This window comes from Euphorbia lathyris, chromosome 1 (assembly GCF_963576675.1).
Source record: "Euphorbia lathyris chromosome 1, ddEupLath1.1, whole genome shotgun sequence".
NCBI lineage: Eukaryota > Viridiplantae > Streptophyta > Magnoliopsida > Malpighiales > Euphorbiaceae > Euphorbia > Euphorbia lathyris.
The window spans coordinates 17,403,648-17,475,736 of NC_088910.1; the positions used below are offsets into that span (position 1 = coordinate 17,403,648).

A 72,089-nucleotide genomic window follows, 5' to 3' on the forward strand; every position below is an offset into this window, starting at 1 on the left:
GACGATATTTTCTCACTAATAGAAACTCATAAATGGATAATTTTTACTTTATATCTTTTCATTATATGAGATTTCAAACATCATTAATGAGAGATGATTTTTTTTAATTAACAAAATGTGTTTACTTTTATGTCTTATTAGATGGTTAAAACATCAGAGATGGTCAAAATATGAAATTGCATATAAAAAAACTCATTTTTCATAAAACGTGAAATTTCAGTCTTCAATCAATATTATACTTAAAATTGATTATTTTATGCGTGAAGATTAAACGTGTTCTCCTTACATAACTAAATTTATATATTATTATTATTCAAACCCATTTATTAATATCTATAGAAAAAAAAAATCTGTTTTATTAGTAAAATAATTGGAGTTTCGTCATGGAGGTAACGAATCAAACTTCTCTTCCAACTACAATGCCAAATTGAATGGAAACGTAATCAAGAAAACAAACACCAAAAAAGATGTCATCTTTGCATTATTTTTCTGTAAAATATAAATACATAATTCACTTATCTTCCTCTTTTCACATTAATTAATAAAAAAACTCAACTACTTTACCGATATTACTTTCTTCCAAAACTATATCAAGAGTGCAGTTATGTTTAGTTACTGGCTGTTTATTGTTTATTGTTATAGTTTGTTATTTGTTATTGGAAAAAAAAAAAATTTCAAAAAAAATAGAAATTCTCTATTTTTATAAAAACTTACTTTTCAGCTATAAATGACAAAACTCTTTTTTTTTAAGTTAAAGCAAACAGAAAGAGAAAAATGAGTAACCAAACACTACCTAAATTATCACAATCCTGGCTCAACATAAGCTATGGACTTGTAATGATCCGATCCGGATGAGTGGCAAGGGTGTAGAAGACATGAGCAAATGAGCGACCCAAAAAGAATGACGATGGGGACATGAATGAACTGAATCTCATATCGGAAATGGAGAGAGATTGACCGAGGCTTACTAGTAAGGTTTTTATATATAAATGTATGCGTTTTAAATTCTTAAGGCCCAAGGTGTTGGATTTTGGCCAAAATAGACAATATTTACATGATATTGGGTAAGGTTGTTACAATTGGTATCAATCGCACAATGTGTAGTTCGGGAACAAACCAACCTGTAAAGACCCGGTCCGGAATGATGGCACTGGGGTAGAAGGTTTGAGCAAGTAACAACAAGGAGCGATGCAAATGAATGACGATGGGGGCATGAATAAACAGAATCCCACATCAGAAATGGAGACGATTGACTAAGACATATTAGTAAGGATTGTACTTAATACATGTAGATGCGTTTTAAAGCCGTGAGGTCCAAAGTGAATAATATTACATGGTATTAGGTGAGGTTGTTACAATTGGTATCAGAAACGATGTACGATGTATGGTTCGGGGATGAACCATGCGGAAGCTTGCGGGCCTATAACGACCCGATCTGGAGTGGCTAGCTCGGGGTGGAATGCTACTGCAGCAAGGAGCGACTCAAATGGATGACAATGAAGGCATGAATGAACTAATCTCACATCAGAAACGGAGACAGATTGATTATAAGACTTATAATAAGGTTTGTATTACATGTGTTTTAAAGACATAGGTCAAAGTATTGAACTTGGGCCAGATCGGACAATATTAATATAAGAGTTTTTTTTTTTTTTTTTAAAAAATCTTTATTTTATTTATTTTTTGAAAATAAAGCATTTTAAAATAAAACTAATTTCCTAAGAGAAATAGTGGTTTCCAAGACGGAAGGAATGCATAGCAAGTCAAGTCAATTATTGAAAGATGGTGAATGAGTCCTATACATACATCTCTCTTTCCAATATTTCGTATTAGACTAAGAAATCAAAATTTCTACCCCAAATCCTACGGCACACTGTATAAATGGTCAATTTTGTACTCGTTATGTAATTAATATTTGCTAAAAATTAAATTAAATGAGTTATATTAAAAATAATTAAGTAATAATTGTCAATAAAAAATTTTTGGTAGGAAAAGGAAAAAAAAAAAGAAAAACAAAAAAGATCAAAAAACCTAGACTGGGATTAGCCTAGGGAAGCTAACCCCCACCATATCATCCCTAAGAAGAGAATGAATATAAACAGGAGGATAAGATAGGATAGTGACACCAATCATGCTTTCATGCCCAGCAGTCGCCAAACGATCCGCAACCCGGTTCTGCTCTCTGAAGATATGGCTGAACTTAATGAAATCAAAGGAAGAGCAAAACCTTCGAATTCCTTTGATAAGGTTCTGGCTATTTAAACATATAGCATTTTTTCTGGAAATCATATTGATAGCCTCAAGGTTGTCTGATTCAACAATCAATTTTTTCAAAACCAGACTCAAGGCGAGATTAAGGCAAGAAAAGATCCCCCAAAGTTCAGCCAAAAAGGCCGAACCTAAACCAAGATTCTGAGAAAACCCAGACACCCAGGCACCCCCATCATCCCTCAGAACACCTCCTGCAGCAATCTTACCATCCTTCAGACAAGAACCATCTGTATTTAATTTCACCACTCCTTCCCTAGGCCTGCACTAACCAAGGAGGTGAATTGTCTTCTTCTGGGTAGACCTTGCAAGAGAATCACCTTTGAAGCTATCAGAAATATTAACCATTTTTTTCCGCGAAGAACTCAATTAAGTTAGGAATAGAAACAATTTTCTTTCCAAAGATTTCTTCATTCCTCCATTTCCAAATCTGGTGACAAACAACAGCAAAGAAAATATCACCATGCTCAAGGTTACCCAACAACTTCCCACTAACTCCATCAATAAACCAGTCATGATCAGAGCGAGATAAGAAAGTGGGAAGCAGGTTGTGAGGGAGAACTTTTCTCCACACCTCTTTACTCCTAGCACAGTCCCTAAGAGCATGGCAAATAGTTTCCACATGCCCTATGCATCTGCTGCAAGCACCAGAGTCCACCAGATGTCGTCTATTTCTATCTGAGTTAGTGAGCAGTCTGTCCTTAACACCGAGCCACAGAAAGCTCCTAATACGGTAAGGAATATTTAAGGCCCAAATGATTTTCCAAACTTCAGAGTGAGGACCCGAACCATTAAGGTTGAAAGCCTCAAATGCAGACTTGCAGGAATACGCCCTGTTGTTTGACAAAGCCCAACAATGACTATCCCTATCTTCTTCCCTGTTACTTATCTTAACCCCTCTAATCCTTAGGAGAGTATCCAGGCTCAAAAAGGATTCAAACTTCGACCAAATCCAATCCCCCTCAGAATCCACCACATCAGCGATCTTCCAATTACGAATATTACTAGGCGGCGGGGATCTACACACCTCTAATAAAGATTTGCCTCCAATCCAGATATCATTCCAGAAGCTGATGGACTTCCCATTTCCCACCTCCCAACCAATCCCAGTGCAGAATTCTGAAAACACAGAACTGAGGCCTTTCCAAAGAAAAGAGCAACTGACCACTCTCTCCTTTGGGCCCCCAAAAATCTTATCTTTTCTATATTTACCACAAAGGAGACGAACCCAAAGAGAAGAGGGGAGTTGTCACATTCTCCACAGAAGCTTCAGTAATAAAACTTTATTAGTATCTTTGGCTAGTCTAATCCCAAGGCCTCCCATGATCTTGGGCTGGCAAACCTCCTTCCAAGGAACAAGGTGGATCTTCTTCCCCTCCGCCGAGTCCCCCCAAAGGAACCGCTGATTGATCCTATCAAGATCATTAAGAATAGGCTCTGGCAATCTACAAGCTTACATAATATGATTAGGAGCCGCACTATTAACAAATTGAATTAAAGTAAGACGGCCCGCAAGAGAGAGAGTCTTAGCTTTCCAACTGGCACATTTGCCATTAGTTCTGTCCAGAGTGTCACACCCGACCCAATACAGAATCGGATATGACGGTGAGACATCACCACTGACGTTTACTTATCGGAGGGAACGTCTCACAATAGAAAAAAAAATGCTTATAAATATATTAGGATGGTTAATTAATCAAAACCAACATTTCTTTTAAATTTCAGTTTGACCACCCGAGCTTCCTTAATTCATATCTCAAAATATATAAGTCCGAATTAATTAATTCCAATTTCTTTTGAAACAACACATAGGGGAAATCTTAAATCAACAGCCCCGGAACAGAAACCTAAAGGAAAAAGGGTCGAAAATCGGTTTAAACCCGAATAATCTGAAAAACGACCTATACATATTGTTTATATGATAACTCTCACATCCGAAGACCAAATGAGGTGATTCAAAAACCACTGGAAACCTAAGACAGAGATGCAACATTTCTTTTCTATCATGAGCTAATTTTGACCCTAACAGGTCGAAAAATGACTTAGAAGTGTCAGGTACGAATCTGTTTTTGTACAAAAACGAATTTAGCTATAAGAAAAATCATCCAACTCCAAAATATCAAGCTTGTAATTGCTTTAATTCATACCATAAAACCATAATTCAACATTTCATCTTAGGAATACACAAATGACCTTACAAGGTCACACTAACATCAAGTTGAACTCAAAAGCACTTAAAAGTGCACTTGTCCACAACAACACAAACACACACTAGTCTATATGTGATTTATATGATCACATACTAGCCAAAACACACTTCTAATAAAGTTTCCTATTTATTCACTCTATGAATATGCATAACATGAAATGCAATACCCTAGAGACGACTTGAAAACTTGTGGCTGTGTCCGATCCTCGACCTAATGTTGAGCACCTCCTTCGGTGCCTTGCACTTCTTCGCCTAAAAACGTTAAAACATTTGAAAAGGTGAGACAAAAATCTCAATAAGTAATTATCAACTACAAAAAATAAATATACTCGAAATAGCTATAGATATATTTATTTATTTGCTTAAAACTTCAATTATATAAAATGAATAAATTAACCATTTAATCAAATCAACCGTAATTCGATAAATATTTCATAAATCGTATCTCAATAAATATTTCACAAACCGTATCCATCCGAGAGATAATCCCCGTATGTATCAATCCCCACAATATAATAGAATCGAGATATCTCATAATTTGCCCATCCCGCATGGTCTTACTCAACAGTTCTTTGCCATACCCGATAGGTCTTTCAACTGTGTACACAGGCCGTATTTCTCACTAAATACGGACTTTAATAAAAACCACCTATCCGGATTACTCTTGATGGATACTAAAAATATTATATCATGAAATTATAACATTGCTCAAATCTCTTTTTACAATAAAATTTCATAATTATTTCATAACCATAAACCATAAACCATTTGGCATCTACAAAAGAACCACAACTATTCAAATATTCTCTAAATACAAAATCATTTAAAATCCAATACTCCTTTAATATAACTAAAATCAGAAATATATATATATATATATATATATATATATATATAACTCATAAATCAACATCATATAGTTTTTCAAGTACTTTTCCTCAAATCAATCCTTCAAAATACCAATTCTTATACAAATATTAACGAAATATATTCAAATTCATCAAAATATCAAGTATATTCAAATCCAAAAACCAAAATAATGTATGTATATATATATATATATACATTTGTGCATAAATTAACTTCAATAAGGCTTAATGTACCTTTCTTTAACTATATTCTTCAAAATATCAAATCTTGTAAAAACTATTAATCAAATATACTAAGTTCATCAAAATAAAAACCCAAAATATATATACATATGCATATATATAGGCTGAAATTGTACATGCAAAGATAGATATTTATATTTTCTTGAACATAGTTTAAACTCATATTAAAACAAATCATAAAAACCACATTTAATCAAATGCATGGTAAAAATCACCACAAAAATTAATTTTTGGAAAATATAGAATGATTTATACATATATATACATAAAAACTTAAAAGGGTAGTTGATAGTTACTTACTTTTGCAAAGAAAATAAGAAGAACACACTAAGAACTCATTTTCTAGCTTGCAATCTGCCTAGCTCGAATCTAAACTAGAGAGCTCCAAATCGAAATCACACCGACCACAATGTGTATTAGGATGACTAGAATATGCTGTAAAACTTTCGGCTCAATCAAACGGTGCAATATCCGGATATCAAAAAATCATTGAAGCTGGGTATTTTTGAGAGCTTAAGGGAGAAAGATGAAGAAGATGAAGATGGAGAGCTTGGGAGTATGCAGCCAATTTCAGCCAACTTCTGTCCGAATTAGAGTCTTGAATGTTGTAATTTAGAGTCCTAAATATGGATATTATCCATTGTAATCCCTATAACTTTTAACTTCTTTTAAAAGTTACCCTAAACTTTTAATTTCTTCCAAAATCATGAAATTGGCTTATAAACTATACCAAACACACCCAATTAATTCATTAATTATCTAAAAGCTATGATAAATTTAATATTAAGGTATAACGATTAATAATTAAGGACACAGACGTGACACAGAGTCTCCTTAAATGAGGCTTTGGAGACTCTGTCACTATGGAGAGGAACCCCCATATACTTACCCAAAGCATTTGTCAGAGGAATGCTCGATATTTCACTTAGCCTTTTGCAGACACATTTACTCATATTCTTAGAGCACAACATCCGGGATTTTTGGATATTAATCTTCTGGCCAGAAGCGGCGCAGAAACAGTTTAGGATATCCATAACCACCCCAATTTGCTCCTCATTCCCTTCCACAAAGATCATAACATCATCTGCGAAGAACAAATGAGTAATCGCAGGACAGAATATGTTGATGGAAACTGGAAGGAACTTCCCATTGCCCACAGCTTCTTGGATAAGGTGAGACAGTCTTTCCATAGCTATAACAAATAAGAAAGGGCTCATAGGGTCCCCTTGACGGATCCCCCTAAAAGGAGTAAATTCCTCAGACATATCTCCATTAATCAAGACTTGAAAAACTGGAGAAGAAATGCAGGCTTCGATTAATCTCCTCCAATTATCCGGAATGCCAGCTCTCGTCAGACTATCAAGAAGGAAACTCCAGTTCAAACGGTCATAAGCTTTCTCCAGGTCCAGCTTCAGAGCCACAATACCTCTCCTACCCTTTTTAATTTTCATGGAGTGAACCATCTCATGGGCTATAACAACATTATCCATCATCTGTCTACCAGGAACAAAACTGCCTTGATTTTGGCTAATAATCTCAGGGAGAATACACTGGAGTCTATTAGCCACAGTTTTAGTAATAGCTTTGTACAACACATTACAAAGACTAATAGGCCTCATTTGTAAAAAGGAGGACGGATTTTCAACTTTAGGAATCAAGACAAGAAGATTTTTATTCACAAGCCTAATCTCGTCGGAACCACTGAAAATTCTTTTAACAAAGCTGTAAATGCCTTCCTTCACTGTATCCCAATGCTTGTGATAAAAACTGGCAGGAATACCATCAATCCCAGGAGCTTTGGTAGCTCCAATACTCGAGAAGGCTAGGTCAATCTCTTTATGGTCAATAGGATGGAAAGCTTCCTGAATCATCTCTTCTTCCAACCTAGGAAAAGAAGTCCTAGAAAGAGCTTTATCCATATCAACATTTTCCTCTTTAAATAAGTCTTTATAAAAATTAAGGGTCGAACGACGAATATCCTCCTCCTCATAGACCTGATGCACCTCCGTTGAAGAAGGCTCACTAAGGGATAAGTGTACCTCGTCGTTATCAAGTAATAAATCTGGAAAGTCCAGGTATCGAATCCACAGGATTTATTTACTACAAGTATCGAGCTACTTGGTCTCAGGTGTTATCTAGGCTGTGTGGGTTTTGAGTTGGTTTTGTTTAAGTTAATCTACTCCTAGTTGAATTATGCTACTCCTAGCTAAGTTATACTAATTCGAACTAAGTTATTCTACTCCTAATTAAGTTATTCTACTCCTAATTAAGTTAAACTACTCCTAATTAAGTTATTCTACTCCTAGCTAAGTTATCTAATTCTAATTACGTTATTCTACTCCTAATTAAGTTATTCTACTCCTAATTAAGTTAAACTACTCCTAGGTGATCTTTCACTAGTGCAATTCCCCGAAGGAACATGGTATGGACGATAATAATGAAGTTAGGTTATTAGGTCAATAGATTAAAAACCTAATCTAAGTCACTTGTATTCAAGGCGATTAACCCTACTTGCCCTCCTGAAGTCTCTAGTGCGTGATTCCCTTGTAAGGCCGAAACTAGGTCTAAGGCTCAGCAATTTGACCTTAATCAACTAAGAGGTCGTCAATCTCCTAGGCTCTGACTAGGTCAGATTCAGCTCGCAATATGTGCCTACTAGATTTTGGGGCTTTTGAAAGAGTTAAACCAATTGAATAAAGCGTAAGACAAAGATTAAATAAATGAATCATAGAACAAAATAAGAGCTAAGATATTATTAAAGGCGAAGAACAATGTCACAGGATACAATTAGCCTGGATTCATAAGCTGTATCAAAGGGTACAAACATGGTAAGATAAAAGGTGATAAGAAAATCCCTTTCAGGGAACCTGTCTAACCTGCAGTTGGCCTCCTAGGTCTTAAGGACGGACCTTGAATAATCCTCGATGGAGATGCGGAGCTTCGGAGCTTCTTCAATGGAGGTTAGAGAAGATGGAAGAGGTGGAGAGGATTTCTCAAGGGGGAAAGCTAAGAAAATTACAATAATGAAAGATATCTAATTTACAATTGAAAAGTTCTATTTATAGACGCGGTTCGGGCCCTCTTTCTGACCTAATTCGTATCCTTTTGCAGGTGGAAAGTCGTGGGGTCGATCGTGGCTTCGTGGGGCTAGGAATCAGTCTTTTGACTGATTCCCGTAGGTCAGCTCGCCGAGCTGGGCGAGCAGGCTAGCTCGACGCGAGCTAGCAGCCAGCTCGCCCGAGCAGCGCCTGGGCTGCGCGCCGAGCAGCGCCTAGGCTGCTCGCCGATGCTCAATTCGTCGAGCGACTGCCGGGGGTCCCCGAGACGCGATTTTTGCCTGAAATTAATCATGTTTTAACCTGCACACGCACATAAACTCCAAACAACATTAGTCCAAAAGCTAAATTGACCCGCCAATTGCTCATTTTGAGTAAACACTCCGTTTGGTGCGACTTTTGGCGAATCAATTAGCTATAAAAGATAATGGAAATTTAACGTACATGCTATTTTGGCCATAATTGCCTAAAATATCCAGAAAATGAGCCTAAACAACGAAAAGTAAATAAAACATTTCCAATTTCTAACTAACTCACACAAAAGCATATAAATGCGAGAATTGCTCGCTTATTCATGAAATAACGCTAAAAACCATCCTAAAACCGTACCCAAAGATAGGGGTTTTTGACCCCTAACAAGACCCAAACCCCATCTGAATCTTTGATAGCATCGATCCGATTCCTTTGCCTTCTAATAATAGTAGAAAGGTGGAAAAACCTGGTATTGCGATCTCCATCTTTGATCCAAGCCTTTCTAGATTTCTGAAACCAAAGAAGCTCTTCCTGCCTCAGAACAGCTTCCAATTCGTTCTGGAGAGATCTAAGAAGACCATTCAGACCATGATCAAGTCTAATCTCCAAATTACGTTGAACGCCCTCAATTCTGCTTAAAAGTTTATTCTTTCTTCTGATAATGTGGCCAAAGATGTTTTTATTCCATCCCACCACATTCCTTCTAAACCCCTCAGCAGCCAAGAGAACATTGGAGTGTGTCTGCCAATTGTCCTAAACAAAGCTTTTGAACTCAGGGTGAGAATCCCAGGCTACCTGGTACCTAAAAGGTCGGTTTCCTTTAGGCCGATGACTCTTGACCAGCTTAACTAAAATAGGGCAATGATCAGAGTGACGAAAAGGGAGATTCAACACCTTCACTTTGGGAAACCTATAGATAGCCGCAATATTCGCATAAACTTTGTCCAAACGAACAAAAACACTATTATGCTTCCAAGTAAATCTATGCCCAGCCACTCCCAGGTCAGAAAGCCCACACAAATCCATATTCTGCTTATGGTTGAGACATTGGTTGACGTAATGGTTCCCACCCCCTTTTTGATCACTCATAAGGGAAATATCATTAAAATCCCCAGCCACAAACCAAGCATCCACAATACTTGCACTCATAGTATACAAGACCTCCCACAACCTTTTACGATTGGCCATGATAGGATCAGCATAAACAAAGGTGATAAAGAAGGGTTTATTACCAGGATAACTGATTTTACTGTGAATAAATTATTTATCCATACTGACAATGTCAATCTGAACACGATTTGGCTTCCAGAAAAGCCAAATCCCCCCAGCCCGGCCAGTAGCCTCCGATCTGACACAATTCCAATTTCTAAACTTTCTAACCACCTCATCTGCTTTACTACCACTGATCTTGGTTTCCAGCAAAGCAAAACAAGAAGGGTTAAATTGCTTAATTAAATCCTTAACATGGATACGGGTAGCCTTACTAGCCGCACCTCTACCATTCCAAACAAAAAAAATCCATCAAAAGGCAAACTACTGACCACAGGCCCAACCTCCTAAACTCGGTACTTATTTGGGGCTCCTAAGAGCCTTGAAGAGGTGCCAATAGGCCCCCTTTTGTCCCAAACATCCAAAGAGCTATGGTTATTTTTCTGATTGCCCTTAGGTTTTTTCATATTCATTTTATTGACTCCCATAGCCTTTGCCTTTGAATTATCAACAAGGGTTTTCGGGATACTAACCTCATTGAGCTTCATTTCCCTAGTTGGGGCATGATTCTGGCTCTTCAAAGCAACAACTTTTGACTCAAACAAAGGGTTAACAGTCTCAACTTTATTGGCCTCCTGCTCAGCCGATTCTAACCCTGACATGCTTAGCTCCAGCTGCTCATTTGAATGATCAGAATCCTGAGCATCTTCACTAGATAGAACCCCAAATCTAGATCCTGAGCTGGGGATCGGTGCATCTCCAGAAACAACTTTCTTATTTGGAGGCCTCTCCTTGATCTCAGGGGCGATCTGAAGAAGATTCATCTCCTTACTGATGTCAGGAGGACGATTTTGAACAACAGTTGGACGTGTCCTACGTCTAGCCGACCTCTTAGCCATCATCCAGGGGCCAAAGTTTCTCCCTTCACCTTTAATCCCTATTCTTTCTCTTTGTCCACCATCGTCACCTCTTCGACTAGCTTCTCCCTTCTAGGACACCCTTCAAAGGTATGACCAAACATGCCACACTCAAAGCAAATATTATGGATACCTTCATACTCAATAAAGAAAACCCTATTCTGAACACAGAATTTAGACAAGAGAGGCTTAGCAAGATCAATATCAATATCAATACAGACTCTGAAAAACTTACCTCTAACTATCCCAATGGTGGTTTTATCCACATGGTGAACTTTACCAACTAAGCCACCAATTTTATTAAGAAAGCTTTTATTATAATACTCAATAGGTAAGCCTGGGAATCTTACCCAAGTAAGAATCCTATTAACTGAACAGTCATGAGGATTAAAGTTTGGGACCCATGACCTTAAAGCCAGAACATGATTAGAAATAATATAAGGACCATCATTAATAACAGCATTAAAGTCCTCCACCCTAGTGAATTTGATTACATAATAGTCATTTTCTAATTCAGTAATGGTGACTTTCCCCTTTTTAGCCCACTGCGCCTGGATTCTCTGCGCGAAATAATTAAAACTAATTTTCCAAGCACAGTAACTATTAAAGCTAGCTTCCATTTTGACCTTAGGACACGCTTATCAGCTGAGGATAACTGAATCACAGGACATAACGGATCATCCTGTTCCCCATCCTCTTTGTCAGAGTCAGAATAGTCTCCCTCAAAATCATCCTCAATGAATTCTTCATCTAACACAGGTTCCTCCTCGTTCACCCCCATTACAGTATCTCTCCAAGAGATTCTCCCCTTTCCATGTTCAATAGTTTTTTCCTTTTTCGCAACCTCAACTATCCTAGAAACCACTTTCAAAGTAGATCTGGACTCGTCATGCACCTCAACTCCCACAACCTGACTACCCCCAGCGGCCAAGGCCGAATCATTAATATTTCCAGCCCTTGCCGCTGCCGCCGAGACCCCCTGGGCAGCATGCCCACCCTCAGGGATCAGCGTCGTACCTCCTGCATTTAACCAAATATCATCGCTGGCATCAAAACCACCAGCCGCAAGGAATCCATTGCCATCACATGCCTTACCATCCTCCAATTTCTGCCTAAATTCTCTCCCAACCAGAACCGCATCCTCAACCCTCGCCCTACCACCAACAATCACATCCACCGCCCTACCCCCCTCAATCCCCTGTCGACCCACAACCCTTCCCCTATCTAATCGCTCTACAACCGCGCCAATTCCACCTGACTCCCCCAAAACCAAACCCGCCCCTTTTCTTCCACCACCCTCTACTGCCCCCTCCGGCCCAAGATCCCCGCTGATCTCGACACCCTCATCCCGATCCGACCTGTCCGCCCAGAATCGGCCCCCCGGACCACCGTTCCCCGCCCTTTCTTGAGACCTCTCCCTCACCCTAACCCGCTCCTTCTCTATCGCCTTAGTCATTCGCCAGCTTTTATTGTATATATTATATTGTTAACAAATTAAAAAAGAAAAAAAGTTGACTGAATATATTATATATTTTCTATATGTAATTATATATATAATAACAAGGTGGGATTCCCCGTTCCTTGTGGAATCCGAACTAATGGGACTGAAAAATCTTCGAAATGGTTCCAAATAGGAACGAGGATGAAAACATTTTATCCCTAATAAAATATGGATGAATTGTAATATTCTTACCTCCATGAAATGTAAAATATGGTTACCATAAAAGAACGAAGATGAAAATACACTAAAAAAAGAACACCAAAAGAACTAATTATTCACCGTCTTAGGATAAAATGTCCCACATCTATCCTTGTGAAGTCTATCTGGAGGCCTGTAGAAGGCACAACACACTCGTGAAAGCTCAAAGAATATGATTCTGCGGAATTCGCTAGCCAGTTAGTGTTGGGGTTTAGTGTCCTATAGTCAATTGTTCTAGGATATAAACCAGCTGTAAATGAATTGTTCTTTTATATCATTTGTTTTAATAAGATATGGTTATTCAACTATATAAAGGCAATTACTTTTAAGAACTAAATAAGTCTAATAAAAGAAAATCTCTAAGTTTATTTAAAGTGATTATAAAGTGTTCATACAAGCATGAAATGAGTCGTTGGCTTGATTATTGAGGTGTACCGTTGTTCCGAGTCCTCGAACCGTGCTCGGATTGCTGCTGATTTCTGTCACACATAGCGTGTGGGCTGAGTCACACGCCGTGTGGGTACTTTGTGCGTATTTTTCTAGTGTTGTTTTACACTCCATCCAGCGTGTGACTTAAATCACACGTCGTGTGGGCTAATCTTTTTTCGGGCAGAGAGTTGAAAATGCATCCACACAACGTGTGGGAACTCAACACGACGCGTAGGTGCGTGTGAGCTATCTCGTGTGTTAAAATTCACATAGCTTACGTGACGTGTAACAACCCGGTCCGGAGTGGATGGCGCCGGGGTAGAAGGCTTGTGCAAGGAGCGACCCTAAGGGATGGCGATGTGGGCAGGAATGAACTGAATCCCACATCGGAATTGGAGAGTGAGTGATTGGGGCTTATTAGTAAAATGAGAATCCAATATATGGAGACGCGTTTTAAAGCCGTGCGGCCCAATGTGTTGGAATTGGGCCAAAGCGGACAATATCTGCATGGTATTGAACCGGAGTGTTACATGACGTTTGGGTTGTGATTTTTGGACTTTATGTGAAACTTACTATATGCTTTTATTTACATAAAATTAAAAATAAAATTTTACTTTTATGGGCTAACACAAAGCAAATGTTTTAATAAAAGCTCTTCCAAGGGGAAATTCGAAGCTTCAAAAATTCAACTTGGTATAAGGAGCTATGAAGGCAAGGAGGAGTGTTGGAAAAGTGCCATAGAGTTGCAATTCTGTTTTATGTTTATTGTTCTCTTTTAAAATTACTTTTGACATTAATTTACTTATTCATTAGCATATGTTGTTAGTATCCCTAAAAATCAAAAATATAATCAGAGTTTCAGTTAGACTCTACGTATCTCTATTCTCTATTTAAAGAAATATAGAAGTAAATAAAATTAACTTATTGCATATCATAATTTATGTCTTCCTTCTTTAATTCTATATACGTAAATACCAACATTCGTCATAGATCATACTAATAGCCTCTTCTTTCCTCGTTCTAAAAGGCCAAGGTGTAAGAAAACCATCATTAGCTAATAGCTATTCAATTATGGTAATCGGAATTGTTACTTTTCTTTACCCGATCATCTATAAAAATTTCTGCAGGTTTAGTATTTAATGACCAGAAGTGGTGATAAATACCGAGGCTCCGAATCAAAGGAATAACATGTGAGCTCTATAAAAGATAATTATTAAGACTTTGATCGAACCCAAGGGAGAAAACTGATGAAATTGTTGAATTGTGAGGGAAGATTATTTTGCCAATCTTAACAAAGAAAATGACTCTCTATTCAAAATACAAAGATATAAACATACGAGATAAAAGATACAATTAGCGATATAAAAGATATAATTAGTAAGACTCATATTCCCATTTTTCTTCAAGATACAAAAATTTCTTCGTTTCCATTTTCACGCATATCGTAAACAAAAGGGATAAGGTACCATAATAGGTCTAAGGTTTTTGGGGAGGTACTAATTTAGGCTCAACGTTCAAAATATCATCAATATAGGCTTAACGTTTACAACATAATATCAATTTAGGCTTAACGTTTATAATATAGCATCAATTTAGGCCTCACGTACAAAATAGCAGCAATATAGGCTTAACGTTTATAAAATAATACGAATTTAAGCTTAACGTTTACAAAACATATACAATTTAAGCTAAACGTAATAATTAAATTAATCATATTATATTCTTTCCCTATTAACTTTATATATTATCTTTTCATTTAGTTGTATTTTTTTTGAAATGATTTAGTTCTATTTTCTTATTTATTATAATACAATTAATTAGTATTCTTACCCATTAAAACCTTATATTTGTTTTTCATCTCCGATTCCAAGACTACTAAATTTCATTGCTCACGTAATATATGCAAACTAAAAGTAATTGAATATCCACATTGTGGATATTCAATTACTTTTAGTTTGCATATATTACATGAGTCATGGAATTTAGGAGTCGTGGAAGTGTTGATAAAAAACAAATATAAAGTTTTAATGGGCAAGAATATTAATTATCTGTCTTATAATAAATAAGAAAATAGAACTAAATAAAAAGATAACATATAAAGTTAATAGGAAAACAATATAATATGGTTAATTTAATTGTGACGTTTAGATTAAATTGGATATATTTTGTAAACGTTAAGCTTAAATTCATATTATTTTGTAAACGTTAAGCCTATATTGGTGTTATTTTGTACGTGAGGCCTAAATTGATGTTATATTATAAACGTTAAGCCTAAATTGATATTATGTTGTAAATGTTAAGCCTATATTGGGGTTATTTTAAACGTTGAGCCTAAATTGGTACTTCCTTAAAAACCTTAGACTTATTTTGGTATGATTCCGTATATGTGCAATTTTTGGTCTAAACCACATATATTCTCGTTATGATAGAACTTAATCACAATTGAATTGAACTTTATTTCTTCTTGTGGGTATATTTAGTGAAAATCGGATATGAGATCTCCTCCCATAAACAGGTTGTGTTATTGATATTGCCTAATTTGCTAAAAATTGAAAATTTCATTTTCAAATGGTTACATCAATTCAATATTGACGTCTAATAAGTGGAAGAAAAAGGAGGAAAAGTTAAACAATGAAAAATAAAATACTAGCTAGTGATCACTATCTTGATTACAAAAGAGAAACTAAGATGCTTCTCCCAATAAACAATCAATATAAAGTTAATTAAACATTGCACAAAAAAATATATGATGTGAAAGCCATATGTAAATGATCATTGATCTCTTATATATTACTTCCTCTGTCGCATAATATTTGTCTATTAAGATTAAGGTATAAGAATTAAGAAATGCAATTAATGTTAGCTAAAAGACTTTGTTACCATTGTATTAATTGCATGTATTAATTAATTTTTATCTATTCTTAAAATAAAAATGCAACTTAAATAGGGGTATATTTGATAAAACATCAATTAATGTGCATAGATTGAATCAAACCGTCAAACATTATGGAATAAAAAAATTTCTCTAAAAAGACAAATATTATGAAACGGAGGGAGTATTTTGGTAAAATGCATATTTAAACCACAGTTCAATTCAATTTATTGATGTCTTAATCTTTTTAAAGGGATACATTAAATCATTGATCAAATATTTTTTAACATATTAGGTTCTTGAATATATTAAATCTTTAGCAATTATTTTTTAATATATTATTATAAAGTATATATTAGACCACTAGATATGTAAGTAATTCAAACTTTGGTTAGCATTCATAAAGTTATCGTAATGGTATTGTCCTCTAAATCAAAATAGTTAAGAAATTATATGGTGTTATAATCTATATATGTCAATTGACGTGTTAAAACAATAACATGTTGATAGGTTTGTTGGTGTTAAATGGAGTTTGAAACACGCACATAATTAGATCGTTGAGCTAAATAAATGTATTAAAAAAAAACAAATGATCAAGGGGTTAAAGCTTATATTTAAAAAATCAGATTTAATGTGTTTAAAAATAATTGACCAGAAATTTAATGTATCTACTAGGGATGGCAACAGGTACTCTACCCGCGGGTACCCGACACTACCCGACCCTAATGGGATTATCCGTACCCTGTATAAAAGGGTATGGGATGGGTATGGGATAAAAACTATTACCCGTTAGGGTAATGGGACGGGTATGGGAAGACCCCCCAGGATACCCGGTACCCGTTACCCGTCTTAAATTTTTTATATATTAAAAAATATTATTGTGTTTTTGGATGTAAGATGTGAGATTTGAATACTAAACTTTTGTTTTTTAACCATTAAGTGATACCACTAAACTATTTTATTTTTATTGATTAAGGTTCAATTTGTTCAATTTTTAAATCGATGATTTATTAAATTTATACTTTGTTAAATTTGTAATATTTTTTATTTTATTTATTGATTCTTAATGGGTAAGGGTACCCGCGGGTACCCGTGAATTAAATAGGAAGGGTATGAGATGCAAAACATATACCCGTTAGGGTAATGAGAAGGGTACAGGTAATTAAAAAATAAAAAGGTAAGGGTTTGGGATTGGCACTACCCGCGGGTACCCTACCTGTTGCCATCCCTGGTATCTACTTAGAATATCAAGAACTTAATCGATAAAAACTAAATTGATCTGGGTTTTAAATGTGTGTTTTTCGATTATCTATCATTTTTAACCGTTAGTCTTTTTTTTATTAAAAAATGCATTGTTTTAGATAATTATATGAAGTAAAAAATCGAGAAATATGAGATATTGAAGAGAGATTTATTTTTTTGAAACACTTGAAATGTAAAAAATAAAAAATAAAATAAATGAAATGATCAAAATGTTTCTTTTTGATTCATTGATTTTGATTGTTACCTCACCATTTTAAATATTAGTTAATTTGGATCTTATTTACTAATGAAATGAATCTAAAAATATCTAATTTATCAAGTTTTGAAACACGAAACTATATTTGAAAATGATTAAAAATACAAGATTTATTTTAATATATTTTATTTAAAACAAAGTAAAAAAAAAAGCTTATCTTCCGACTCTAGCAGACGGAAGGCAGTATGAAGCCAGATCATCCAATATTCAATTGATTAAAAAAAGAGTAATTAATTTATTAGTCCCTATATTTTGATAAAACATACTGTTTAGTCCCTGTATTTTTAAAAACACATGGTAAGGTCCCTAACCTTTTTCTCAATGAACTATTTAGTCCTTCCGTCTGTTTGTTAGATTTTTTACCGTTTATTACTTCAGAAATGACTAAATTACCCTTTATTATTTACCTTCAAACTTTAGAAGAGGAAATCTTATTTAAAAGAAGAAGCTATTTGTATGGAGAACAAGAAAAAGAAAAGACCAAATGCTTATGAATTTGAACGATTAAGAAGAAAATCAAGAAGAATAACACTCAAAGTTGATTTCAGATGCATTAGAGTTTAAAGGAAAGGAAAAGAAGAACGCAAATCCAAATTGACTAACAAAATCTTCATGAGAGTCTAACGGCAGGGACTAAACAGTTCACCGAGAAAAATGTTAGGGACTAAACAGTTAATTGAGAAAAAGGTTAGAGACTTTATCATATGATTTTAAAAATATAAGGACTAAACAGTGTGTTTTGTCAAAATATAGGAACTAATAAATTAATTACCCTTAAAAAAACGAGAAGAATCATGCGTTTGTTGTTTCCTGGCTATTGATAATATTGTTCAAAAAAATAATAAGTAGGTTTTATCATAAAGTCAATTACTACTGCTAATAATTTAGGAGATTAGAATCTTGAAAGCCGAATATAATGAAGATTCTTTGAGCTCATCCACGTGCCACGCCAAAGATTCCACTTTTCAAAATAATGGCTGTGGGCTCCACCGCACGTTTTTCCTACAATCCCAAGACTTCTGTCCCCACAAACTAACCCTATATGGGACCCATCATGGACATCCTTCGACAGCGTACCGTTGATTTACACCTATGTACATATTCAACAAGCGCCAACAACCGTTGGATATATTTTATTATTAATCACGAACCCAAGAAGAGACACGTGTCCAAAAGCTGCATAATTTCCAGATGGGGACCATATGGAGTACTATCATTAAAAAATTAAAAATGACATCTGAATTTGCCTCAAATGATGAGTTTAGCCAAAAATTAAATTTTAGTTATCAATTTGTATTAAAATTAGTAATATTTAACGAATTAATTCAAATATAATCAGTTTGAGTAATATTTTAAAATTTGTTAAATTTGGTTAATTTATTAATTTTAGGAATAATTTAATATCTAAAAAATGATCACGTTAATTCCATTAAAAATTTAATATTAATTGCATATAAGAGGTGCTATTGAAATTATCCAATAAAAAATTCAGTTTCAACTTTTATATAGTTTAATAAAATATCATTAATATATATCTCAACCCTAAAAATGCCACAAGAACACCCATAATTATACTTAATTATTAATATATAATATTAATATTTAGTACCGAATGTCCTTCTTTGAGTTACCTACAAAACATAGCAAACAATTAGAAATCCATCGAAGTCCAACACACTCAGGGGCGGAACTAGGGGGAGTTGGCCGGGGCTCGAGCCCCGGCTGGCCGCCCGAGAATTAAGAAAAAAAAAATTAGTAATGGTGTCTCGGAATATTTTGGAGAGAATTATATTGACTATATGTAGTATTATTTTTAATATATAATGGTAGATGAGATGGTTAAGTATGCTTGCTTTTATTTAAGAGGTCATGTGTTCGATTCCCTTCAGTCTCATTTTTTTTAAAAATTTTTAATTTATTTTAATTTTATTTTTCAATAATTATAAAAACATGTTACCATTATTAATTTAAATAAACTCTTTATTTTTATTTTTATTTTCATAACACTTTTGAATTCATTTTTAATATGTCTTTACAAAAAAAATAAACATATTTAATATTCATTTTTATTATATCATTACCATTAAAAAAAGTAAACATGTTTAATTTTCTATTAGTTCAATGCTAGTTTCTAAAATAATGATAACATTTTTACAGTTTTAATGCGTTGGAGGCCAAAAAAAATTTGTCGAGCCCTAACGGGCTGGACTTTGAAAATTTACCGTCAATTGCACAGTTAATTTTGATTTTTTTTTTTACGTTTTGAAATTTTTTTATTGATATGTTTGAGCCCCGGGTCATCCGGGGTCCTGGTTCCGCCACTGAACACACTCTAATGTATAAGTAAGTAAAGGTTTGAAGAATTGGAAGTGATGCGATACTGTAAAATAATGATGTTAATGTAACTCCAGGTTTTGTCATACATGTCTATTTATAATTTTCCAACCAATCTCTTTTATTCTAGGAATCTTCTTTTATTAGGAGAAATCTTCCTTTAGAAGGAATCTTTTGGACAACATCAACTAGCTGACATGAAAAACGGTTCCTGAAAATCCGCTGAATCTGAAGACCTTTAGTATTCTACGTGGCCACTAGATCCACAGACTCTCATTACTCCACGTGTAAATATTTATTTCCTACTGTACCAGTATTATATTTTTATTATATTACTATATCATACTTTACCTAACACTTTAATTCATGAATAAACATATTAAAATTTAGTTCTTAATATCAGTTATATTATTAATTAATTAAATCATTAAAGAACCAAAAACTTTGCTAGGTCAATCAATAAAGAATTAACAACTTATTTCAACTAAAATATAGTGTAAATTAACTCAAATGAGATGCTACAAATTATCAATACTAAATAATGAAATTCAAGAAAGTAGACTTCTAATTTAATAGGCCTAATGTATACCCAACCCCCTAAAGTTGTCCGTTTTGTTCATTTAACCCCCTCATCTTACGGGACAACCCTTTAACCCCCTAAACTCCATAAAAATGGTATTTCTCACCCCCTTAACTTGTCCAACTTTGTCATTTTACCCCTTCTCAACTCATCGAATATCCTATTTACCCCCTTAACTCCATAAAAGTTGTATTTTTCACCACTTATGATCTTATTTACCCTCTTAATTTCATAAAAATGGTATTTCTTATCCCTTTATAGTAGTAAAAAAAGTTGAATGGAGAAAGAACGAATAAAAAATACAAATAACAAGAACATTAATATAAACAAGTTAAATACATTATATGTAGGGATAATGTACCGAAATGGGCCTATGATTTTTGGGGAAGTATCAATTTAGGTTCCACTTTTATGGAAAACATAAATATAGGCTTAACGTTTAAAAAAAGTTATCAATTTAGGCTTCGATAACGGATTGTAAGGGGTGAAAAATACCACTTTTATGGAGTTAAGGGGGTAAATAGAGCATTCTATGAGTTGGGGGGATAAATGGACAAGTTAAGGGGGTGAGAAATACCATTTTTATGGAGTTTAAGGGGTTAAAGGGTTGTCCCGTAAGGTGAGGGGGTTAAATGAACAAAACGGACAATTTTAGGGGGCTGGGTATGCATTAGGCCTTTAATATAATGGTATATTTTTCACTTTTTTAATTATTAATTAAATTTTATATATTTTATTAATTTAGAAAAAAATAACAAAATGAAGCAAGAATTCTCCATTTCGATGATAAATACATAATTTTTCTCATAATTTTATTAATAGTATAAAAATCCTCATTAAAAATAAAAATAAAAATGAAATAGCTCGGTTTATTGTCAGCCTGTTTTACGTCCAGGTTTGGAGACTAAAGGCTCGTTTGCTTTACCTACTGTTTGATGTTGCTGTTTGCTGTTTGCTGTTTACTGTTACGGTTTGCTGTTTGTTGTTACGGTTTGTTGTTGCTGTTACGATTTGCTGTTTGCTGTTGGAAAAAGTTGCTTTTCCAAAAAGCAGAGATTCTCTGTTTTTGTAAAAGGCTGCTTTTCGGGTGTAAAAGGCAAACAGGAGATCACTAACCAAACATCTAATGCTGCTTTTCAGATGTAAAAGGCAAACAGGAGGTCACTAATCAAACACCTAAAACTCTCCATTTTGAAGTGAAAAGGCAAAAAGGAGCATGAAAAGGAGCAACCAAACACCCCCTAACAAGTTCAAGGGGAGAAGGTTAAGGGGTCCGAGTATTCATCGATCGTTTCCGAACGTTAAAAAACTTTATAAAAATTATGTATGGAGTTTCATTTTCTATTTTCTGTAAAATATCTATATATATATATATATATTGATGACTGGTGGTGAATTCTTGATCGGTATCCTTCCATGTGGGGGGCGCCGTTGGGATCGGCGGGGGGAAGCTCCGATGTTAAAGTCAGTATATGATAATTGAGTAAACTGAAAACACAAGATAGGGTTAAGGAGAGCGTGAATGTGTACCTCAATAGCTTGGGATGCAAGCTATTTATACTCATGTAGTTGTAACTCTTGGTAACTAGAAATTCTCCATTAATGCCTCATTAATGGCGGTTACTGATCTTATTCAAGTATGACCGTTAGCTCATTAATGGGTTATTAGTTGCCTTTATCGGGAATCGGCTAAGTCGTTATAGAGGCGGATCGAGGTGAGATGGCGAGTCTCCCGTGTGTTTGACTTCGGATAGCGTATGGAGAAATCTAGGTGATCCGCCATTCCATTGACTTGCTTGATACGCCATAGCTTTCCTGATCGTCTCGATACGTGGTCGTTTGGCTAATCTCCTTTTTAGTCCCATAAATAATATTTGGATGTTATCAGAAGCCCCCCTAAAATGACGCTAAAGTCTTTTAGGGCTTTCGGACTTCATGGCGTGCCTTCGTGTGGCGTCTCATTAATGATTGCTCTGTCCCAGGCCATCCATCAAGTGACAGGTGTCTTGGACACACCGTTCGAGGTAAGTGGAGGCATTTCTTCAAACTTCTTCCTTCTCTTACCTTCATTACATTTTCTCATTTGCTAAAATTCTTCTTGCGTTTTTCCAGAGCTTCCCTCGTGTCAAGAACTTTTGAAGCTTCCGATCTTCCATGTAAGTTAACCTTCTTATTCTATTCGCTTCTGTTGTCATCTCTGTTCTTATGAGTTCTTCTTTCGGCTCCACTATTGAGCTTTTTAATTTAACTACTTCCTCTGAGTATTCACTCAGTTTGACCTCGTCTGAGAGTACAAATTCTTCCGAGAGCATTCTGAGCTGCGATTTGTTAGAATTGCACAATACTGTGAGGGAGCGTAGGAATCGTTGTTTCGGGTTTATAGAAACCCAGAACTCTTCCGCTGCGGTAGCCCCTGTTGCTCCGGCGATAAACCTTAGAGCTTTTTCGGGGATGGAAGCTTCTTCTTCAACCCCAACTAGGAAAAAGGGGCCTCGTGCGGAGACTACTTCATCTCGCATGAGTCCCGCGGATCTTGCCAATTTGGCGGAGCGCTATCCATGGATGAAAAACTATGAGATCCAATTGGCGGATGCACATCAGCGTCCCGCCTGTCCTCCTAGGGGATTTCTTTCTGTATATAGGAGCCATGTAAAAAGGGGTTTCGCCTTCCCCTCCCTCGAGTAATGGGAGATATCCTCGATTTCTTTGGGGTCACGGCCAGTCAGCTGCACCCGAACGGCTGGTTAGACGTGGCATTAAATTGTTTTCTAGCTTCCAACCTTGGGGTAACCCTTGCTCCGCGGGTCTTTCGGTCTCTCCATAAGCCCTCAAAGCGTCAAACCGAGTCATTCATAACCTTTGTTAAATTTAGAGGCTATTTTCCATTTAGCGACAAAATGTCAAATGTCCATCTTTGGGACGAGAAGTTCTTTTTCGTCAAGGTGAAGGAGGGCGAATCACTGGGATTTCCTCTGAACTAGAACTACAAGCCCCAACACATGAAAGGAGATTTGCTTCTTTTGAACGACATAGAGGAGAAAGTGGTGAATCTTATGAGGAGCGTCAAAACTGACTTCTGGACATACGCCGATGCTTTGGAGTTCATGATGAGTGATATTCCTTTAGCCAGCCGTGTGGGGGCTGAAATTACTTACGTGAAGTTCACTCAGCTTGATGAAGGTACTTTTATTCTTCCTTGAACTTTAATTACTTTGTTATCCCCTTGTCAAGGAAATATCTGAGGCAAGTCGCGCCCTTGTAGAGAGGCGTGAGAAGCAGAAGGAGATGGAGGCTCAAAAGAACACTCATGTGGCGAATCCCAGTAAGAGGGATGAGAAACGCCCGCTGGAAGGTGCTATGATCCCTCCAAACAAGAAGACAATGACGGTTGCTGCTGGCGGAGAGAAGCTGTTGGCTAATGCTTCAAGAGCTGGGAGGTCTAAGGTGGACTGGTTTGGCCTCAATCAGGAACAGGTATGACTTCTTTATACTTCTTTATTCTTTGATTATAGACTCTGACCTTTGTTTTCTACGCGTAGGTGATCAAACCTGATTTGGGGAAGTACTGGTTCTCTAAGTATGGCACTAAGGGGTCTTTGGGGAACGAAGTGGTCGTGAATGACCTGGATGAAGCCATTGGCCAGCTTGGAGAAATCCAGGAGAGCCAAACCAAGTTCTCTAGGTCCGCCCATGCCAAAATGGGAAAAAGAGATCTTCTTTCGATAAGCTTTTCTCTTCTTGTTTTACATTTTTGGATGAAAGAGTGATCTCTATGAGGGAGATTTTGTTTCTGAACGGTCTTTTTACTTTTTTAGGCCTATGCGCATATGCGCGCAATGGAGGCAGATCTTCTCCAGGGAGTCGCGGATAAGGCTACTATCAAGAGGCTGGAGAATGATATGGTTGTTGCTAGTGCAAATGCATCTGCTGCCATTGCCCTTAATAAAACCAAGGATGACGAGATTCGCAAGCTGAAAGAGAAGATGGCGGAAGATGCCAAGGACCACAAAGCTGCCTTGTTAAATACGGAGATTATGGCGGGTAGCTGAGCTTACTATTATGGTGAGCGGATCATGGCCTATGTCAGACTCGCCTACCCGGAGATTGATTTTGTGGATCTAGAGTATGTGGTCCCCGAGGTTGAAGACGCCATCAGATATGACAAAGTGCCAAATCCCCGTGACTTCATCCGTGACTAAGTCCGAAAAGCGTTGAAAGGATCGGATGAGGAAAAGAAGCCGGTCGTCAACCTTGATGCAGATGACCTTAGCGAGGCATCCAAAGAGGCAGGTGACAAGGCGAATGTAGCGGAGATCAATGGCGCGGCTCCTTAGGCGGGGATTGTTGATAAGGAAAATGAGGATCCTTCGAAGGATACGTCTCTTGAGAAGGAACCCAAAGAGGATAATGTTGTGAACGTTTAACTTTATTGTAACTAAGTACAATTTTTGTTGAAACCTTTTGGTCTTTAATTTTACTTTTCTCTTTATATCTTTCAGCAAGTAAATATCTTGAATTTGGGACTTATTTCGTTAGTTCAAGGTAGGTGGCCAGCCATACCTCGAAGTGTGAGCCTTTTTTGAAGGCTTGAAGCTTTTTATTCCTTTTGAGGAAGTTAAGCTGCCTTAGGCGATCGATTGCTTCCTATCTTTGAGGTGAATCGATCCGCCACCAGGTCTTGATATTCTTAGAAGAATATTTGAGGATGTAAAGATCTCACGTCTGAGAAATTTTTAATCCATCTCTGACGGCGGTTAATCATTTCCTATCTTTGAGGTAGATTGATCCCCCATCCGAGTTTGTTGCTCTCCTATATTTGAGGAGAAGGTAGATATGCTATGACAGCGTTGCTCTACCATGGGAATGCTTTTGTTGCCTCCCCATTTTTGAATCTGGAATATTTATATTTCTGCAAAAAAGATACTTAAGAAGGAAATCGCAAATGAAAATTTCTCTTTATTGAATGGCGATTCGCCTTATTACAGAAAATTGGTCTTATGTGTGAGCCTCATTAAAACCTTTAATAAGAAAAACCACATGGGATAAAACCTTACTAAAGGAAAAAGAGTACTCAAGTCCTGGATTACATTTTACTCTCTGATGAAGTATTTGCGGAGGTTCTGGATATTCCACGTCCGTGGTAATGTTTTCCCCTCCATGTCTTGAATCTTGAAGGTGGCGGGTCCCACCTTAGTGACTATCTTGTATGGTCCCGTCCATGTGACTCCCAACTTTCCTTTGCCCTCCATGGATTGAATTTTGTCAGCTTTCCGGAGCACCAAATCTCCTTGATTTAGATCCACTAGCTTAGCGTGTCTATCATGGTAAGCCGCAATCCTTTGCTTATAGGCAGCGATTCTGACATACGCCTTTTCCCTTTTTGCCTCCAGTTGATCGAGACTTTCCCTCAACCTTTTATCATTCTTGTCCTTACAATAGAATAGAACTCTGTCGCTAGGGATTTGAATTTCTATGGGAATTACAACTTCTACGCCATAGGAGAGCGTGAACGGCGTTTCACATGTTGCTGTTCGAGGAGTGGTTCTGTATGCCCATAGGACATTCATCAGCTGATCCACCCACTTTTTGTTATGTTCCCCCAACCTCTTTTTTATTCCCTTGACGATTGTTCGATTTATAACTTCAGTCATTCCATTGGATTGAGGGTAATATACGGAGGCGAACCTGTTCTGAATGCCTTGACTTTCGCAAAATGCTCTGAACTCCACACAATTGAACTGTGTCCCATTGTCAGTGATAATTGTGTGGGGGAGTCGGAATCTTCCGATGATATTATCTCTTACAAACTCGACCATTCGCTCTGCACTTATGGAGGAGAGAGCTTCGACTTCTACCCATTTCGTAAAGTGATCAACGGCTAACACCACGTATTTCCTTTGTCTCTTGGTAGGAGGAAAAGGTTCAACAATTTCGGGGTAAATTACATACGTGGTGTACAACCTTTATCCGTAATCACACTTTGGTGTACAACCAAAATTTTATCACACTAAACTGTACAACATTCCAGTGACCTCCCACTAAAGTGTACAGTCAGTAAAAATGACCGGTCAACGCAAGTCAACCATGACACGTCATCAATTTGATCACTTTAAAAAGTCAAAAATTCACACCCCTAATATGAAATTATTAAAATACCCTTATCCATTCCAAATTGAAAAAATAGAACCCACCCTATTTTTCTCTCTCTAACTATTCTCCCTCTAAAACTTTCAACATGTGGCAACGGAGGAGCTTGATGTGTGCTTGGTGAAACCTTTTCCATTGGATAACAACGATGCCGTCATTGAGAATGAAATCGCCGTCACCGTCGTTGGAGACTATAATGCCCTGCGGAAATTACAGGATTAAGGGAGAAAATCGTAGAAGAGAAAGGGGATGAGAAAGGTTAATGAGATAGATAGAACTTGTATCCAGGTGCGCTGGAAAAGAACGCCGCCAAGGTTTAATACGTTTTGTGAAGGGGTTTGCCGGACGTCTTTCAGTTGTATGCACAACACCTTCAGCGCTGCTAGACTGTAATCCATTCAAAGCCACCGTGGAGAATAGGAGTGGGAATGTTCATGTGGTGGAGGAGCGGTGACTTCTCCACCGTCGGTGGTGACTATGGAGGTGGCAAATGTGTTACAGGGGATACTTTCTTGGAAGGCGGTGGCAGTGAAGGAGGAGGATGGAAAGATTTCACCGGAGTCGGTGGTGGAGGATATGATCTAGTAGACGGTGAAGTGTTGAAAGTCGGTGGTGGTGGAGATAATGAAGGCCTAAAACCTGGCGTTCTCGAACGCGAAGGTCTTCTTTTAGGCGAACCACCACCTCCGTCGTCGTCGCCGCCGCCGGAGCTCCCACCACCACATTTGAACTTGCTACAATTAATAGGAAGTGCATCTGAAGAAGAACATTCTTTAACAGATCTCTGATCAGACTTTCCTGTATTACAATTATTAACACCATTAGAAACACCAACAGCAGGATTCAAGGAATAGTGCAAATAGACCAGTATCTTCAAAAAATAGAGAAGAAGATAGTGAAAAATATTGCAATCTTCAACGAAAATGAATAAAAATGGAGAGAATTCAAGATCATAGATAGGACCCATGGTGAGGGGAGAGAAGACGAAACCGGCGAAGGATTCGGCGTTGCTAATATCAGAATCAGAGAGGATTTAGTGAGAGAAAGGAAAAGAGTGTGAGAGATGAATTCAGGGAAGGAGATGAGGATATTTTAGTAATTTCATAATAGAGTGTAAATTTTTGACTTTTTAAACTGGTCAAATTGATGACGTGTCATGGTTGACTTGCGTTGACCGGTCATTTTTACCGACTGTACACTTTAGTGGGAGGTCACTAGAACGTTGTACAGTTTAGTGTGACAAAATTTTGGTTGTACACCAAAGTGTGATTACGGGTAAATGTTGTACACCACGTATGTAATTTACCCGACAATGTCGATACCCCAAATGGCGAAAGGTCGTCCCTCGATGATGGGCTTTTGTAGGTGCTTAGTCGTGTGAGATTCATTCCCATGAACCTGGAAATTATGACAGGACCCTACCGACTTCTGAGCATCAAGCTCCGCCGTAGGCCAATAAAATCTAGACAACCTGGACTTTTTCAGAATGGAGGCGGATGCTTCATGGGCTCCACAAGCACCTTCATGTAACTCTTTAAGGATCTCATGTCCCTTCTCTGTCGTAACACACTTCAACCAAGGCTGTCTGAAAGATTTTCTATACAGGTGATCATTTATTATGGAGAAGTATGCTGCTTTTCTTACCGTCCACCTGGCTTCTTCTTTATCTTGAGGCAAAGTTCCGTCTGTGAGGTACTGCTAGATTGGCGATCTCCAATCTCCAATGGCGGATGTAAGAAGAGTGATGACTTCTGGGGTGAATGCCGGTCTAGTTTTCACTTCGAATGGGCATTGTAGATCCGCCCACTGATCTTTGCTAGAAGAAGCCAACTTAGCTAGGTGGTCTACTTCTGTGTTTGATCCTCGAATCACATGGACTAACTCCCATTTTGTTTCTTTGATTTCCAGGTGGTTTAATAGCTTTTTGGCCTCCTCTACATATTTCACCAGAGTTTCATCTTTCACATCAAAGTTTTTGATTACCTGGTTGACCATCAGCTTGGAGTCGCTATAGATCACAACCCGCTCTGGTGTAATCTCCTTTAACAGGTGTAGTCCCAATATCAAGGCCTCATACTCTGCAGCATTATTTGTTGCGGGAAACTCTAGCTTCGCAGCATAATGTAATTTGATGTAATGAGGCCCCTTGATCACTATGCCTATACCTGCATCTTCTGCTGAAGAAGCGCCATCAGTGTACATCGTCCATTCCTCCACTTTTGGCTTAGGAAGATTCATGCCCTCTTCAGTGAATTCGTTCACAAAGTCTGCCAAGACTTGACTCTTCAAAGCGGATCTGCCTTCATATCGAACGTCAAATTCACCCAGGCGGATTGCCCACTCCATCAACCTCCCTGAAGTTTCTGGCTTTTGTAATACCTTCCTCATAGGTATGTTGGTGCGAACGATGACTGTATGAGCCTGGAAATAGGGTCTAAGGCGAATCGAGGTGGTGACCACAACTAATGCCATCTTATCCAATATTGAATATCGAGTTTTGGCATCTTTTAGGACTTTGCTTACATAATAGATTGGATATTGTTGGCCATCTTCCTCCCTTATCATGACAGTACAAACTGCTTTGTTAGTGACAGAAACATACATGTATAGACTCTCGCCTTCCAGGGGCCTGCTCATTAAAGGCGGTTCTGAGAGGAAGCGCTTGATCCCTTCAAAGGCTTGCTTACAATCTTCATTCCATTCGAACGCTTTCTGTTTCTCCGGACCATGATTCCTTCTCTTTTGAGCTATAGGAACCGCATCTTCGGCGATATTGAATTTATGAGTGATCACATCTGAACTGACCCCTGTGAGGATCTCATCCTTCCATGCAAATACGTCCTTTAACTCAAGGAGAACCTTCGTAACATCATCCTTGATTTCAGCTCTCAATTCTTTGGCGATCCGCACTTGTTTTTCATCCGCAATGACGAACATTTCTGTATCTCTAAGGGCCGTTGTAACAAGCTCATCCTCTTCATCAGGCACTTCAAGATCCCAAATATACCAGGCTACTCTGGGGAAGATAATCCTGAGGCTCATGTAAGGAAGTATCACATGTTGCTTGGACTTAACTGTGCCAGTGAAGCAGTGTTGTGCCGAATGTTCATTACCACGCTAAAAGGACCGGCGTATGATTGGTTTCAATCTCTTCCGCCAGGATCGATAGATAGCTGAGATCAATTGAGCAGAGAATTTTGCGTGAAGTTCGCAGGAAGCATCCCGCCAGTGGTTAAATCGCGAAAAGTCTTCGAGCTGAAGCAGAAGGAAAATGAGTCTCTAAGAGATTATGTCAATAACTTTAACAAGTTATGCATTCGCGTAGTAGATGTGGACGTCTCCACATCCGTGGAAGCAGTGATAAAAAACACGACCTGTAAAAGCTTGCAGGTGGATCTAATCAGAAATAAACCAAAAACCATAACTGAGTTGATGGAAAGATGTAAGGATTTCATGGAAGTCGATGATATCCGAAGAGAATCTGCTTCTCCTCCCAAAAAAGGGGAAGGCAAATCTCGAAAGTGGGATAAGGAAAAAGAAAGGCCCCCCGAATCGACCTCTAGAAGTAGGCGGAGAGGCTCCAGGAACAAATCAGTATATACGCCATCATTTACGCCCTTAAACGCTTCCAAAAGTGAAGTGCTGATGTGGATAGAAAACAGCCAACACAAACGGAGCATTTCATACCCCGAACCAAAAGGGGGGCAGTATACCAATACGGGGAGAAACCCCAAAAATTATTGCAAATATCACAGGAGGAATGGCCATGAAACAGATGCATGCTGGGAGCTGGCCAAGGAAATTGAAAGGCTTATTGAGAGAGGAAAACTGGACAGGTTCGTCCAGAATGACAAGAAAGGAGATGGTGATAAACCAAGAGAGGATCCAAAGAAGAAGGCTAAGGGGGTCATTAACGTCATCGCTAGCGGACCAGGGTATCAGCCTACAGTGAAGAAAGCAAGAACTACCGCTCTGGATAGAGCGTCACTCAATCGCCCATTGTAGATATTGGTCCAGTGATCCCTCCACATGAAGATGCTCTCGTCATCACCATGATGGTGGAAGGATGGGAAATGAAACAAGTGATGATAGATACTGGCATTTCATGCAACGTCATCACTAGAGGAGCATTCGCCAAACTTAAAATCGATCCTATCCAGATCGAGACCAGCATCGTAGACATCCTGGGAGTAACAGGTCACACGATCCAAACGAAGGGACATGTAACTGTGGAATGTGAGCTGGCAGATCAGGATCAGGCATGGACTGATTAATTTGTTCCTGACTCGCCTGTATTCCAGTTTGCACCGGAGAGACTCGTGGTCCGCCAATAGTGATTCCTAGGTTTGCTGTGTGCCTTGGGGGAGCTTGATCATTCCTTCGACTTCCCTCTGGTACGTCTGGAAATAACCTTCTGTTTATTGGTATATCACTTCCGAGCTCTGGATTAACGACCATTGAATTTGTGGGTTGAGAGAGCAAGTACGCCGAATCACGAAAGGCTCCCGATCTATAAAAGGCAGCTTGCCATTGGGATGTGGTCGGTCTTGGCGGACGGCGGTTCAGAGGGGGAATGGTTCCTATTGTAGGTCCACCTACATCGTGGTTCTCCAGATAGGCCCTCAATCGTCCTGCCATAATGGGCCCATGCATACTCCCCACGACATCTGCACCAATCTCTAAAAAGGAATCTGGCGACATTTCTCTTTCATCATGGACGATTGGATGATCGGGATCAATGCAGCCAGCGCTTGTCGAGGGATTAACTGAAAGCGATACTGATGGTGTTGTGGTTCCAGTTGAGGGGTTAAAACCTCCACTCGCCATGTTTGGATTGTGAATTAAGTCCTTTTTGGATTAGAACTTCCACCTTCACCGCACCAATTGTTGGCTGGTGGTGAATTCTTGATCGGTATCCTTCCCTGTGGGGGGCGTCGTTGGGATCGGCAGGGGGAAGCTCTGATGCTAAAGTCAGTATATGATAATAGAGTAAACTGAAAACACAAGATAGGGTTAAGGAGAGCGTGAATGTGTACCTCAATAGCTTGGGATGCAAGCTATTTATACTCATGTAGTTGTAACTCTTGGTAACTAGAAAGTCTCCATTAATGCTTCATTAATGGCGGTTACTGATCTTATTCAAGTATGACCATTAGCTCATTAATGGGTTATTAGTTGCCTTTATCGGGAATCGGCTAAACCGTTATGGAGGCGGATCGAGGTGAGATGGCGGGTCTCCCGTGTGTTTGACTTCGGATAGCGTATGGAGGAATCTAGGTGATCCGTCATTCCATTGACTTGCTTGATACGCTATAGTTTTCCCGATCGTCTCGATACGTGGTCGTTTGGCTAATCTCCTTTTTAGTACCGTAAATAATATTTAGATGTTATCATATATATATATTACTTAAGCACCTATATATATATATATTACTTAAGCACCTATAAATGAACATAGAATATCTTAAATACTCTTATTAATGGGAAGATAATTTTCTGATTCAATCTGTTTCACATAAAAAAATCATAATTTTTTTTTTTTGTGTAAGTCATCTTGTTCTAGTAATATATTATTTTAAATAAATTAGATTTTTTTTTTTTTTTTGTGAATTATGCATCTATCACTATCTATAGAGTATTAAATTTGGATGGAGATTATAAAATTATATAACCCTCAACTTGGGTTATGTCTTTGTCTAAGGCCAATAAATTTCTAAGAAAAATTAATGGCATCTTACATCATCTACATCTACTGTAAATTTATTAAAAAGAAAACAACTTCACCTAGAAAACTTCACAACCATATTCATATGGAAGTCAACGCACATGGGATTATTGGGAGGACCATGTATTAGCATATTAACACTTGTCCTTTATAATAGCATTTAGGACACGTGTCAACAATCCCGAATACACATTATACTGTAAAGAGTGCTAATTTTATATTTATGCGTATAATTATTAATTTTTTTCATGATATAAAATCTAACTGCGCTTTTTTATTAAGCAAATTTTTCTTAATAAATAGTTTTGGGAATGTCTTGCACCTCAATCTGCCGAAGATGGAAAAGCCGAAACCACACTTGTAGGAGTGGTTCTGGAAACTGGGGAAGCCCAGGGCAGCCTGTATACGTCCATACGTGTCAATATTTCAATAGAGATCATGGAAAAACCCGATCCTCCTAATAAAATTATCTAATTAATCAAATGGCTTAATTGGAGAGAATCAATGGGAGAAGCTATTCAGCCTAATCCAACACATAATGTAGTGAATCTATTCCTTTGTGGTGGAGTTTAATGGAGGAAAACTCACTCAATAAAGGAAATAACTTTCTAAAAAGCAAATCAATTCTTATCTCTCTCTCTCCATAGGGGTTAAGATAGCTTATAGCTTTACTCATACAAAAGATTATAATTTTATTTGCAAAAAAAAAAAAAAAAATATTAGTAATCATAATCAAATTATTTATATATTTATTGTTTGAAATAAAAAAAAAAGTTATAAAAAGAAAATAAATTGATATTTTTTTATCTATTTAGTTCATCTACGTTGATATTTATCATTTGTTGTTGATATTAATTAATTATTTATTTGTTTTTCTGATGAAAGTTAGCTAAATTTATTTTCGAAATAGCCTTCAGTTGTTTATTAATCAATTAAATATATATATTCTATTATTTGGAGTAAAACTAACAAGTTTTGATCACATGCACCTTAATGAGCATGTAGATAACACTCTAAAAGATGAGACTAGAAATGAAAGAAGGAGCATACACAAACAATCATCAAAGTCCATTCTGAAATGGGTGTTTCCAGTTATCTTTGTCTGATAAAGAGTGTGGAATGCTGCAATTACATCATTGGTGGAGACTTACCATTGAATTCTCTAAAAACTTGTGAGAAATTATAGTGAAATTTACAATCTTACATTTTGATTTAGTATAAAATTGAACTCTAAATCCAGTAACTGATTAAAGGGGTAAAGCTCGATCACATATTGATAATCTGAAAACTTCATAACAATTATGTACAATATCATTTGAGAACACTCATAGATCATGGGCGACCATACCAGAATACTTATTCTCAATGAATTCTGAATTCGTCACTGCATTAAATTTTACGGGTCAATGCTCTGAGTCAATACTTAACCTCTCCACCATATTGGAAGAAGTTTGAAGTTTGAATAGTAGAGAAAAGCACAGTAAAAACCTCCGCACAAGTCATATTCATTAGGTAAGAAAACAAGTTTCCAAGAAATCTGAAGATTTCCACAATTGGAAAGCAACTCCATCAAGATTCAAACATCTCAACACCTGTTATTATTACCACAAACACCTCATCAAAATGGTGGTAGTTAAAATCTAAGCAAACCCAACTGCCCCTCTCTCTCTCTTCCATCTATATGAACCCCCCAACTACCCTTTCTCTCTCTCTCTCTCTAAAAAGCTCCTTCCTTTGATACCCAAATTCTAACTAGTTCAGTGGCCTTTCTCTGATATGGTACAAAACACTAGTTTTAAAGGTTTTGAAGTCATCTATGGCTTTATTCCATTTCATATTCTTCTCCTCTGTTCTGGGTTTTGCTGCTTCTTATTGTTTAACTGATTACCTGCAACAAATTAACCGCCAATTCGAGCAGAAAACTGATCAATTTTGGAAATTTGATGAGGAATCTAGTACCTGGATTGAAGTTCAACTTCCTTATGATCTTCTCTCTTGTGTTAATGGTAACTGTACTAAAGTGGGTTCAATTGATAGAAAAACAGAGCTTGATGAAAACAGAGGAACAGAGGAAGTAGCTGCTGAGATTATTGTTGTTCCGAGGAGAAAGAGAATTTCTTTGATTAGAATGTCTGAAACTTCCATTTGGGTTACTGGTGAAAGTGGGGCTATTTATGAGAGGTACTGGAATGGAGTTCAGTGGGTAATAGCTCCTCATGATCTCCCAATTTTAGCAGGTCATGCTGTCTCTGTTTTTATTGTCAATCAGACCATTCTTGCTCTTTCAGAAGCAGGAATTCTGTATCAGGTACTCATAATTTGGGGCTTGCCCTATTTTTCTATATGCATACCAAATACCAAAAGACCATATTTTGGTGTCAAGAACTGATTTTTCCTTGTACCCATGTATCCATGTTCTAAGAAATGATTTAATCCGAATTGTGGTCTGCTCATATTGACTAATTCCCAATTGATTTTATGGTTTCCAGTTGAAACTTGGTGAGAACTCGCAGCCAATTTGGGTAGCATTTAAACCAGATCCTGATTCAAATATGACTAATGAAGCAGAGCAGAGTTCAGTGATATTGATAAAGTCCGGTTCAATTTCACATGATGGGACGTAAGTTCTCAGAAACCCAATTCAGAATTTGGCTAGACTTCTGCACTTCACCAGAAAATGTCTCGTCAGTCTGCTGAATTTGTTTAAAGTGACGTGATTAGTCCCGCTGGTCCTACATGTCCGAGCAAAGTAGAATTGGACAAATTGAAGCGCGGAGGCAATAGATCATTTTAAGCAAATTCAGAAGTCAATCACTTTAAACAAGTTTAGGGGGCGGAGGCAATAGATCATTTTAAGCAAATTCAGAAGTCAATCACTTTAAACAAGTTTAGGGGACTAACGAGACGTCTTTGAAGTTCATATTGAACCATATGTAGCACAATAGATAATGATATTGCTCTGCTGACTACTTAAGTTTGTGTATGGCTTGGCAGGAGAATTTATTTCTGCACAAAGAAGGGATTGTTGTTAGAATTGGCTGAGATTGAACCTCCAAGGTAATACTTTAGATGTAAAAGTGATTACAGTGGCTAAGCTAGTGGCTTAGTTTTTAAATTTCATTCTCTCTAATGGTGAGTTGGGACATTTGTGCTGTAAACATAGAACAGATGGGTGAATCATGGGCGACCTCCAGGTGGAAATGTTGCAGCCATTGCAGATGCTGGTTTTCTTAGACCGGAAGTAGTTTATACCATAAGGTGATCTCACTCTTTCCTCTCATTCTTCCTGTATACTAGACGTATGGATCAAATTCCAATGTTTCGTGTAACGATCTGGTCTTGAGGGTGGTATTCGAGTAGAAGGTCTGAGCAAGGAGTGGTCTAAATGATGGTGATAGGGGTAGAAACGAACATAATCCCACTTCAGAAATGGAGACAAAAGCGACTGAGCTATATAACTAACTAAAGTGTGTTTTAACAGCGTAGAGCTTAAGAAAACAAGTTGCACCAAAATGGACAATATCTACTTAGTATTGGACCTGACTATTACAATTGGTATCAGAGCTGACTTTCTAGGTACGATATGTTGGTTTGTGTACGAACCAGGTGAATCTATAACGACCTAATCCTGAGGGATGGCGACGGGGTGGAAACCTTATTAAGCAAGTAGCAGTTCTAAAGGGTTGCAACAAGGATAAGAATGAACTGATTCCACATCGAAAATAGAGAGGGAGCGGCTGAGTTATATTAGTGAAGTGTGTTTTCAATACGTATAGACCAAAGCGAACTCAAAGTATCATCTAATTAGCAACTAAATATCACATAATTTTGAGTAATTTCTGAATCATTCTTTGTATATACTAGAGATTTAAAGATGATGCTAACATGAAATTGTAACGCAGCTCAACAGGTGATCTTTATGAATATGATAAGAACTCGAAACCATCATGGAAGAAGCATATATGGGCAGAAGGAACAGGAGAAGATGCTTCACTCTTACCCGCAACTGGGTTCACCGTTACTGGTTTAACTGGAGATTACTCAGTTTCTCTGTTTCTTTTAACCAAGGTATAATGTTTCAGAGAAAAACGAAGCTTTTCGATGGAAATATGTTTCGTCATCTCAGAATAGTTTTATGTGCAGGCTGGGAAACTCGTAGAGAGACGACTATATCAACGCAAGTGGAAATGGATTGTTCATGGAAGTTTGGAGGATCATCAACTGACATCCATCACACCGTCTATACAAGATGAATCGAATGAAAACTTTTCGTTATTTTTCACCACATCCACTGGATCCGTTTTTGAGTATCGAATACCGAAGCATTCAGGTAAGTTGCAGCAGCTCGGATTCTGTTATGTGAATCTTAGAATTACAAGGCAACAACAGCAGATTAATGTAAATTATTTCATACAAAGACAGGTAGTATTCAAGAGAATCAAATTTCGGATGAAGCGTGGTTCAATCATATGCATCCCCCGCACACAAAAGCTGCGAAAGGAATTGCTGGGCTACCACTTCAAGCGGGCAGAACAGTGTTTGCACTGGACGATGGTAGATTGGCTGAGTTGCATCTACCAGGACTAGGCGGGGAAAATACGGGTCCGAATTATCAAATCAATGTGAGAAGAAAAGCATCTGTTAAATATGTATGGTCAATATTAGATGCACCAGAGACTGAAGGATGGAATGCAGAATACTGCAAAGAAGAGCGAGGGCCTATGAATTGCATCACCGGCGTAAAAGACGAGCCTAATGAGTCAGGAATCGGAAGAACTATGACACGAAGACGAAAGGGAGGCCAAGCACAACAGAGTTACTTAATTGCAGGTGCTAGTGAACCACCGAGCAAATCGTCAGAAGAACATAATTTGCAAGACAATTGGATCAACACGAACTTTCGTCTACGTGTGATGCACGGAAGCAAATCGTTTTTCCTCATAACCGATGGCGGATTGGCTTTTGAATATCTCAATACTGAAAATGTGTGGCTTTGGTTGAGGCATGATCACCCAACGCCAATAAAAGGCGCAATGGGGAACTACAACGGAAGTTTGTTTCTCGTTGATGTATACGGGTCATTGCTGATTAGAGAGAGGAGTGGCAATGAGCTCACATGGTTGAACTGCACTGCTATGAGGAAAGGAAAGCGAGTAAACGGCGGACCTCCGTGGGACGGAATTCCAGGTAAAGCTATGAAAGTTACACCAGAAGATGCTCTCTTCTTTGTGAGCAAAAATGGAAGGTTACTACAGTTTACAGTAAGTAGCAAAAACCAAATCAAAAGGTGTAGAAGAACAATGAAAACTAAATAAAGGTTTCGCTTGTTTATTCGGATAAGACATTCACTTATCGACGCTAACAAATGACTCGAATCACTGACAGGTTGCCCTGAGAAAGTTCAAATGGAAAGACTGTAAAAACCCTCCAGATACAAAAGTAGCAACCATAGTAGACCAGGAGCTGTTCCGCGAAAACATTGTCTTCATCACGGGCACGAATGGTCGTCTATATCAATACAACAAAGTGACAGAACTATGGCATGAACATTATCAATCACAGCATTTGATTCTATCAAAACTACCGGGAACTGCAATGAGACCGTCATCTCTATCGCTCACCGGCTCACTGTTTATGCTGTCTGTAGACGGAGGACTAGTCGAATATCAGTGGAATGCGGGGGAAGGCTGGAACTGGGTTGAACATGGCACACCGAATAAAGGTGTTACCTTGATAACGTCTCCTAGCCCTTGCTTTGAAGGTAATCAACTTTTTGTGATTGGTTCGGATGGAAAAGTATATTTGAGATATATGGATCAGATGACATGGAGATGGAAAAACTATGGCTTCCCACATTTAAGGAAGAAAAAGGATTATGATGATGATCAAAGAAAAACAGGACCAGAAGATGAGAATGAAGAACTTTGTATAGATAAAGATCTCTTGGCTAGTTTGGAGAAGGATGCTGAGCACTTTAGAGGCAACAGAAACTGCAATTCAAAGGTCAGAGTAAAATGATTCATCATTGTTTTCAGGTAGATAAAGGTATTTTTGGGTTGAAACGAAATTGGCAAGGAAGTTTTTGAATTGGGTTAGAGTTGATCCCCTAACTCGAAAATGACATGAATGTTTAAAATTATTATTATATACTCTCATATTTTAATTGTCACCCGCGAACACAACTCCAAACTCCCATACTTTACCTGTTATAAACACATTATACAAACATGATATTAGCGGATTAAGGATCTGTAAATTAGATTTTTGGTCACATTTTGGATGGTCGGGATTAACCGGCTAATCCAGAAATGACATAAATATTTAGAAATATTACTATATCCTCTTATATTTTTAAATCTTACCATTAACAGATATAATAAAATTACATGTGACCCGAGAACACGACAGTAACCCTATTGAGTTGACATGATTATGACACAAAAAATTTTATTTTAGGTGAGTTGGCTCATTTGTCACTAACCCGATAATTAATGCGAGTCGAACATGACCCACATACACGAGAATTGTCGCCCCTACTTACCACTCGAGTCAACCCTCACCTGTGTAAATTGAGTTCGTATTTTCTACTATATCCTATATAATATGGGATATGAAACGAAATTGACACTAACACGATTGGGTTGATACAATTATGACTTAAGTTAAGATTGACTCATTTGACACTAACCCGATAATGAACACGAGACAAACACGACCCACTTACACGAATTGCCACCCTGCATGTAGCATCAAGGAACTAATAGTTGAGCATTATAAATGTTTGCAGGTAGCATCAACAAGACCAATTCCATTTTCTGATGATTCAGTGATGTTTGAGCTAAGAGATGGCAGAGTAAGCAACAAAACTAACTCTTCAATATCTCTTTGATTCCTTCTTTGATATTAAAAAAGTAGAAAACAAAGGGATTTTCTGTAACTCACCTAACTGTTTGATGGGCAGTTGGCTGAAATGCGACGAATTGAGGACACGAAATGGGCATGGTTTCGCATTATTGGCACTCCAACAAGCTTATGCATAACAAGTTATTGGACAGCAGTGGCATCATAAAAAAGAAAATCAATTTGAGCAACAGAATCATAACATAATACAAATATTGTACAGCTAACAAAGGAGAGACAGAAAGATCATACCTCTTTTTTTCCTTTTGTCCTTTTCCTTGCTGCTGGAGAAGGTGGGGGTTTAGAACAGAAACATTCAAGAAAGAAGGTATACTAGCTATAAACAGATTGTATAGTGAAATAATGCAGGAGATAAGAAGGGAATATATATGAAAAAAGCTGTTAGAGCTGTTAATTTCTTACCCGACAATAAGATTTACATAGATATACTCGTCTTAGATAACTCATTTGTGCAGTGCTTATTCGGGTGCGGTGACATTAATGGTCACTGTTATTTTACATGGTCCCTCCCAGCAAAAGCATTTCTTTTCTGTTGCTGTGATTCCAATATGTTAATTGCTTTATTGTGGGCACCATTTTTTCTTCCTCACATGACCTAAAGATCATTGGATTCCTTTTATCCATCAAAAACCAATCTCCACTTCCTCGACCTTTTCCATTCCATTGCTTCAAAGCTAATCATGGTGGACTCTTCTAAGGCACAGCATCAAACAACTGATCTGCATACTCAGTTGTCACTTTTCAGTGTAAAAATACACGAATTTATAGCATAAAGGTGTGGTAATTTAAGTTGTAGAGGTGACAATTTAGGTTGTTGCCTTGATCGTATCAAACAATACAATTTAGGTTGTTGCCTTAATCGTATCAAACAATTCAGGTTGTTCGCTGGCTTGTTGAGCTCAATCGTATCAAATATATCATGCCAGTCGAGTTGTCAATTATAATTGACCTTTAAAAGTTGTTGCATAACCAGAAACCATTTGTAAATTGGCAATATGGAGAAATGTTTCCAAGGATTGGGTCATAATCAACAGCCACGCGAGTAAGCAAGAAAGAAATTTTACAAGGATTTCTGAAAGATGAGAGCTTTTCTGCTGCTGCTGCAGCATTACGACTACAGCAAACTATATGCATCATTACATAAGTGTGAAACCAACTATCAAAACCAGCAAGTGGAGTCTGGTGTCAAAACAGATTATTGTATCATAATTATATATCCTCCATAATTATATATGATATGAATGATACAAAAATAGTCAAATGGATTGTGTCATATAATATTGTTTGACGGTTCTAAAATCAGCTCAAAAGGGTTAAAAAAAAATAGAAAAAATTGTTTTCAACTTCATCTCATTTGTCATCCTTGCTCAGGCTACAATGTTGGTCTAATGATTGATTTAACATAGAAATCCAGAAACCAATAATGTGCATCCACATTCAGCCAACTAAGAACTTCATTTTACAACAAACTTGCAATTTATTATCTTACAATGATATTTTTTCTCACTACTAATGGAGTCAAAAGATCCTCAAATCACCATGAACATGATAACTATGCTATTCATTGCTGATAGAATTGCAAGGGAGAAAGTCGTCGGAATCTCAGCAAACACGCCACCAATCCATAAACCCATTTATAACATGCATCTTCGACCAAATACTACTACTGTCAAACCCCTCAACAGAAAATTCATTAATCTTGCCAATAGAAAATAAAACAGCTCATCAGTATCTCCTTCTAGGACTCCTTGACCTGTGTGCACGCCCTCTGCAAAAGTTTATTAGGAAGCATTAAGTCACAGCCAGACAGGTTCAACCTCAGAAAAATCACATCACAATTACTATCATGAAAGCATTAGAATCTCATATACTGTCTATCCTCTTGTGCCATTTGTGAAGCATAGTGTGAAGCACTAAAAATAAGCCCAATAATGTATTATCTAAGAGCTCGAAGATTAAAAAATTTCCAATAAGTAAATTAGCATCTAGTCTTAGAAAACGTCAAGCACTAATCGAAATAGATCCACATTTCCTTAGCTAGTTGACCTTCTTTTCCCTTCTATAACACTTTCCCTCATCTAATCTTGGTGCAAAAGAGTTCAAGGGCAAACCAAGTTTGTTAAAACTAATTGAAGATCAATATCATATCCCACATATTCTGTCCAATCTGAAAGTAGCACTTATGTTTAACAAGGGCTAGGGCAAACTAGCAATATAGCTAATTCCCATTCATTCCAGAACTAAGGGCTGGCACCATAAGAAATTATAAAGATAGATGATCCTACATTGATGTGTTAATACACTACATACAATATATTGATAATTGACAAAAGGTTATGCATACAGATGAGAGATGTACCTCATATTCTTTCTCTTAGTGGGGCCACTACAGAAGGCCCAATCAACATTGATAGTCTGTGTAAGAAGTTCGGTCCCATTCATTGCAGCTATTGCATTCTGTGCTTCCTCAAACTTCTCATATTCTATCAGAGCATAACCCTAGCAAGATATTTACTTAGGTTATGGAAGTAACAAAACAGAGTGACACATTTTTGACAGGCAAAAGTCAATTGCATTGTTTGATAGCCAAGGAATGGCGAATTGAGAAAATAAACTCATAGCAGACAAGTTACAACTGTTGACTATGTACAACTAAACACTTCCACCGAGCAAGAATACACAAGCTTTAAATGTTAGAAAAATACAAACTGTTTTGTCCATGACTTGGTGGAAGTTTAATCCCTTCATAACTTGGCTTCATTAAGATCAAAGTCACTTTTAACAAATATTATACGTGTAGTATTGGACATGAGCAACAGAACTACAATTTTGCTAGCCATTATACACACTTGTGCATTGACAGATAGCAAATAAGGGAGAAAGAAATGGTGGCGTGGGAATACCCTCCCTTGACTTATTTAGATTTTAATATTTTTCCATTCATTCCCTAGTACAAGCTAAAATTTATTAGGTCATCATAAATTTATCTTAATATAAACAAAAGAATTTTTTTTATTTATTTTACCCCTACTTTCTTTTTAATTATTAAACTAATTGAAGGGGCTTCTTTTACTAACATTTACTATTTATTTCCAAACACATTAAGGGAACAAATTTCCTGTCTGGTCCCTCACTTCCTACCCTTCCCTTCTCCCCTCTCCTTAAACAACCTTTCTTCAATCCCTCTCCTAAAGCCAAGCATAATCTAACCATTATTCAGAACCTATTTCTAACTAATATAGTCTATCAGCCCTGCCTCCATAGTTTGACTGAATTATAATTCATAAACTTTTGGTAAGGCCATTTTTTAAAAACACTGCATGATTTCAACATTAAGAACATTGTGCTCAGTTTTGAAACACCAATCAAATTAATATTTTACTGAAGACAGAAATAGTGTAGAGAAATTCAGTTATGCCAAACATTCCAGCACCAAAATTTACTTGTCACTTTAAATGTGTTTTTGCTTAATATGGTTCAAGTTAAGCTGGATTCAGATAAATAGAAATCCAGATCAACAAAAGCAAACCATATTCAGGTGAGGAAAAAGAAGGAACAGTCCACTTACCTTAACAAAACCAGTTCGGCGATCAAGATTTAAATGCAAATTCTTCATCTCACCAAAATCACCAAAAGCATTTTGAAGATCATCCTCTTGTGCCTCCTCATGCACCCCAGTAACCAAAACAATCCATCCTTCAATGGCTGCATGTTTTACAAGAAAATAGCATTTTGTTATAAAATAGCAAGGCATAACACAAAGACTAGCTCAATAGATTATGAACTTCCATCGCTAGTTCAGAGGGGCAAACAATCAGTTAAAGAAACAATCAACAGTTAGTTTCCAATAGAAAAAACACTTGTCCATAGTAACAAAATGAGGAATTATATTGTTGCAGGAAATTGCTATTTCATTTTTATGGTATGTGGCAGAAGAAACAAAAATTAAAGGGAAAACTCGATTGGCTCATGCTGAATCTAATAACAGAGATGATAAGTGAAGTTCTATACGCATAGTGGATTGTACAGCTTAAAGCAATGAGTTTCTCTATCTTGTACAAAGCAACATCATTTTGTTTTAAACCAAATGGATGACTTAAGCAACATTATAAAGCTAGTTTCCAGCGTAACTGCGTTATTATAATTCCCATAGAGAAAACTCAGGCATAAAGTTACTAAAGACCTCCTAAATCTGAAATTTGGGATGATCAATAAGACAAAATACACAATAAACCCTAACAAAACCCTTAGTCATCAATATAACTTGAAATTCTAACTGAAAGCGAGACTAGAATAAATCTAGCTACTACTCAAGTAACACACCCGAAACCCTAAATGCAAACGTATTAAAAGGGATAAGAAAACTGACATCGCTGGGGGCCGGGGCCACCATCAGTGCCGAGGGAATCGAAGTCACGAGCTGCAAGTCGGTTCTGGCGGTCAGCATCAGCCTCCTCTCTGAATCCACGACCTTTAGTTTTTTTAGGGGCGGAAAGAGACGAAGAAGCACCTCCAGTAGTAATAGCAGACTTGAGCTTGGGGAGCGGAGCACGAGGTGAAGCGTCGACGTCAACGGCTCCATCCTCGTCCATCAGATCGTCCTCCTCCGGCTCGAAGTCCACAGCTTCCGCATCGGCGTTGGCCATTCTCTCTGTCTGTTTAGTCTTCTCAGTAAATGCGAGCTGCGAGTAAAATCTTCACAACGTTGATGAAGGAATTAGGGCTTTCCTTTCTGCGTTTTGGGGAAGAAAATTGCCGGACCCGCTATTTATTCGGGTTTACCCAAATTCATCAACCTAGACCCATATCCAATGGGCCTTGGAACAGAGAAAACATCAGGTCCAGTGCAATCCATATCCATTTATTTTTTGGTAGGAATGAGCATCAGTTCCGTTATTAACTATAACTGAACCGAATTATTAATTAACCGAAACAAAATCTTTCTTAAAATAAAATCAAATCGATTCTAACAAGTTCAATTTATATATACAATATATAAATGTTGAAACATTCTTCTTATAGGGTTAAGGTGCAAAATACCCCTAACGTTTTGGATCAGGAGCAATTTTACCCCTAACGTCTAAAATGGTGCAATTTTGCCCATAATGTTTGTAGCCAAGAGCAATTTTACCCCTAACGTTGGTAATTTGGGTCAATTTCATATACTATTATAAAACACATATATTTTTGTTCATTATTTTGTACCAATTGCATATCAATTCATTCTAAAAAAAGGATTTCATGTTTTTTATAATTTAATAATAGAATTGTAGATTAATATTTATAAATTCGGTGAATTTTTTTAATTTTTTTGTCTAATTCGTACAAAAGACAGTATATTTTTTATTTTTTTATTATTATTTTTTTCATATCCCAACATATGTTTATGATTTGTTACTGATAAAATGACGCACATGTGAAATGTAGATGATAAGATTCATGGCCGAGAAGACAGTTTGATGAATTATTTCTGAAATTGACCCAATTTATGAACGTTAGGGGCAAAATTACTCTTGGCTACAAACGTTAGGGGTAAAATTGCACCATTTTAGACGTTAGGGATAAAATTGCTCCTGACCCAAAACGTTAGGGGTATTTTTGCACCTTAACCCCTTCTTATTCTTATATAAGATAACTACTTGCTGACATGCCAAATTTTGAAATATATTTACAAAGAAAACTTTTAAAAAAACTTAAATGTGAAATCTTAAATCAATATCCTTCACCCTATTGTATTGAAATGCATTTTTAGCCTGACTGGAAAGTGCAAGTCACTCGAACCCTAATATCCGATTTTAGTGATGCACGTTTTGTTTTTAGTTTTGAAGTAGTAGTATATTTCTTATTTATTACACTTTTAACTTTTAAGGATGCGTTGTTAATTGACATTCTCAATATAAGTTTAACAGTGTAAAACATAATAATAATTAATTTCATATTTATTTTTCGTAATCAATGGATAATTAGTATTGTTGGTCACAAAAATTTGGATAATATCCTTAAAAAGTCATAAAAGTTTACTTTGTCTTAATAAAATTATTTAAGTTTGTTTTTTATCCCAATAAAGCTAATTTGGACGTTTTTAATTATAAATTAACTCAAATAAATAAGAATTATCAATTAATATTTTAATCATAAATTAATCTATGTGCCATATCAATTAATTAAAATATGTAATTACATTTTTTTAATATATTAGATGCCGATGATGTGACGTTGAGATGTCACGTGAGCAATTTCGGTAAAAAACATGATAAAAAAACGTTTCAAATGATTTTATTGAGAAAAAAACAAACTTAAATAATTTTATGGAAAAAAATTAAATTTCTGTGAGTCTGTGCATAGATTGTCTAAACTTTTGTGAACCTAATTGCCCATCTTGCAATGTATCAAATCAACCAGCAAATAAAACGCATCGTTTCGGGTTTCTTCCGCTCCGCTGCGATTTATATTTAGCTTCTTCTTCTTCCTCCGCCGTTCCGGACAATCCAATTTGAGCTTCAGAAGGTACAATGCGGGGAATGGTTTCTTCATGAATGGATTTGAGCAAGACGACAGCTTTCTGGGGATGGTTTTCCATCGCAATCGGCTCGGTTTCTTTTGTAGGATTTCTCTTTGCAGCAATTGTATCCAAGCTTCTTCCTTCATCCGAGAATCCTATCATTTCAGCCATACAGAACGACAGGTAATTCATGCCTCTCTCCTTCCTTACATTGCGCTTGAAAAGTATCAGATTTTTTAGAACTGGAAGAAATTTTGGTATTTTCCCTTCAATTTGGTCTCGTTTGAGTAGAAGGCGAGGATTGGCTAATTGGGGAAGATCAAATTGGGGGAATTGGGGGAATGAATAAAGATTGTTCTAAAAAACAATCGAATTGCTATAAAATTATCTGATTGCTGTACAAAATAGTGATCATTTTAATTATGAACTTATTATTACTGGCCATTGCTTGATTACCCAGAGATGAGCAAACTGGCCATTGCTTGATTACCCAGAGATGAGCAACTTCAATCTGTGCAGTGATAAATAAAAAATAAAAATAAAAAGAAATGAAGCTTTCTGCCTTGTAAATTTTAATTATGGTATCTATATATTTTATATGGCTATTATATAATATAAATGCAAACAAAAATATAATTGTGTCAAGCGGGTCGTGGTAGGTTTCGTCCATGTTGCACGGACATGGACACGGAGAAATGTTATTTCTAAAACATAGTCTTTCAACAGAACTTGAAACAGATATGGATACAGACACGAAATGCAAAAATATTATTAGAGTAAAGAGGAGTGTTCGTGCATAAATTGTGTTATCGTATTAGAAATTGGTAGTCGAAATGATTAAGTTCTCTCTTGTGGCAGGTATTACTGCTTTCTTGTACCTTTGACACTTCCTATACTTGTGGTTGCTGTATACTTTCATTGGCTTAGTATGAAGCTCTTCAAGCATGCATGATATTCTCTGCATTGATTATGAATGAAGAATTGGAACAACAGCAGAAGAAGAAGCAGAAAATTTTGAGAGAACAAGCAGGTTCGGTTCCCACTAATCTTTTCACCGGATTTGGTAAATTGCAGACATGGTGAATAGAAATTTATATCAATGAAGCTGAGTATTACTGAATCTGTGCCATAGAATTTGTATCATTGACTTGCTATTTGAATGAGAAATATGTATGATCTTGATAAATTTTGTTGCTTTAACAATGGTTATGACCTCAATTTAGTCTTCTAGGCCCTTGATCTTTCAGTATGTCACATTATGACCGTGGGTACTAGAAAAGTTAGCTGTGAACATTAAACTCAACTAAAAGAGTATTACTCAATTCATCTGCGTTTGACGGATCGAAATGAGATTTTTAAAGTTTACGATACAATCATTGTAGACAAAAAGATTCCAAAGCCTTAAAAATGCAATTTAGCCCTTATTGGTAGGTAATCTATAAATTTCACTTTAAATCTTAATTGAGATTTGTGGTTTGTGCTGACTTTGGGAGTTGGTAGACCTACCCTTACCTAAACTTTTTGTAACAAAAAAAAAAACCGATGAAACCAATAGCATTATTTTAATTGAGTTTTATGTTTACAGTTAGAATTGATTGAGAGTTTAATATATTAAATTGTAAGATCAAGACATGGGGTCTATTTGGTTTAGCAGTTGTTAAAGGGCGCGCCTTACACGAGGCTCAAGGTAGTGAGCCTTAATTCCCCTAGGCGAGGCGCAGTTTAGAAGGTTCTCGCTTGGGTTTCGGAGGCTCTCATCAACACAAGCCCTCAATAACATTTAGTGTTTTGATTAGGATTTTCTTTAACGGTTGATTAATCTCAACCATTGATCTAATCTAATTAAACTTAATTTAACCCATGATGAGGCTCTTGCTTGGTTTCGGAGGCTCTCATCATGACTTAATTGTAAGATCAAGATTTAGAATCTATATGGTTCACTATAGCCAATAGATATTAGCTTATGTTACACGAATACTCTTCTTTAATAGCGTGTCTGCTTTTGCATCTCTGTTGATTTTTGTTTGAAACTATTCCATAAAGGTAGTGTTTTAAAATAATGTTTTGGGTGTCCAGCCGTATGAGTTAGGAATTGAATGATGATGGTGGCTATGAGAGTATATTCTTCTCTGTTATCTATTGGATTGAATCTGAGGAGGAATGAAAATATGATATTGTTAATCTGTCAGATGATTTAGTGTCACCGCTAAAAGTCATCATATGATATGAAAATTTCAAATGTTGCTTTTACCTTTTTCTTTTTTCTTTCTTTTGCTCTGTCTTTTGTTCCTTTTCAGAAGAATTGCATTGCATATGCATATGGTGTTTAAAGGTAGGTGGGTGGGTAGATAGTACCAATTATTGCACATCTACTTTCTCAATATCAAATACTACTTCATTTCACTTAATATTGGATATACGACAGTTAAAAAACAGTTAAACTAGTTTGTTAATTTTTCTATGTAATCTTACTTGGAAACGTTAATGGTAAATGCAGTGGCAGAGCCATGATTTGAGATTAGAAGGGTTAATTTTAGTCCTCCAATGGGGGCGGCTAGAGAGGCACAAACTTCGATATTGGCGACGGGGTGAGCAGAGAGGTTTAACAGAAAGAAAGAGTTTAGACTTTAGAAGAGAGGGAGAAAATCGAAGAGAAGAGGGGGCTCTGGCCTCCAACCATTAGGTTGTCAAGCTGTACATGTTGATCATTTGATACGTTAGAGATAAATCTAATTTTATGTTTATCAGTTTAGATTGTAATATTGTTATGTAAAGGTTTAATATTATGATAACGAAGCATGTGATGAGATTGGAAATTGCGGCTGTTAGAATGATTCAAATGACAGAAGAAGGGAATTAAAGCGTGAAAAGGAATAGGGTAATAATCCAGTCAGTCATATGATATGAGGTTGCAAAATCATGGTTATATTTATATATATATAATTGAAAGATTCCAGTAGGGAGGGAGGGTTAGTATTAGTAACTTGTCAATCCCCAATCATTTCATTCTTTTCTTTCTTATATGCTTTCCTCTATGTTATTTTCTTATTATAAAAAACAGATTATGTGGGTAATCATATTATTTCATTTATATTTTTCTTATAATTATATAGAGTTTCAACCAAGTTTGAAGAGTTTTGTCTATCGTTATATAGATATGGCTCATTAAAAGGTTTTGAACTTATTTCTTGAGAAAAAAAAACTCTGAAGTCGATTTTAAGTGGAGTAGTTATTTTTTATTTGAAAAAAATGATTTACTTTTTAATATAGATTTACCTAAAAACTAGATTAAATTAATAATATCCTTTAGTTAATTTATTTTTATTTGGCTTAATATATCATTTGCTCCTTAAACTTGTCCAAAATGGTTGATTGGCCCCCTGAACTTTCAAAGTGTCTCGATAGCTTCCTAAATTTACATAAAATATTCAGTTAACCCCTGAACTTGCGTAAAATGTCATCAATTAATCATTTGGTTGTAAAAAAGTAAGTCAAATGCGAAAGATGTGTTATACCTGCCTTAGAATGTTATTACATATTTCACAAAATAGATTAAAACATGTTACAAAGGAATTTCTTACTTATTCAACTATAAAACATTCTCTTCTCTAATATTATAATCGCATATCCCGATCTTTTTTAAGATGCGTGCAACATATCTTCCGCATTTAACTTACTTTTTTACAACCGAGTGATTAATTGATTACATTTTATGCAAGTTCAGGGAGCTATCGAGACACTTTGAAAGTTCAGGGGGGCAAATTCATCTGTCTAAAGCTTTTAAAAACTTTAAATATAAATATATTGTTTTTTCTATACAACTTTTCTAATATTCTCTTCTATCTTACATGAATCTTTGGTGTGTGCTTTTTTCTTCCTTTCCTTTTTTTTTTCCCTTCCATTCATCCTTTCATTTCTCATCGGTTGCTTGTCTGGAGGCAATGAACAAATTTCCCATGTTTGATTCTTATTCAAAGCCTTTATTTCATCATTAATAGCTTGCTGCTAAGGAAGATCAACCGATGCTTCTTTGTAATTTTAGGTTCTTTATCTGCTAATAATTTTTATGTGTTTCACCTAATTTTTAGTAAATTTATATCTTTAACGTTTCTAAGTTAGATCAATTGTATCTCTACCTAATAGAAAATTTGAACATATTGGTTTATCGTTATTTGACTATTATTTAACTGTCACATTAATTTTTCAAATATTAATTATGTCTAAAATGTTTATAGTGTTACTAAAACTCAGAAATAACCTACTAAAGTGTCAATATTTAAGTCTATCGCATGCAAACTAACCATAAAAAAAAACTGGCTAAAATGTTTATTGAATAGTCTTCTAGATCCTTCCTGACGGGTTTGAGACAAGAATAACAGCAGGTCAGAGAAGGGTCGGCGACCGGAGAACCCGCTTCAATATTTAAACTTACAAGGGTTGAAGATGATCAGAGTATGGATAAAAACAATTGTGTTCACGGTGCAACTCACATACCTCGGCTACCAAATAGTAACTTTGGTCATTCTAGAAAGGTACCCTAATGACTCACCAAACATGTGTCAACTTTCGGACTGTGACATCGTTAGCTAACGTATTTTTCCAAATCGGACGGTCTCTGTGCATTTTCGGATCTGAAAGATGACATTGATATACATATAAATGATATTTCATGAAATATTCCTTAAAGTATCAATAATCAAATAATTTGTTTCGATTTTACAAGTATAAACAAAATTATCTTTCAAAAAAAAAAGTATAAACAAAATTGATGTTACCTTAAAGATATATATATATATATATATATATATATATATATATATATATATTTATGAAAGAAGGTTGATCATTATCTTTTTCTATCTTTCTTAGGTGAAGTATGAAAGTGTTGAACCCATTTAAAAAAATAAATAATTTGATTAGTTCCAGAAGAGGTGGGTGCAGTGCATGGGTCACAAAATAACTAGATGGCCGAGCCATAGTTTGACCAACTGACAATAAATGGTTATACCAATGTTAACTTAGATTAGATATGCTTGCATGACACCCAAACCTGCCACCCAATCCAATACACTCTAGCCTACCCTAGGGACTAAAACAACAAACATCACAGATTATCATGCATTACCATAATAATTCAGCTGAAACTGGGTCAAAATTCATTTTCCCTCTAAAGTTTTAATGGAATTTTTCGATGACGAGTGAATGCTCGAGTCTCTATCCGATCCACCTAACCCGTGTTTAAGAAAATGGTCGCTAAGTGCTCTAAATAACGAATTCGCTTCCATTTTCTCCGATTTGGTCCCCTTGGTTTTTTGGCTGCATATGTGGCAATTTGAACAAAAAACGTTTGTTTTTTTACTTTATTATGATTCACTTTTTCGAATATTTTTTATTTGGTTGCATTCTTTATTTGTTTCTATAATATAGTTTAAGATTTTAAAAATATTGTTTTATAGTTTTCGGTGACACATTACTTATGAAAATTACTATTTGCTACATGTTCGAGTTAATGTTATTGTTGTTAAAATTTTATTGTTCGCATATTTTTAACAAAATACTCATTCTGGTCCACAATACATGTTTTGTAAGGTTAATGCATACTAATTAAGAAATACAATTGATTTTAAGTAAAAGACTTTGTCACCCTTGTATTAATTGTATCCACTAACAAATTTATCTATTCCAATGTAAAAGGTCAACTTAAATAGGGGTATATTTGGTAAAAGTAAATTAATATGCATAGATTGAAGCATGTATTGTGGAATAAAAAAAATTCTTTAGAAAGACATCTATTGTGGACCAGAAGCAGTATATTACAATACATATATTTTTCTTTATTAAATTATTTTATATTATTATTTTTACATGATAGAATATATATTTTAATTCTATTTATATAATGATTTATTTATTAATAAATAAAATATATAAAAATACAAATATAGTTAATCATCGATCAATCTCCGACTAAACTATGAAGGTTATGTCCCTCCGACTAGCGTCTACAACCTTATTATCATCTAAGTGTTATGTTAGATATGTCTAACTTTTATGATTGATATATCAGAAAGTGCCAGTCCAATTTTACGCCAAAAACCTAAATCTTTGATAGTGTAATGATTAATTAGCACGTAGTCAATTATCTTTTGTGAAATGTCAACATTTCGACGATTTGTTATACATAAATTGATTGGAATTATATTATTAAAATCAAATGTGAACTTCAATAATTTTATTAAAAATGTCCTTCGTGGCAGACACGTAGTTGTTACGTTAACCATAAAAGCGAGACATATCTTATATGCTTAGTTAGCATTATGCCACATTAATATTCTGACAACATTTTATACACATTTTTATTATTGAAATTACTTTATTAAAATCAAATATTAAATTCAATAGTTTTATTGAAGATTTATCTGCAGGTATACATAACAGTTGCCGCATCAATCATAAAAGTCAGAAATATCTAATATGACGTTTAGTTGATTTATAGTCAACTATCTTCTATGTTACAACAAATATATGTCAATTTTTATACACAAATGATTATAATTACTTTATTAAAATTAAATGCGAAGTTCACTGACTTTATTGAAGACTGTCTCGTGGTATGCATATAGCCGCCATGTTTCTACCAAATCAACCATAAGACCAGATAATCTAGCTAAACCCAATAACAGACCCATGACATTTCAAAGGTCTCTAAATATAAATCGGCTCACTAAATGTAAGATGGTGTTTTGGTATGGCTTAAGCATATATAAAGTGTAAAATCATGAGTAAAGGATCAATTTAGCCTTTAAAATTGGTTAGTAGGATCAATTTAGTCAAAAATTAAGTTCGGAAATTAATTTAGCATTAAAAGTCAAATAAATCTAAATTGACATGTGTGAAGAATGCAAAAGTGATATGTGTCAAATAATTGTCAATCATATAAACACATATGTCATTTCGTATTAATTTGATTCTAAATATCAAATTGAAGGACTAAATTGATATCCAAGCTTGATTTTGAACCAAATTTATTCTACTAATCAACTTCATGAACTAAATTGAATCTTAATTAAATCATAGAGCTTACTCCTGCTTCTCGTTATTACATCATTCTACTGTCTCTTTCTTACTCTAATATCGAAATATATAGAGAGCTCACTGAACGTAGGTCAACAAAGATTAAATAACTGCGCAAGTGTAGACTATCAAATACTATGATATTAACACTTACGGGAACGTTTGGTATTCTGTTGGGATAGGGATAAAGATAAATGTTGGGATTGGGATAAAGATAAATGGTTGAAATAAGGATAAAAATATGATAGTCGAGAATTATTATTCAATGTTTGGTATGTGGGATGAAGATAGGGATAAAATAATACATTTTACTATTTTAACCTTATTTAAACTACATACCATTAATTTGAGGGATAACTTATCTCATGTTTTTTATCCATATCTCACCTTTTATATCCATTCTAACAAACACCCCGTTAGTTAATATGTAATAATCAATTGTCTTCTACAAAAGATATCAACATCTAGATTATTTTTTGTACACGAATTCAATGACTTTTATAAAAGAAAAGTGAAATTTTAATTACCACAAAATGAAAATTGAAATTTACCGTTAGTAAGAGTGGTAATTATTTACTTTTTCCCTATTGGGTTTTAAAAAGGCAATGGGCTATAAAAAAAAAAAGAAGGGCCAGGGAGACAGAGAGAGTAAGAGAAAGAGGTACCTTTAGAAGAAATGCACATGGGTGAAGTTGAAAACTTAGATGTAAAGACAAGATATGTTCATAATAACAACAAAATATAATTATTTTTTATATTTTTATCAATCCAATCCTGTGTTTGTCGGAGGCAATAAAACACAACATGTTCATTTTTTAGCACTAAAACCACCATTATTTCTTTTCTTTTCTTTACATTATTTTCTTGGTATTTGTATTTGAGGTCTTCTAGGTAATTTTGGATATTGTTTCACACATTTGCCAATACTTTTCTTTTCTTTTTTTGATAAAACATTTGCCAATACTTTTGCTATGTAGAATACGGTTATATAATTATACTATCCATTTCTCATCATGATAATATGATTTTCATAAGATAGTAGTAACAATTGATGCTCTAATATTGTAATCAACATTAAGTTGAGACATCATAAATGAAATTATGTTCTTTTTTTGAGGAACGTTGTTTTGGTTCGTCATAGTATCACTCATCGATAATATATCAAGTATATGATATATTGGATTTTGTGAATAGTACTCTGATGGTTATAGAGATTTCACTAATACTTGAGATAAGGTAAAAAAAAAAGGATGAATGCGAGGTCGTTGACCGCTAAACAACTTCGGTGAGCAAATTATGAGAGTATATGTTTAGAACACAAAGAAATTGAGAGTAATTGTAATAGATAAGTGTGTATGTATCTTGGCTCTTGAGTCGTATTCTATTTATAGGGAACTCAAGGGTAGAATCATCAGCCGATGTTAGAACATTTCCTTAGATTCCTCAGAGAACAGATGTTATCTCTTTAATGGTGGAAGTATATTTAGCTAGTTAGCAATATACATAAATTGTGATTTCTAAATCTTACGCATGGTCGAAGGTTTCTTATTCGAAGAGGATTCAAAGACACTTCATTGGTCCACCTATCTTGAGGGATATTTATTCATGTGTAGTTTAATATGATGATCATCCTTGCTCGAGGCGTACTTATTGGTTTAAGATAAGGATGCATGAGTTCTAATATATTTCTCACTATATCAAATGCCCCCCCCCCCCCCCCTCTTTGACTCCTGAAGCTCTTTGGGGGGCTTCGACTACCGAATGCTCCTTAGAGTTATGTTTTTGTTTGAGAGGAATGGTTTTGTGTTCCGTAGATACCTCATTTATCTGAACATTACGTTCGTGATGTTTTTGCCTTTACCTGCATCGCACGTGATCTTTTATCTTCAGGGTAGGTGAGATGTCGTGTTGTTTGGCCTTTGAGTGACATCATCCCTAGTAGGAGTGCAACCCTCCTGCAGTCATCGTCCATTGCTGCTACTTAACTCTATAGAATTATCAACACGTGTCCTAAGCGTTTTATCATAGGTGAAAGTCGGTGGAAAGGTGCACGATTTTCAAGAGGCACCGACTCCAATAGTTTCTCATTGACGGTGACCTCTCACATGCATTTTTAAAAATTACTTATAAAAGCAATCTATGTGCGATGAATTTATTTTCCTAACCTTTGGATTACTTCCCACACTTAGAGCTTCCATTTCCTCTCTAACACTATATAAGTCTTCTTTATTTTCCTGGCCTTTTCTTTTTGGTGTATAGAAGTTTTGAAGTGCAGAAATTCTCGTAAATCCCACTCAATCGTATTCCTTAAGCATATCTCCTCCAACGATACTTAGATCATGTCTCCCTAAAAACAAACCAAAAAGGAGACTAACAAGGGCAAGAAAGTAGTTCTAAAAAAGAAACAGAATCCTAAAGTTTGAGGATAAGGCTCCTTTTGTGACCTTCATCATTTGGGAATCCATGTTTGAGCCTCCAAAGGCAATTATTAGCTCTCTACAAATGATTTACATCATCTATTCTTTGTTTTCTCAGATCTTATTCTCAAGTTTAGTTCGTCTAATTCAAGTTTTCTCTTTATCTATATTCTCTTTGTCTTTCATTCTTGAATTAATAAACCTAACTTGCTGAACATGAGTTTATCTTCAATCCATCCAAACATGCATATATGTCTTCGATCAGACATGAGCTAAAACACTATAGGCTAGGATGGCTGTGAAACGTGCTGAATAAGTATTGATTGCTAATAGGCGTTTATATTATTTTGTAGGACTTAACTGGAGAATAAACTAAAGTATTGCTTACCAAGTAAACGAGTCAACTTAGCATATTAGTTAATCATATACCTTAACCGGATAGTGCAACTTCGTGGTCTAGGTTACGACCTAGCCTTGGTCTTCATAGCGTCTAATGCCTTCAAACACAATTAGGGATTTTGCTTAACCAAGCATCGACCTAATAGTGTTTGAGGTAGATTTAGTAGTTCTTGACATGAGTTACTATTTTCTAATGGAAAATCATTATCTCGAGTTAACTTTTAAATTCACACAATATACACTTATTGATCCATAGGAATTAACACGAGGATCCTAAATCCTAGTCTTAAATTCATACGTTTAACAGATTAATTATTCATACGATTTGCTAGTTTAATTTCTTTATTAGTATATAAACTAAATACACTTAACTGATACCTTATATAATATAGAATTCGAGTACAAATAAGGCATTAGGTATTAGTCTCTATGGGATCGATACTGTTCTTCGGAACAATTTATTACTTGATGTGATAGGGTGCATTTGCTCTTAAGAGGGTTATACAATCTTAGCCTATCAACTCGCTGAAGGACCTCATCTACGTGGTCTAGGTGAGGTTGGGTATTTGAGGAAGAACTAGAAGACGAAGAGGAGGATAGTTCAATAAAGCAAGAAGGATTACGAGCAGCAAGATCCTCAACTCCTCGAGAAGAACCTCCCAAAGAACTTGGAATGGGAGGGGTAGAATTTGTGCATGGCGAAGAAGTAGAAGTCAACCCTTTGGGAAGGCAAGAAGACGAAGATACATTCTGCCCACTAACAAGGACCGCAACATCCTTCTCCTTATTAGTAATAAGCCTTTCGACAGCTTGGCGAGCTAACAATTGTTAGCGAACATAAGGTATGTTAGAGCCTATAAACACGTGAAGGAACAAATCAAAAATATGTACAAGCACAGGAAAAATTACCACCAAGCAAAGCCTCATATTCAAACATTCCTTTAAAATGAACTTCCCTTTTGGAGGTTCAGATGAGAAAGGGAATATCTCGATTAATATGATCTAGTAAGTCTTCTTTGGTAAAAGACAAGTCCAATTGCGTTAGATAATCACATATGATCTCTTTGTCCTTCGATAAAGGCTCGAAAAGAGGTCACTTTGTCTTGTTCATAGGATCTTTATTCCAAATGGACCGAAAGTGAAACTCTTTAGGATACAACCCCCCTTTCTAACTTTCCCTCTCTCATTCTTAAGGACCAAAATCCAAAACCATTATGGCTTAAAATCTTTAATACTTGACGTTCTGTCGGTGATAAATGATTTTCTATTAGAATGGAGCTTCTGGATCCAAAAAGTGTCATTTTCCCCTAATATCATAGAAGGAGTTAATATATGCTGAAAGAGAGGTTTGATCATCTCTACTTCCAGATCCTCACAAACTTTGACTAAACCAAGAAGATCCATCCAACCGTTCAGAGAAAGTTGGGTTGGACTGGTATTAAACTTGTTTAATACATTCACAATACCAATGGAGAAGAGGAGGATAACCATTTTCTAAGAAAATTTGATAAAACCCAAATGGCCCTCATGTGACTCAGTTATTACTTGGTTTGAAATAGGTAAAGCAACGCCAAAATGTTCGAATTCATGATATTGTGAGATAAGTTTTGCCAAAGAAATATCATTTAGATGGGAAGGTTGTTTGAAATTCTTAGGCTTTTGTATTAATGGTTTCTTAAATTCCTAATTCGGGGCTTCTTCAGATAAGCTGGATTTCTTACAACCCATGACAGAAATGGAAAAGAAACAATAGAAAAGTCAAAGTAACTTACTAGAACGAAAAAAAATAGTTGGCTTAGGAGAAAGGCGCAAAGCATAATAGAGCAACAAACTCTAAAAGACAGACTGAAAGGAAGAAGAAAGAGTAAAAATAAAGTTCAGGTACCTTTATACACAAAATGGTAGAAAAAAATGGTGAAGTAACTCATTTAATGATCGTAATGATGAATAACAGTCATCCCAACACTCACACCAATCAGAAGAGAAGAGATGAATGATTGACAGGCCACTTAGATAGACGTGCGCAGGATAAAATGCTACAAATTCTAAGAGCCACATACTTCACGTGCAAGGGAAATGATTAACACGTGCGTTAAAACAGAAATTAAAGGTGTTGAAACAATGACACGTAAGCACCAAACACTCATTTTTACCAGACAAACAGAACCCTTAAGAGCTCAGTTTTTATCAAAGGGGGGCATATGATACCGCAGGAAATAAAACAACGACATGTGGAGCATCGAGAGCCTTCGGATGTAACGGCCACGTGGAGCACTAAGGACCTTCCGATCCAGCAGACTTTGAGGAACTGTTTTCTATTAAGGAAAACCCTCATGCAAACTAGCTCAGACCGTCCAGAAGACATTTCCTAGTATAAGATTTATCCTAAGCGAAAACTAAAAAAGACATTTGACGGAACACTATAAATAGACTGGAATGACAAACCCTAGAAGTATCATCACTACTTCGAAGTATTCAATTACCTTCAACTCTTCAAACCCTTACTTAATTAAGCGTCGGAGCGAGTTCGCCGAATTTCAGTCTCTCTCTAACTGTGTGTTCTATCTTATAAGTGATTCGAAGAAAGACACAAAATGTATTCGGAAACAGAGTTACCATTATCTAATTATGACATGAGATTATTTTTATAGTCCTAATATAGTAGTATTTCAAGTACTTATACCTTAATATTTTACAGTAGTTTGTTAATTTCTACACAAAATACATTTAAAGTTAAGATCTGTTTGTAAGTATTCGGACAGTTAATTACGTTATAGAGTTATTAAACTATAATTTGAGTTGCCGTATGAATAAATATTTTATGTATTTTATTTTATTACTAAAAAAATGAAAAAAATGAATACTATAATGTGTATATCAAGTTCCAAGGAAAGGATACTTGTATTTGTTTTCCATCATACAATAAATGTATACTTGTTTCATGGAAAAGTTTGTAGTACCAAAAAGAGAGTAAAGACACAACAAAAGGAAAATTTTGTAGTACCAAAGAGTAACTCTCAAGAATTGCTTTTTTACATTTAAGGCACAAAAATATTCAAACTATTAATGAAGTTTTATCGCTAATCATAAATTCCGTTATTTCATTTCATGAGTCTGTCGTGTTAGGATCCATTTGGTTTACCTGTTGTTTGTTGTTGATGTTTGCTTAAAAAACTATTTTTTCAAAAAACAGATATTCGCTGCTTTTGTAAAAAACTGATTTTCATGTATAAAAAGCAAATAAGAAATCATTAACTAAACATATAAAACTCTAAATTTTAAAGTGAAAAGACAAACTTGAGAAAAAAAAATGAGTAAACAAGTACCTCTTAGCATCACTTATCACAGTTACCAATAACAAAATAAAAATACATATACACACGTAACCTTTTATTGGTGTTAGAAAGTAAAAAGATAAATTGAAAACATGACATGTTAATCTCTTAACTTCATAGTAACGGACTAATATAATGACATTTGAACTTCAAAATAAGACATAAAAATCTTTTAACTTTGACATACATTAATAAAAAAATATTCAAATTATCACTGAAGAGTGTAAATACTAGTTGACCACGTAAAATGCAGATAAATCACTCATTAATAGACTATCATGTTAGTAATTTCAAAGTAAAGAAGTCATCATGTTAGTAACTAGTGTAATTTATTGATAATTCATGTGATCAATTGATATTTATATTGGTCAATGGTCATTTGGACATTTGGATCTTTTTATCTAGTATCATGTTAGTAATACTAAAGTTGAGGAGGTAAGGAGTATACTAAAAGTAAAAAATAATTAGTAAAAGATAAAGGATAAGTCTAAATATATCCATTATTTTTAAAGAAGTACATAAAATAAAATGTTATAAATTTAACTTTAACAAAATGAAAATTTTGAATAGAATGATAGGACATTTATAAATGTGCCATCGGATATTCCAAATAAGCATTTATAGTTAGGATTAAATTTAGGGTAAACTTTAAATAAAATCTATGTAGTTTTACTAATTTTCAGATAAATGACTGTGGTTTATTTTTTGTCAAAACGAGGATTGATGTTTTCAATTTTAACAAAATAAGGACTTTTTTTATTGATATTATTAAAATCACCATTTACGACTTCAAAAATGACATATTTTAAGAACTACTAATATTCTAAACAACTTTAATTCTTCAACTTTTTTATTTTGAGATTGTTTAGATGATGTTTGGTAAAAAGAGAGAAAGTTAATGTTTATAGAGAGAAAGTTCTAAAAAGAATGATTTTCGAAAATCGAAAATGTAGTTCCATAAAATATATGACATTGAACAACTTTAATTCTTGAAAATTTTCATTTTCAGGTCGTTAAAAATGGTTTTAATAGCATTAATCCAAGTGCGAAACCTCAATCCTCGTTTTGACAAAAAGTAAACCACAATCCTTTATCTGAAAATTAATGAAACCACAGGAGTTTTATTTGAAATTTACCCTTAAATCCATATCATTTGGTACATCATTGTTAAATTTGTATTTCTTTGAAAACTTAACACATGTATATTCTTGTATTTGTCTTTATTTTCACATATGTTCATATATCAAATAAACAAGAAAATACATCCTCATATTTTGCAAATGAAACAAAAAAATATCTCCACATTACCTTTACCTCACTTGTCACTTACTTATATCAAATAAACAGTTAAATAGGTCTCGTGCTTATTAATGATGGACAAATATAGGAACGTATGTGATAAAACAGACAAATACAATGGAACATATGTATTAACCCAAAATCATATAACAAATTTAATCTTTATTATAAAAATAATTTATCCGATTTTTCGGTTTTCAGGCACATTTTAAATAAATTCAGTTTCTGCATATGGTAGAAAAAAAAAATAATAATAATTGACCGCAAGCGGTTAAGTTGGATTGGGCTACAACTTCCTAGCTAATTACTACAAAGTTATGAGTTCTGACCCTATTTTATACATACTAACATGGACCCACTTCACAATGACATTGACATTGACAACCATCATTCAATTATTTTTCCCCTCAAAATCTTAAAACCTATGTTTTTACCTACATTTATTATTAAAATAACTTCATATCCTCTTCTTTTATCTAAGTCTAATCAACCTTTCCATTTTTAATTATCAAATAATTCTATTTCTCATTAACAAGTCCCTTAAATCATATACATGAAAAACTTAATTAAACTTGTAATTTTATTAAATTTTATGATTTTGGCTGAAATTAAGTATTTGTTTAGTTTATTTCTTCAAAATTACTTTTTATTTTTCAAATTTAAATAAAATATAAAAAGTATTTGCTAAGAATTGGAAACAACTAATTTTAATGTATAAAAATTAAAACAAGAAAATAAAGAAAATAAAGCTTCTCCCAACTCACCGAGTTATATAAGTCATCTCTAATATTCTCGGGAGCTTCCAACATAACGGTGACCCCATGGCAAAATCAATGTATATTTTGCTAGCCAATTTATATCTATTAGCCTTTATGTAGTTGTGTTAGAACGTATTGTTAGATCTACTGTTAAATTTAAGGATATTCATGATGAGCACTCTAAAAGGGCATAAAATACAACTTTTTCTTGATACATTTAAGAGTCTGATCATTTTAAGATAGTTTGATTCTACCTAGATATTGTCGAAACTGCGCTTTACAACGATTTCCAAACTTGTAAGAATGTCCTACAGTTCTGCCCTGAAGCTATCTCATTTCTCAATATTCTAGATAAAACCCAATATTGAGTGGCCATTTACACCCTCTAACAAGCCTCTTATTACAATCTATCTCCTTTATTAGTAATAAGACTCGTTGGTTTTGAGCTTTATCCACGACTCCACTTATTTCTTCCAATTTATAAAGAATCGTTGTCCTTTACTGTTAGAATGCACTGTCATATCTAACGTCGCATTCTTCCCCACTAACCTTTAATGGCCATCCATGGTCTGTAGTCCTCAAACCCCTCCTCCTTAACTCTAGTTTTACGGTTTTCATTCATCGGGTCGACATAAATTTTTTATTAACTTTAATTGTCTCATTTTGTATTATGCAATGTTCCATATTGTGTCCGTAAATGCCACGTTTGAAACAAATATTATGCAGAACTTCGTATTGCACCCTATATACTCATTTACATATTTTGTATTTAGCATCCGAGTTTGGATAGATCAATTTTAATTCATGCCCTTGCATATTTAACTATTGTATCGGTTGAGGAGTACTTATCTAGATATTCTGCTTGGCCCACGAAATCCCTAAACTTCATCAAGGAACGACCACCGTAATACTCAATCGGTAGTCCCAGAAAGCACACCTAATCTAGAGTTTTGGATACATGATTGTCCGATGGGTCAAAGTTAGGTTTCCAGCGCCTCACTGTAACCATGTGATTTGAGATAATCCAAGGTCCACCCGAAAAGGGTAAATTGAAATCTGATTTTTTGGTGAATTTTGCTAAATAAAAGTCATCAGTTAGATCAACAAGTCCCATCACTCCCGTTTCTATCGGAAAGATTACAGTTTGGTGAAGTACGTGTATCTAATTTTCTTTCCTAGTACCTTGAAAATTAAGGTTGTCTTTCACGGATGCCACAAGATGCATTTTTCTCTACCGAAGCGAACTACCAAACATTTGTCATCTCCCTTAATTTCATTTTTACTATTTGAGATTGGTTAACGATCGTTCGTTAAAAAAACTTTAACTATATTCTTCCTCATTGAACTCATGCTCATTTATAGTTGTGTCGTCGACATTGATTGTACCTATTAGCGAATCTTTAAGATATAACTCCTTTTCTGCATAGAGATCCTTTAAGTTCAACCTCTTTTATTGATATTAAAGATGCATTTCCATCAAATTCCTTCACTTTTTTGTTGCTAAGTTCTTTTTTTTTTTGTCGTCGTCTTCTTATTCTTTTTCAGTTATTCCGCTAGCTTGAGGAGCATCTCATAGTATTAATATTATTAATTGGTTAGAGTTGCTACTAATTTAAAATGATGCAACAATGATTTTTAACGTGATGTAACGTCTCTGATTGACACACTAGTTAATGAAATGTGAGAGATACATCTAATAGATGCCTTAATAAACAAACTATATTATAGCAATAAGGATCAAATTTATCTCTAAGGTTATCAGAGAAATTGAATTTTGCACTCATCATACATTTACGGTAGAAACTTAAATCAAAAAGTAAATATCAACAACAATTAGCGACGAAATTCCTTCAAACCGTACAAAATAATCCAATTTTACTCTTACAATATAAACTTTTAATCCAATTTTACCCTCAAACTTTAGACTAATTTATCATTCTCTAAGTAAATACCAATATTTAATAGGTTTAATACATTAGTTGCCCCTGAACTTATCGAACAAGCTTGATTGACCCTCTAAACTTACATAGTGTCTCATTAGCCTCCCAAAGTTACTTAAAGTGTCATGATTAAGTACCTAAATCTATAAAATCGTCATAAAAATTTACTAGGAGATAGTTAATTTGTTTTACATACTTAAAATCACGAATTATGCCTTTATTTTTTAAGTTTTGAATTTTTCTACATATCTAGACAATGAAATGTATAACACTTTAAACAAGTAAAATGAGACAAATGGATGACTGTAAGCAATTTCAAGAGACCAATAGGTCACTTTAAACAAATTCAGGTAGTCAATGGGTTACTTTAAATAAGTTGAAGGAGTTAATTATAAACAATATAAATTTAGGGGGTCAATCAACTTCTTATACAAGTTCAAGAGGGTTTTAATGTATTAAGCCTAAATAATACCAATCTTTAATAACCTATAATGGTACATGTAACACATATCCATAGAAACTTTAGCCTAATTTATCATTCTCTAAGTAAATACCATATTTAGTAGGCTTAATACATCATGTACCATAACTTATCAAAAAAAAAAAAAAAACTTAATTAACCCCTTAAACTTATATAGTGTTTCATTAGTCCCCTAAACTTGCTTAAAATGCTATGATTAAGTCCCTAAATTTATAAAAACGCCATAAAAATATACAAAACAGAAATTTAATTTGTTTTAAAGACTTAGAATCGCGAATTAGACATTTATTTTTTAAGTTTTGATTTATTTTTACATATTTAGACAAATTGAAATGTATATCACTTTAAACAAGTACAATAAGCAAACGGATCACTATAAGTAAGTTCATGAGGCCAACATGTCAATTTAAACAAATTCATATAGTCAATAGATTACTTTAAACAAGTTGAAAGAGCTAACGAGACACAATGTAAATTCAGTGAGTAAATTAAACTTTTTGGATAAGTTAAAAGGGGTTTTGATGTATTAAGCTTAAATAATACCTTTTTTTTTTTTTTTTTTGAGAATAAATAATACCAATCTTTAATAACCTTAAATGGTACATGTAACGCATATCCATACATTATACCATACTTTATAGTATATAGACTACCTTACCTATAGTCCAAATTTAAACCGAATAGAGATGTGAAATTGCCAAAATACCCCTGAGAGGAGCAATGATGACTCTCAAGAAAAAGGGAAAGGACCAGGAGTGATTGGAGAGGGACATAAACTGGGGTCTGACCCAAAATTGAATAAACTTTCATAATGCTTCCTTTTTTTTTAATGATGCAAACAGATTGGGACTCATCAATTTATTACAGGATCATCTTGTTGATTTTGTGGGGATCTATCCATGAATCTAATCTAATGGTGGGTTTCACAGTAGCATATGTAGAGCTTCATGCACAGGATCACTACCATAAACTATCGTTTTGAGACGTTTAGTGTTGCGAGTGTTAAAAAAGTATAAAGTTGAGTGACTTTTACAGAGTATTTGATTGCTAATTTCCATGAGTCTGTCTGTTTTTTCATTTCAAAAGAGAGAGTTTTAGTTGTTTGGTTAGTAACATTCTATTTGCCTTTTATATCTGAAAAGTAGTCTTCTACAAAACAAGAAATCAATGTTTTTTTTGAAAAACAGCTTTTTCCAACAGCAAACAGTCAACCGTAACAACAACAGTAGATAAAACAAATGGGCACTATGTTAAGTTTTGAAGTTCGGTAGTCATACTGTTAAAAAAATCAAGGGATAAGGTACAAATATACCCCTAACGTTTATAGTTAGGAGCAAATTTACCCTTAACGTATATAATACTATAATTTTACCCCTAACGTTGGTAGCAAAGAGCAATTTTACCATTAATATTGACAAGTTTGACTCTATGACTCATTGGTAACAGATTACAAACATATTATTAGACGTAAAAAAATTTAAAAAATATAGAGTCGTATGTACAAGTTTCGATAAAAAAAATTCAAATATTTTACCAAATTTATAAATATTAATCATTGATTCTATTATTAAATCACAAAAAATATGAATTTTTTTTAGAACCAACTCATATGTAATTGGTGGAGAATAAATAACAAATATCTGAATTTTATAATAATGTCTAAAATTGGACAAATTATTAGAAGCATCCGGTTCTCCATGTCATTCGAAGGACATTCCATACATATTTTGACACGTGTAACATGGACTCACATATATTATAAAAGGTCCAACTATTTTAATTATTATGTGGGGTCACAATACACGTGTCCAAATGTGAATTGGAGGTCCTCCGAGTGATATGAAAAATCGGGTGCTTAATATAAGAAATCAATTGGACAAATTGAGCTAACTTGCCAGCTTTATGAGTAATTTTTCTCTTGACCGCTAACGTTAGGGTAAGACTGCACCATTTTAATTGTTAAAAGTAAAATTGCTTATAAGGACATGATGGGTAATTTTGCATCTTATCCAAAAAAAAAAAAAAAAATAGTTCAGAGGCCATGTGTGTAATTTACCCTTTATTTTCTGCGGATCTTCTGCATGAATCTAATCTAATGGTGGGTTGCACAGTAGTATCTATGGAGCTTCATGTACAGGATGACTACCTTAAAAAGTCTCTTCTTTGTTTCTGAGTATTCAAATCTAATTTAAATTTTTTTACATCCCACAGTACTTTTGTCAGAATCATGGCTAGTGAACGTGCACTATTTGAAACACAATGTGTTTATCTTTTCCCACGCGCTTTCGTTACGCGCGTGTAATTCCCTTTCTCTCTTATGATTACTTTTTTTTTTTCTTTTTAATAATTATAACAATACTCATATGATTATATGATTACTATGGACTTTGCTCATATTTTTTTCTTTAATGTAAATAAATAAAGAGGGGAAAAAAAGCAAAGCATAAGAGAAATTACTTTTTTTTTTTAATTAACAAAAAGATTAAACTTTTATCAACTTTTAATGGGTTGTTAATTTCCTGTTATAATTATGTTAATTTAATCAACTTTTCCATTTCCATTTTCATGTCATCCTTTTATATCACTTGATCCCTTTTATCTAATTATCATATTAGATTTTTTTTGGAAAGAATTAAGTCTTGCATTAAACGGAACAGGATAGAAGGTCCTGTTCAAGAACGGATGTTAGCCAAAACGTTACAGATGAAACGAATGAATTAGCATTGGAACGGGAATGTCTTGCAACTAAGTGGGCAGCCCCATTCGCTAATCTAGGAACAAAATTAACCGAGAAATCCCGATTGTTAAATAAAAAATGTTTACAATCTTGTATAACCAAACCAAAATCAGATAAATCGTCCGTCTTCCGATTTAGCGATTACACCATCTCTAGCGCATTAGTTTCAAACTCAATCATTTTCCAGTGATACGTATTAGTCCATAATAAAGCTTCCCGTACCGCAAGCGCTTCCATTAGTCTAGGCGAAACTGCTCCATTATAAACTTTACTACCATAGCAAATAAACTGACCCAAATCTCCTCGAACAATCATACCGTTGCCTCCCTCTTCTGGTTCTCTGAAAATGGTTTCGTCAACATTGCATTTGACGAATCCAAGCTTTGGTCTTTTCCATCCAACCGTATGACGTTGTGGTGTGTTTTGAACAACTGCTGGAACTACTTCTGGTATTGGCGGTATACGTCTCCCTTCATGCGATGCTTCAGTTTCAGTTCGCATTTCTGAAGTTGGCAGAACTGCTATTCGCTCTTCTGCTTCCGTTGGATCTGATATGTGTAGTTCTGCAGATGGCGAAACTGTTGATGCTGCAGGGCCTGCTCTTGCTTCTGCAACAATTCGCCTTGCTGTAATTGACGGGTTTGTTGTTGCACTTGGTGTGGGTTGTAGTAAAACTCCAGATTCACCCGCTTCCACGCTAAATGTAATAGATGAATTGTCGTTTCTAATATTACCGGATTGCGCATCTGCATGTACTCTTCTGATAATTTCTGACTGTTCCGATCTAGTTTCAGCTCCTTGCGGTTTTGTCCGGGCATTTCTCTTTGCTTGTGTAACTGTTGTCCATTCTCGAAGCTCTACCTTCCCACGCCTTATACACTCTGTTGCCGTGACTTCAACGCCATTACAAAGTGAGAATAAATGTTGGCATGTCTTCTACCCATTCCCACACATGACACAACATAACGGCACAGGAACATAACGTTGGGTAAGGTTTGCCCTAGTGGGGAGGCATCCCGAACACAGCTTCCAAACAAAAGCTTTCCACTTTGGGGGAATTTGTAGTTCCCATAACTTCTTCCATCCTTATACTGGTGTTCGGTCACAAAGCGCATGTTCAATGGTTCTGTATCCAGACTTTGAAGAGTATCTTCCATCTTTCATCAGGTTCCATATCTGTGTATCTTTTATGTCACTGATAGGCAGGGGGGTCGCACAGACCATTCTAGCTTCTTCTTCACACAGACACCCCAGTACTTTTGTTTTATTCCACATCCTTGATCCTTCCATAAAAAGTTTAGAAACCTTCATTTCCTCCAATCCATCAATACATGTCGAGTTTATGCGATACCTTTCCAGCAAAGGCACCCAAGGGTCTCTCTAGACGTTTATCTCCTTCCTATCTCCCACTCTCCACCTTATACCAATTTTTAACATTTCAATGGAAACCTAAATACTTCTCCAAACAAAACTAGGATTATTGTCTACTTTGGAGGATAAGAAAAAGTTAGTAGCGAAGTATTTAGATTTGAGCATTCGACTAACCAGTGTATTTGGATTTTGAATCAGCTTCCATCCCTGCTTACCTAGCAGTGATAAGTTAAATAAGTGAAGATTTCTGAATCCCAATCCTCCCTGATCCTTCCCTTGGCATAAGGTTGACCAATCAAACTAGTGCAAACTTCTCTTGCCCCCTTCCTTCGAACCCCACCAAAAGGAGTTCCTCATACGCTGCAGCTCATCACAAATAGATTTGGGTAGTAGAAAAGTGCTCATGCAAAAAGTTGGCAGAGCATGTGCTACAGATTTTAAGAGGACCTCTCTCCCCGTGTTTGATAGAAACCTAAAACCCCAGCTCCCAAATCTCTTTCTCAATCTGTCTATCAGGAATAGGAAAATACTTCTTTTTGACCTACCAATCAAAGACGGCAACCCAGGTAGCGACCCGTATCGAGTGGTTGAGACACATTCAATGCCGAGCTGATCGCCTCCCTTACACTGCCCTGCACGTTTTTACTAAAGAATATGCCTGATTTGACTAGATTAATTTCCTATCCCGACGCCACTTTGTATTCATGCAATATTTCAACCACGGTCTGTGCCTGTGCTACACTTGCTCCAACAAAACAGAAAGCTATCATCTGTGAAAAATAGGTGATAGACTGATGGTGCTCCCCTACAGATTTTACACCCCTGAATCTTATTCTCCATCTCAGCTTTTTCAATCAACTTAGAGAGCACTTCAGCACAGAGCCTTGCTGAAGACCTTTCATCAAGTTTTTACTGCATTGACAGATTCAATTACTTGGGTAGGTAAGTCACAAGCTTACATACTGAGCCTGCTTAGCGCCACTGAAATCGGTATACCCAAAGAGGTCTTGAATGAAGGCGTTATTGTCTTTGACGGCATTAATGAAAGCGCCGATAAACTTAAGGAGCTGTCCGCCGTGCTAACCGCCGCTGTCTTAACCGACTCTTTTAGAATTACTGCTCCTCCCGATGCTGACAAAACGGGGGAGAAAGAACAAGCTAAAACTCAGCAGGAGGCTCCTAGAAGCAGTCAGTCTAAGCAAAAGAAAAAGAAGTAGAAATAGGCTAGCTCAGCTTTGTTTAACTTAGTCTTCAGCTTTGTTTAACTTAGTCTGTAGTCTATATTTTCTTGTATGCTCATCTTTTGCTATGTATGCTGACTACTTCACTTAAATACAATACTTGCATCTTTTATTCTAACTTGAGTTATTTCATATGATGCTGAGTAGTATGTTGTTATGTATCTTCAATTACATCAACTGTGTTTACTGTCTATAATACTTGTTGATTGTATCCCATGATGATCATATGTTTGACATTGTCTTGTATGTTTATAAAACACTGTCTCATAAAACCCATTGAACAAAATGATTACTCAGTGCTCTCTGAATGTTACACCTTCCGCCTAATACTGAGTAAAATAGAATATGTTCCATGAGCTGACCTATATCTGAAAACTGACCTTAGACTTACTCGATTAAACCTTAAAATGTTTAGAGTTAAAACTAAGTCAGTAGCTCAACCCTGACGGGGGAGTTTGCTAAGTAATAATAGGTCAACTATCATGGGGGAGCTCAACACTGAGTTCCTCGCTGAATAGTTTTGCCAACATCAAAATGGGGGAGTTTGTTGAAACACCTTTCCACATGATTTTGATTTGACAAAATTATTTAAGTAAAATTAAATATATTCTAAACACACTAAGTTTAAATGCTTTGATTTATTATACTAATGTGTTTGTTCAATGTTGAGTTAAAATTATTTATAGGACATAAAGAGTAAAAGGCCAAAGCCCAATACGGAAGTCAAAGCCCAAGTCAAACAGATCAAGACAACTCGACCCGCGTGTGCAAAACGATGTCGTTATGATCAAAACGCAACTCGGCAAGAGAAGGATCGAGAAGACCTTCGTTGAACAACTTCGGAGTGAAGCCGCTGAGTTGAATCGACAAAGAGTACGAGACATCAGCTGAGCAAGAACAACTTCCAGACAAAGTAATTCCACTTTGGGTAAAGTTCAGAAGATGCAGAACGCTGTCTAGTTGACCTTACCATAAATGGAGAGACATTCTTCCGAGCTGACTAAAAGCTGCTCAACACTGACCGAGGACAGAAGATACTCAAATCTGATTGGCCGAGAGCTCTGAGCAAAACTGAGTGACAACGACAGGAAGCCGTTTCCCTCCAACGGTTATTTCGAAATTCGAAATGACCGATGTCTCAGACGTCTCTATAAATAGAGCCCTTCAGTTGCTTCATTCAATACATAACTTGATCAAGCCATTACGCTGACCAAAATTCTACGCAAAGTTCTGCAAGAAAAAGCAAAGCAAATTCTTACACCAAATTCTATATCTTTTGTGTAAAAGTCTAGAGTGATTATTCAATCATCTAAAGTGTCTTAGCAATTGTTGTTTAGGACAAATCTTTATCATTTCTAGAGATTAGAAAGGAGAGGCTGAGTACTCGGTTATAGTACTCAGCAAGAGTTTAGGAGTGAGTAGAGGTATAGAGGAAGGTACTCTTGTTATACTCAGCTTCTAAGTTGTAAAAGGTTTGATGCTCTATCGTTAAAGAGCTCAGTAGAGAATTCGAAATCTCGGAACGTGTTCCGGGGACAGGACGTAGGCTTGGAGGCCGAACCTGGATAAATCTGCTGAGTAATATTTTTCTAACCTTAAACTCCTTAATATATATATTGCTTGCTTAATCAAAACTGACCAAGTAAAGAGGTCAAGCTGAGTTGTGTGTATTGAGTGTTTGAGTTCAGGAATAGACTCAAAGTGCTATCTCCTGACTCAACGAAAGAAACTGACTTAGTCACCAGTTGACTAAGCTAGTGTCTTATTTACTCAGCGCGCTGTGTAATCCTTTTTCAAAGAAAAAGAAGTCAGCCTTAACGTATTAAAATTTTAAATAGTTCTTATCCCCCCCCCCTTGGAACTAACTTGTTACGTTATAAGGGACCAACAAGTGGTATCAGAGCTTAAAAGCTCACTGTTAAAGGTTTAACTACCTTGAGCTGATCCCCACTATGGCTGAAAAGAGCACTCGGTTTCTCCCAGGAAACCAAACAACTCAGATCTTACCTGAGGGGCTGTCCATTACTCGGCCTCCCCTATTCTTCGGGTCTAACTATACCTTCTGGAAGAATATGATGAAAAACTTTATTCAGGCAACAAACATGAGTGCATGGCTTTCAATAGTCCAAGGCCCGTTTGTTCCTGTTGAAGTTGTGGCTGGCCAAACAGTTGTCAAAGCTGAGGCCAAATGGACAGAGGATGATCTCAAGAAGCTACAAAATCACGCTTCGGCTATAAATATGCTTACTGTGCGCTTGATGCTGCAGAATATAATAAGATATCAGGTTGTGAGTCGGCGAAAGAGATCTGGAAGAAGTTGGAAGTCACCTACGAAGGAACCAACAAAGTGAAGGAATCCAAGGTGAACCAGCAGATGAGACTATACGAGCTGTTCGAAATGAACGATGATGAAGGAATATCTGACATAAAGGCAAGGTTTACAAACATCATCAACGAGCTCAAGAGACTTGGGAAGATCTTCACCGAGGAAGAACAAGTCAAGAAGATTCTTAGGAGTCTTCCTAAAAACTGGCAAGCAAAGAAGACAGCTGTTGAGGAAGCTCAAGACTTAACCACCTATAAATATGATGAACTCATCGGCTCACTGCTGACCCATGAGATCTCGATGAAGAATTTCGAGGTGAAGGAAAAGTATGAAGATAAGAAGCAAAAGTCTCTTGTCATGAAAGCTGACTCCACTGATGGGAGCTCAACAGATGATGAGGAGATGGCTATGTTCACCAGGAAGATGAAAAGGCTGTTCAAAAAGAATGACAAATATTCTAAGAAGCCTTATAGAAAGTTTGATAAGTATAAAGCTGAGTCCAGCGACAGCAAATACAAGAAGGACAACTCAAAGCCCATTACATGCTTTGAATGTCATCAAACTGGCCATATTAAGTCAAGCTGTCCCACGCTGAGGAAAGAAAGGAAGAACGGAAAAAAGGCAATGGTGGCAACATGGAGCGACAGTGATGAGTCTTTATCATCAGAAGCTGATGCCACTGAGTCAGCAAAGATCTGTTTTATGGCTGACGAACTTGCTGAGCCGTGCATCTCTGAGCATTCTGACCCTTCTATTGCATCTGACGATGAGGAGCAATCAAATGAGGTAATATCACTTCCCCAGCTCAGAAATGAAATGGTTAATGCCCTGAGTGACCTCTGAACACTTGTCAAAAAGTGTAATAAGAAAATTAGAGCACTCAGCAGGCGATGTGACGAGGTTGAGGAGGTCAAACTGAGTGACCTTCGATATCTTCTTCAGGACAACTGAGATTTGAAT

At 35.8% G+C, this 72,089-nt stretch overlaps 2 protein-coding genes and 1 long non-coding RNA gene across 4 annotated transcripts; 2 read left to right on the forward strand and 1 right to left on the reverse strand.

The window, feature by feature from the left end:
- The first annotated feature begins 34,144 nt into the window (after positions 1 to 34,144).
- LOC136223309 (uncharacterized) lies at positions 34,145 to 39,650 on the forward strand. Of its 2 annotated transcripts, none has more exons than XR_010685905.1 (10): positions 34,145 to 34,636; positions 34,818 to 34,948; positions 35,323 to 35,385; positions 35,497 to 35,586; positions 36,231 to 36,396; positions 36,472 to 36,658; positions 36,751 to 37,589; positions 37,714 to 38,363; positions 39,116 to 39,181; positions 39,290 to 39,362. XR_010685905.1 is itself a non-coding variant. In XM_066011244.1 (10 exons), exons 1-10 carry the CDS (start codon positions 34,145 to 34,147, stop codon positions 39,395 to 39,397), a joined length of 2,760 nt encoding a protein of 919 aa, XP_065867316.1. In that variant the 3' UTR covers positions 39,398 to 39,650. The 2 variants fall into 2 exon arrangements, 1 of the variants encoding a protein (XP_065867316.1); XM_066011244.1 differs by having other exon boundaries at positions 37,714 to 38,331; positions 39,290 to 39,650.
- A 1,035-nt stretch (positions 39,651 to 40,685) lies between these two features.
- On the reverse strand, positions 40,686 to 43,991 carry LOC136223322 (RNA-binding protein Y14). The gene is made up of 4 exons (XM_066011255.1): positions 43,619 to 43,991; positions 42,818 to 42,954; positions 41,609 to 41,748; positions 40,686 to 41,017 (listed from the first exon to the last, which is right to left on the reverse strand). Exons 1-4 carry the CDS (start codon positions 43,893 to 43,895, stop codon positions 40,975 to 40,977), a joined length of 597 nt encoding a protein of 198 aa, XP_065867327.1. The 5' UTR covers positions 43,896 to 43,991; the 3' UTR covers positions 40,686 to 40,974.
- Positions 43,992 to 45,618: 1,627 nt separating this feature from the next.
- Positions 45,619 to 48,567, forward strand: LOC136218642 (uncharacterized). Its single transcript, XR_010683882.1, has 3 exons — positions 45,619 to 45,934; positions 46,610 to 46,781; positions 48,249 to 48,567. It is a non-coding gene; the product is annotated as an uncharacterized lncRNA (long non-coding RNA).
- The last annotated feature ends 23,522 nt before the right edge of the window (positions 48,568 to 72,089 follow it).

What these genes read in the sequence shown, in the direction of transcription:
- LOC136223322 (XM_066011255.1), bottom strand. Translation starts at nt 43,895, where the DNA reads ATGGCCAACGCCGATGCGGAAGCTGTGGACTTCGAGCCGGAGGAGGAC. An exon ending in GCCGAACTGGTTTTGTTAAG is followed by an intron (nt 41,749 to 42,817) that starts GTAAGTGGACTG and finishes ATATCTTGCTAG; the next exon opens with GGTTATGCTCTGATAGAATA. An exon ending in ACTAAGAGAAAGAATATGAG is followed by an intron (nt 41,018 to 41,608) that starts GTACATCTCTCA and finishes AAACTTTTGCAG; the next exon opens with AGGGCGTGCACACAGGTCAA.
- LOC136223309 (XM_066011244.1), top strand. Translation starts at nt 34,145, where the DNA reads ATGGCTTTATTCCATTTCATATTCTTCTCCTCTGTTCTGGGTTTTGCT. An exon ending in GAAGTAGTTTATACCATAAG is followed by an intron (nt 35,587 to 36,230) that starts GTGATCTCACTC and finishes ATTGTAACGCAG; the next exon opens with CTCAACAGGTGATCTTTATG. An exon ending in TTGAGCTAAGAGATGGCAGA is followed by an intron (nt 39,182 to 39,289) that starts GTAAGCAACAAA and finishes TTTGATGGGCAG; the next exon opens with TTGGCTGAAATGCGACGAAT.